Raw genomic sequence first — 72,089 nt, 5'->3', positions numbered from 1 at the left:
ACAGCTAAATAAACAGCTTTAAGAAAGAAAAATGTACTGGCAAATACTTCATCCCTCAAGACCCAGTGAAATTACAACTTTTCTTTGAAGTCTTTCCTGATCTTCCAGAAAATTACGTGTTTTTCCAATTCTGTCTGACTTTATAGGATTTGCCATGTGTTAGTGTTGTTATTTGTGTTACAAATAGTTGTTATTTGTGTTACAGTGTCTTCCCCTGTAGACTGTAAGACTGAATTCTGGGAGGTTGTTGAACATGCTTTATTCATCACCAGGGCCTGACGCATTGCCTGGGACTCAACACTATTCATCTGGGAACATGGCTACCAGCCAGTGCTGGGATTTTAGCCATGAGAATATGTGGGACCTCAGAAGTTCGTTTTGCCTCTGTTGCCTTCTCATTTGCTCTCCCATTATCAAAGTGGTTGGGATTGATAGTGTTATTTTCACTTTAAAACTGGGGAGACATGGTACAGAGAATTTAAGTCAATTCCCACAAGTTACCAAAAAAAGTCTTAGCTTTCATTTAAATTTTAAATTGTACTTAAATTTATGTAGTATAAATTTTCTGTCATCAGCCTGCTAAAATGATGCAATGCCCTTCTCTGAAGCTACCTCCCATAAGGTATCTATTAGCAAATCAAGTTCATGTTTTTTCCTAGTATAAGGCAAATATTCCTATAGTAGAAGGAAACATGACAAATTTTACCAAAAACCCTAAAAGTGAGACTGCTGTTGTTTTAAACTTTTCCTTGACCCTAGTATCAAAGCTAACTGAGAGAGCCATTTGTTTCTTTTTGTTTCCATTCCTTTCACCCTGAAGGTGGAGGGCTTCCTCCGCTACTACTCCTTTATGAATATATTCCAGCAGAGGGAGCTCCAACTGCTTTACAACTATTAATGGAGCCTTCTACCTCCCTCTCCACCTATCCCAGAGACAAATTTTGGCCTAATTCTGGTGCCGAGTAGTTGAATGGGTCTCTGACTTTTCCCTAGGGATACATTAGAAGCTGATAGGTGTGAACAATTTGAAGAGAAAGACTGTATTACATCATTCATCTCCATATTCAATTAAGGTCATATTTAAATATTCATTATGAAGTACAGAACATAATTTTTTTTAAGATTTTATTTATTTATTTGACACAGAGAGAGAGGTTACAACCAGGCAGAGAGGCAGGCAGAGAGAAGGGGGGAAGCAGGCTCCCTGATGAACAGAGAGCCCAATGGGGGGCTCGATCCCAGCACCCTGAGACCATGACCTGAGCTGAAGGCAGAGGCTTAACCCACTGAGCCACCTAGGCGCCCTAGCACATAATTTTTAATGCGTGGGTTTGCTAAAGTTAGAGATCATGATAGATGATGATTAAATGATAAAAACCATGCCTCCTCCACTTCCCCTACCTCCCCCGCAAAGATTCAGCTTGTCCAATTCATATCAAAGGATGACACATACACAGATTTTTTTTCCTGGTAAAACAGTAATTTTTAATGACAACATGCTCTATGCTTCACAATCTCTTCACTAGGACTATAAGATAAGGATTAGGGGCACCAGGGTGGCTCCCTGGGTTAAAGCCTCTGCCTTTGGCTCAGGTCATGATCTCAGGGTCCTGGGATTGAGCCCCACGTTGGGCTCTTTGTTCAGCAGGGAGCCTGCTTCCCTCTCTCTCTCTTCCTGCCTCTCTGCCTACTTGTGATCTCTGTCTGTCAAATAAATAAATAAAATTTTTATTAAAAAAATAAGGTAGGGATTATACTCCATGCTCTTATGTCTACCTTTCTATTTATTTATTTATTTATTACTTTTTTAAAAATTCCAGTATATACACACTATTATATTACTTTTAGGTATACAATATAGTGACTCAATTCCATACATTACTCAGTGTTCACAATAAATGTATTCTTAATTCCATTTACCTATTTCACCCATCCCCCACCCACCACTCCTCTGATAGCCAGCAGTTTGTTCTCTGTATTTAAAAGTCTGGGTTTTTTGGTTTGTCCCCCTTTTTTTCCCTTTGTTTGTTTTGTTTTTTAAATCCCACATATGAATGAAATTATATGGTATTTGTCTTTCTTGTACTGACTTATTTCACTTAGCATTATACCCTCCAGATTCATCCATGTTGTTGCAAATGACAAGATTTCATTCTTTTTTATGGCTGAGTAATAGTCCTGTTTTTTTATGATGAGTAATATTCCTGTGTGTGTGTATAAAACATTTTCTTAATCCATTCATCTATCGATGGACACTTGGGTTGCTTCCATAATTTGGCTGTTGTAAATAGACAAGAATATTTTTACATTTTTTTCATTTAGTAAGTCAAATCCTTAAAAATAGCTTTATATCTACAACATGGACCCCAGACTCATCCCACTCTAAATGTACTGATCCAGGGACACCTGGGTGGCTCAGTTGGTTGGACAACTGCCTTCGGCTCAGGTCATGATCCTGGAGTCCTGGGATCGAGTCCCGCACCGGGCTCCCAGCTCCATGGGGAGTCTGCTTCTCTCTCTGCCCTTCCCCTCACTCATGCTCTCTCTCACTGACTCTCTCTCAAATAAATAAATAAAATCTTTAAAAATAAATAAATAAATGTACAGATCCATTCAAGAGTTGAATGCTGAATGCAGTAAACTGTTGGCTAGCTTGTGATTTTGAAATATATGTATTTAATAAATCAGAGCAGCTGGGTGGCTCAGTTGGTTAAGCATCTGACACTTGATCTCAGCTCAGGTCTTGATCTCAGGGTCCTGAGTTGGAGCCCCACATTGGGCTCCACACTGGGTGTAGAAACTACTTAAAAAACAAATGAAATAATAAACAATGGAAAAATACTGAGTATCTTCTACAGGCTGGCTATGATGATAAAAAAAAAAACTGCATTTATAAAAATCACTGAGGCTGGGTGGCTCAGTCTGTTAAGTGTCTGCCTTCAGCTCAGGTCATGATCCCAGGGTCCTGGGATCCAGTCCCCATCTAGCTCCTTGCTCAGCAGGGAGCCTAATTCTCCCTCTCCCTCTGCTTGCAGCTAGCCTTATGCATATACAGGCACATTCTCTCTCTTTCTGTCTCTCTGACAAAGAAATAAATAAAATCTTTTTTAAAAATTGTATATTTAAAGGTTTGTTAACTCTGAATTCAGATAAGTCATTCTGACAGAATGTGATAGGTTTAAATTAGAATAATGGTTGTAGAGATAATGTGTTAGGAGAAAATGAGATCTTGTGAACAAAGAAACTGCATAATCATGTTTGATTGGATTTGAGTACAAAAAAGAAAAAAGATTAAATAGCAGATTCCTTATTTCAAATTTTGGAGGCCAAGAGAATTTGGTTGTCACTGAGAAAGTTGGGAATAGTAACTGATTGGAAGTCAGGGCTCAACATGCAAATATTCAATATTTTGATAGGAGATCCAATGGAGAGATTCAGTAGGTTATAGAAAGATTCATGTGAGGGGCATCTGGCTGGTCCAGTCAGTAGGTCATGAGACTTACGATCTTGAGGGTGTGGGTTTGAGCTCCACATTAGGCATAGAGCTTACTTAAGGGGAAAAAAAAGACTCATGTGAGTGGTCATTGGTACAGAGCATAAGGTTAAACTTCAACATGCATTAGATACCTGAGGGAAGGAGATGTCAGAGGCCTCTATTAGACAGACAGGTCTGCTCTTAGGGAAGAATAGCTGAGCAACAGAGCATTAGAGCACGACCTTTGGTTGGTACTACAACAATGTCTTCCTATAACTATCCTTATGTCTAGAAAGAAGGCAGGTCATTAAAAAAGGAAAAGGCTGACCAACAGGAACATTAAAAGTTAGTCATTATATTTTTGAAGATTATTTATTTATTTATTTGGGAGACCACATGAACGAGAGTATAAGCAGGGGCAGGGGGTGGGCAGAGGGAGAAGAAGACTCCCCACTGACCAGGGAGCCCAACTCAGGGCTTAATCCCAGGACCCCTGGATCATGACCTAAGCTGAAGGCAGATGCTTAACCGACTGGGCCACCCAGGTGCCTGGTTCATCCTTATTATTAATCAAAGAAATAAAATTAAATATTTGCAAGGACTATACCAAGAAAATAGGATTGATAAAGTTTTTGGGAAATAAACAGTCTCATCATCGTTGGTAAACCTTCCTAGGGCCCACTTAGATTAAGATATCACAAATCTTTTGACTTTGTATGCCCTCTGATTTCCTACATTTAGGGAAATATTTTGATGATTTAGCTGTAAGTTATACAACCTAATCGTCTTTTTTGAAAACCAAAAAACTCAGAACAATCAAAAATGAAAGTTTGGTTAAAGGGATAGTAATAGGGGCACCTGGTGGCTCACTGGTTAAGGGTCAGACTCTTGATTTCCATGCAGGTCATGTTCTCAGGGTTGTGCGACAGAGTCATGCATTTGGGCTCTGCACTCAGTGGGGAATCTGCTTCTCCTTCTGGCCCAACTCTCCCCCCACCCACACCAGCTTGTGTGCTCATTTGCATTCTCTCTCTCTCAAATAAGTAAATAAAAATTTAAAAAAAAATAAAAGGATAGTAATAGTAAATCCATATAGTGAAACAGTCTATAATAATTTTTCAATGTTGTTAAAAATAAATACTTTTTTAAAAAAGATATTTACTTGACAGAGAGAGAGAGAGCACACAAGCAGGGGGAGTGGCAGGCAAAGGGAGAAGGAGAAGCAGGCTCCCCGCTGAGCAGGAGCTTGATCCCAGAACCCCAGGGTCATGGCCTGAGCCGAAGGCAGACGGTTAACCGACTGAGCCACACAGGCACCCCTCTAAGTCCTTTCTGACAAGTTATTCAGTATATATTCTCAAGTGAGAAAAAAAATTTAAAAAACTAATATTAATTCATATAAAGAAAATGATTCAAAGGATACACAGCAAGACATTAACAGTTACTATTTTAGAATAGTAGTATTATTTTCAAATTTTCAACAATAAGCATATGTTGCTCTTATAAGATAACACTAACATTTATTTTTAGTTTTTAAAAATGTGTTTGTAATTTTCTTCTAGTAGTTCGGAAACATGTTTAGATACCATGAAAGCAAAGGAAAAGGAAAATGTCAGGGTAGAGAATTGATATCAATGCACATCCTTTGTATATTCCTGCTGTGAGTGAGTTGACTATCTTTGGTATATCTTATCATTCTACCTTAGAAATGAACCTGAAGATCAGAATTTAAGTCAGACCTTTTTTATCTGGGAGAAGACTCCACGAAGCATGGGCAGCAGAAAGGCGGAATGAGAAAGAAAAGAGAAGGAAGCTATTAAATGTGCCTTATCATGCAGAATACCGCTATGGGCAACTGGGTTCAATCCCCAGAGGAATTCTGGGAAACTGTGTAGAATATACCTCAGAATGGCCCCTCATCAAGTAGGTGAGTTTGCTGTGATTTTAGTCACCAACTCCCTGTCACTGTTTGAGAGCTACTTGTGAGAGAAAGGGAAAACAGCTAACTCTCCAGCATGGCTAGCCTCTCCTGCCTACGGGTAAACCAGGCAGACCAAAAAACCCTCAAGTGAAGAGTCACAGATGTCCACACCTAGAAGCCTAGGTTCTAGCTGCATGTTCACTGCCCAACTTCAGGAAACACCCCTACTGACACACTTGCGTAAAAATCCGAACATCTAGAGGTCTTCTCCTTTCTTTTTTTTTTTTTTTTTTAAATATTTTATTTATTTATTTGACAGAGAGAAATCACAAGTAGATGGAGAGGCAGGCAGAGAGAGAGAGAGGGAAGCAGGCTCCCTGCTGAGCAGAGAGCCCGATGCGGGACTCGATCCCAGGACCCTGAGATCATGACCTGAGCCGAAGGCAGCAGCTTAACCCACTGAGCCACCCAGGTGCCCGGTCTTGTCCTTTCTAATATTGACTGAGTGACCACCCCCAACCCCAACCACTGAATGTCCACATAGTAATACGAAGATATAACATGAAGGAGTAAGTAGGGTGTGATGATAAAAAGAGGGAGAGGATTAAGAAAATTGCAGTTTTTGTCAGCTGCTCTTTGCTAAACACTGTGTTAGATGCTGTGGAAACAGAAAAGAAGTATAATTTATAAATTCTGGTCCACAGAGCTTACAATAAAATGGAATATGTATATACATGTGAAACTTTAAAGTGATAATAAAGGATGTATATAGTTCAGTGTCTGTGCCAGTGATACAGATAACATGCTGAGGAGAGAGGCATTTCCATATTTAAAAGTAGGTCATACACTGACATAGCCCAGACCAGAGGATTATATTACAATTGAGAGTGACAGCACTCTAGGTGATAAGTCCAGCATGAACAAAAATGTAATAGCAGGTGTGCTGAATATCTTCCAGTTATCTCTATCCTGCTTTATGCCAGAAAAGCTGACGTTTATGAACAAAATTAACAGATTTCCTTGTCCTCTGGCTTCAGCAGCTGCCTTTGGCAGGGGCTTTCACTTGAGGTCAGAGAGAAGGAGAGAAAGGTTGGAGAAAAGTTCTATCCCAACTTCCTTCTCTTGGGGTCACTGCGAGTTAGCTATTTTCCTTTAGGAAGTCTTTATTATAATCAGGAGGCTCTCTACACATAGCTTTCTCTCCTCTCCACCTTCTAGTAACTACTCTCTCTCTCTCTTTTTTTTAAATAAGTTTGTGTGTGGGTTTTTTTTTTTTTAAGATTTTATTTATTTATTTGACAGAGATTACAAGTAGGCAGAGAGGCAGGCAGAGAGAGGAGGAAGCAGGCTCCCCACAAAGCAGAGAGCCCGATGCAGGGTTCAATCCCAAGACCCCGGGATCACGACCCGAGCGGAAGGCAGAGTCTTTAACCCACCGAGGTACCCAGGTGCCCCTACTAACTACTCTCTTACTAGCTCAGGAATATTGCACTGTTCCTAGGAGGTTTTCCTAGAACCTATCTAGACCTTTATTAAATTTTCAAATTGCTCCTCAAATGTACTGCGGGTTTTCTGTCATCTGTCTAATTAAAAGGATGGAAAGGGGCTCCCTTGAGACAAGAGTGAAATATTTGGCAGAGTTTGAGGAAAGAGTTCCTGTCGTGAGGTAGAGGCAGGTAAAACAGACATTTTCTTTTTAATTTGTTTTCCAAAGAAAAATGACACTACAGATTTGAGGACAATATTCTGAGTGAAGTGTAAACATTCTTGACTGACGTGTAAATGGCTGCTTGCCAATGAGCAGGAGTCACATGTTCTCTATTCTGAGCCCTCTTTGGCCTCATCTGTTTTTTGCTCAACAGTTGTGAGCATAAAGGAACTCTTTCTGTGGGTACCTCGGCCAGGTAGGTACACATCCAATTACCCTCTGCTCTTCTATGATCCAAGCTTCAGCTGATGATAAAAGTAGCAGCTGAAACCTTCCAAATAGGCTAAACAACAGGCTATTCTATTCTAGTAATCCAGATTGCCTCTGAGGAAATTGGCTGAAACTTTCAGTTCTGATTCTGCTTCCTTAAAAAAAAAATGAACTTATAACAATTTTTCTTGTTCAGCGTTGACTTATAAACCCCCAAAAAGAATCAACTACAAAGAGGATCTGTCAACATGGGGGTGCTGGAGGGGTAGGAGAAGAATAAATGAAACAAGATGGGATTGGGAGGGAGACAAACCATAAAAGACACTTAATCTCACAAAACAAACTGAGGGTTGCTGGGGGTAGGGGGGTAGGGAGAGGGTGGTGGGGTTATGGACATTGGGGAGGGTATGTGCTATGGTGAGTGCTGTGAAGTGTAAACCTGTTGATTCATAGACCTGTACCCCTGGGGCTAATAATACATTATATGTTAATAAAAAGTTTTTTTTAAAAAAAGAGCATCTGAAATTTGAGCTACCTTCTGGATCATCTGTGTAAGGATAATGGGTGCATGAGTTCTAGATGATGGCTACACCACAGCCAGCAAGTCCTTCGGAGAAAGAGTTACAACATCTTCAAAAGGTTGCAATGAGATAATCTCAGAGTGTGGACTTAGAGTTTCTATGAAAAATGGTCAAGGCCTAGTGAAGTAAATTCACATACTCTGTTTGATTCCTCAACCTTGGTTTAGCATTTTTAATCAGTGGTTTTCATCTGCTGATCTCTTCTTGCTCCTGACTATTGTACCTTCTTTCTCTGCTGACCCAGTGAAAAAGCAGTTCTAAGTTGCTAATTAATAAGGAAAGAAAGCCTGCAGGCCTGGGCAGGCCACTATGCCAGTTCCAAAATTTGGAAGCAGCCACGTTTTGTTTATCAGAGAGAGAGATTATTCCTTTTACAACTGGAAATTCTCATCCCTCAAGCCCTGTAGTGAGATTGTTTTGGTGGTTTGATGGTCATCAGGGACTCAGGCTCCTTCTGTTCTTTTTTCTTTCTTTCTTTCTTTCTTTTTTTTTTTTTTTTAAAGATTTTATTTATTTATTTGAGAGGTAGAGATCACAAGTGGCCAGAGAGGCAGGCAGAGAGAGAGAGAGAGGTGGAAGCAGGCTCCCTGCCAAGCAGAGAACCCGATGCGGGGCTCAATCCCAGGACCCCGGGATCGCAACCTGAGCCGAAGGCAGAGGCCTTAACCCACTGAGCCACCCAGGCGCCCCTCTGTTCTTTTTTTACCATCTTATACATGACCGAATTAACCTCTTGGTCCAAGATGGCTGCTAAAACTCAAGCCGTTACTTCCAGGAAGAGAGAAGGATGAGAGGATCCTCCCGGCAGAATCAACTCTCCCTTTAAGCAGCCATCCCTCAAATTCGATGCAACACTCTAATGAATAGAACTTACTTTGTCAGAGAGGCTGAAAGATAATTTGTTAGCTAGGTACATAGCCATCCCTCAAAAAACCTGGGGTTCTCTTATTCACAAAGAAGGCAAGAAGATACAGGTTAAGCACCTAACAGTATATGCCATGCTGCATTTGTTTTACTTTAAATAAACTAATATTTCAAAAAATAAACTTTTAAGAGATAGACTCCATTATGACACTGAAGATGTTATCAGAAACCTAATGTAATGTAGATCTATATCTTTAATGAAACAAGTACTTCTCTTTTTTTTTTAAATTTATCTTTTAAAAAAATGTTGTTTATTTATTTGACACAGAGAGAGAGAGAGAACACAAGCAGGGGAGCAGCAGGGAGGGAGAAACAAGCTCCCTACTGAGCAAAGAACCTAACGCGGAGCTCAATCCCAGGACCTCAGGATCCTGACCTAATCAGGATCATGGCCTGAGCCAAAGGCAGATGCTTAACCAATTAAGCCACTGGGTGCCCCTAAATTTATTTTTTTATTTATGTTTTTAGTAATCTCTACACCCAACATGGGGCTTGAACTCATGACCCCAAGATCAAGAGTTGCACATTCTTCTGTTTGAGCCAGGCAGGTGCCCCAAAACAAGTGCTTTTCATATTTGTTTCACTGTGTCAGTTTCTACCATATATATGGATACAATTTTGCTCAGAAGTGTATTGCAAATATTTCAAACATAGATGTTGGAAGACAGAGTTTCTCTAAATGTATTTTCTGATGTCTAAAGTCACAATACTTACAGAGTCAGGTAGGGATGGAGGCAAATTGCTCTCATTCTGTCCTTTCCCTTTTTGCTCTGGAGAGAATTCCACAGCTCCCCACATATGCAGTTTGAGAGTTCAACTGTGTGTAGGCAAGTTCACAGGAAATGGAAAGTGATTTGATCTGGGCAGGACTGAGTAGCAAAAATGAAAGGTTAGAAATGGGGAAAACCCAGGTTAAATTATAAATTGTAAAAACTCGCAAACATAAGTAATTTGACCTTAATGCACAAATTGAACTAGCAGTGGTCATACCAAGGATGCTTTCTGTTTTAGCTCCGTCCACTGACCTGCCCCCAAACCACCCCAAATACTATCACTCTACACAAGAACTGTATATCAACTGTGTAAATATATCCTCAAGTAATGTTCTGTAGCTCAGAGCTGCACCCACACTCCTTCTACTCATTTTTTTTCTTATGTCAAATTTGTCTTTTAGAGATATTCTGAAGCCACCAGTGGGAATTAGCTACTGTCCTTCAGGAAGCAGAATTGTATAGTTGTGATAAGATCTTAGAGCCTACAAGCTATAATATTTACTACTTAGCCTTTTACAGAAAATATTTGTTTATTGCACAAAGTTTATATATATTCATTTATTGCCTGAGTGCTTATTAAACAGTTACTATATATTAAGTACTAGGCTCCTACTTTCTATTTAAGAGTCTTTCAGATAAATGAAAGAGGTAGATAACTAATTAAAATGCTCACTGATAAGTGTTACATTTGGGGCAAAAATAGGTTAGAGTGTGAGCATAACTGTAAGGAACTAACCCAGAATTGAGGAGAGGGCACCATAACCAGGGAAGACTTCTCATGAAAATAGTATCTAAGTTAATGTTGAATGATGATCGGGTGGTAGAGAGGCAAAGAGGGAGCAAGCACAGCAAATATAAAGGCCCAGAGAAAATTAGGGAAATGCAAGTATTTCAGAGCTCACAATGGGAAAAGGTTAGCAAAGGTTTAGAGATAGTGACATCAGATTATTGGCAAGAGTAATGGATGTTAGAATGGTCTTAAATTAACTAAAATAGTTATAAGCTGGGCCACTGGACAAAGGCCAGAAAATGCAGGCATCTGGTATGTTGTGAGGAAAAAGGCAGGAAGTGATGGGGAAAGGGAAGCTGAAGCACTGCAGTAAATTTGGGTCATGGAAGAGGGTGATAAGATATGGGTCGGGGAGTTGCAGGAAAGTACCAGCCAAGGACTCTCTCTGACTTGGACAAGGAGAAGTGGTCTTGCTAATAGTGCTCAGGGTCTTTAAGGATGTTCTCATGTTCTGGCTGTCTCTAGGAACATGCCTTTTGATTGCAAAGCTGTGCCTCCATTGCAAATGAAGATAAAAATTGTCCTCTTCATTAATCTTCCCAAATCCCTCTGTAGGCCCCCCTGAAATTCTATTGGAGATTATAAAGCCTTTTATTTCAGGATTAGAGATAAAGATGCCTTCTATATTTTAGCTTAAAATGCAAATGTCCATTAAAGTTAAAACACTATGGTTGATTCAGACCAAAGTACATCAGACAATGAGTCAACAGATATCAGACCTTTTCCAGTTTTAATTTATGAGACTTTGTGGGATTTAGGGAAGGGAACTCTTCACTTATTAAGGCAAGTGCTGTTTATTCTCAAAAGGAGCTAGAGAGGAATCAGTAAAAGCTAAGAAAATATTTGTTGTCAGATGTAGGAAATATGTGTCCTTTTCTTTCAGTTGAGGTTAGGGAGGAAAAAATTTTCTTTGCCCCTCCTAGGATCCCTGGCTGGGTGTGAAGATGAAACTGACCTGAAGAAGTGACCAGAGCAGGAAGCTTTGTACCTTTTAGACAAAGAAGTAATACATTTCTGACAAATTGACAAGACAAAGGGATTTGGGCTGGGGGTACTAAATAGTGAAGTAACTAGGAAGATAAGGCTAAGTTTAACAAGGTTTGTTTATATAGGCTTCTTGGCCTTAAATTCCATTCCTGGTGATGAAAATGTCTTCCTTTGGGGCATCTGGGTGGCTCAGTGGGTTAAAACCTCTGCCTTTGGCTCAGGCTCAGGTCGTGATCCCAGGGTCCTGGGATAGAGCCCCACATCTGGCTGTCTGCTCAGTGGGGTGCCTGCTTCCCCCCCCCACCCCGCTTCTCTGCCTAGTTGTGATCTCTGTCTGTCAAATAAATAAATAAAATCTTTTTTTTTAAAAAAAAAGGAAGAAAGAAAGAAAGGAAGAAAGAAAAATGTCTTCTTTCTCCTGGTGCAGGGAGGGCTCTATTTACATGGCAGTTTCTTTTTTGTTTTGTTTTGTTTTGTTTTTTTAGATTTTATTTGTCAGAGATAGAGCACACAAGCAGGGGAAGAAATGGGAATTTCTATGATAGAAATAGAAATAGGCAGAGGGAGAAGGCGTCTCTATATGGCGGTCTTGTGAATGTTTCAGGTAAGAAAGGTGAGAGGGTGAGCTGCAGAGAGACCTTCTCCTTCTGTCATTTTTTTCAAATTCCTTCAGCTTTATTCAATACGCCAACATGGTATATATGGGGGTAGCATGTCCTGAACTCCATAAAAGGCATATCTTGTTTTGTGAGATACATTTTTTTTTAAATAATTGAGAGCATTTTGGGGGATATATTACTTTCTGGAGAAGGACTCTTTTCCCTTACCCCAAGTTTATTGACATTTGTTCTGAAAATTTCATTTAATTTTCAGATTTATTTATTTATTTATTTATTTATTTAATTTTTTTGGTGTGATTCTTCTTTCCCAACAAAAAGTTCTAGATTGGTGTACCTTGTATGCTCCCCACTTCCCTTATCACTATATGCATACCTTTTTTATGCATATAGTGCATATTGTTAGTTTTCTGCCCCCTCACTAGAGTGCTGGGACTGTTAGTTTTGTTCACTGTGTTATTTCCCATTTCGCAATGTCTAGCTCATAGTTCAATGTTCAGTAAATACTCTTGAATAAATAAATGGTAAGAGTATTGAAATTTTGTTTATATTTCTTTGATGTAGTTGGTAATTACAAGTAACCAATTGCTTTGTATATGTCAGTAATAAGATAAAAAGCCACTCTGCCCTATAAGCATTTTTTATTTCATTTTAATTTTTTTAAAGTAAACTCTAGGCCCAACATGCCGCTTGCTCTCATGACCCTGGGATCAAGACTCACATGCTCTACCAACTGAGCCACCCAGGCACCCCTACACAGCATTTTTTAGGAGACACAGTACACCTGATTAAAAAGAAAAGTTCATATTATATAAGAAATTCTATTAGATGAAATCTTGCTGTTTGTGACGATGTAGATGGAACTATGCTTAGCGAAATAAGTCAATTGGAGAGAGACAACTGTCATATGATCTCCCAGATATGAGGAAGGGGAGATGCAACATGGGGGGTTTGGGGGTAGGAAAAGAATAAATGAAACAAGATGGGATTGGGAGGGAGACAAACCATAAGAGACTCTCAATCTCACAAAACAAACTGAGAGCTGTGGGGGAGGGGGTAGGGAGAGGGTGGTGGGGTTATGGGCATTGGGGAGGGTATGTGTTATGGTGAGTGCAGTGAAGTGTGTAAACCTCGTGATTCACAGACCTGTACCCCTGTGGCTAATAATACATTATATGTTAATAAAAAATTCTATTAGAACATTGTTTTATTAAATATATATTGTATTGCGTCATGCTTCCAGACAAATTTTATGAGTGTGTGTGTGTGTGTGTGTGTACTTTAAAACCGGTCTTGCTCTATTTTTCTAAGGGCATTGACATTAAATTTGCAAAATACAATGCTCTGAAGAGAAGTATTTCCAAATATTAAGGATTATTTCAATTTGTTATGTAAAAAAGTTGATTTTTTTTAAGAAATGAAATTTCTAATTAAGTAGTCATTTTGGGGGTTTTACATAAGATGTTATTATTTTTATTTTATTATTTTTAAAAGATCTTATTTACTTGTCAGAGAGAGAGCATGTTAAAGCATAAGAAAGGAGAGTGGCAGACAGAGGGGAAAAGCAGGCTCCCTGCTGAGCAAGGAGCAGGAGGAGGGACTGGATCCCAAGGCCTGGGATCATGACCTGAACTGAAGGCAGAGGCTTAACACTGAGTCACCCAGGCATTCGAAGATGCTACCATTTTTATTTTTATTTTTTTAAAGATTTCATTTATTTGACAGAGATCACAAGTAGGCAGAGAGGCAGGCAGAGAGAGAGGGAAGCAGGCTCCCCGCTGAGCAGAGAGCCCATTGCAACCCTGAGATCATGACCTGAGAGGAAGGCAGAGGCTTAACCCACGGAGCCACCCAGGCGCCCCAGATGCTACCATTTTTTAAAGACGACTTTTTCTAGTAAAATCAATACAAACCTATGTTTAACATTCATAAATGTACCTAGGGTTGGATGTATTCTGAAGGAGATTGCTGGGGTTGTAAATGCTTGAGATTGTTCTAACAAAAGACACATTAGGAGAACATTTAAAAATTTTTTTCTTTGCGCTCTCTTAATCTCCTACCTCCACATTCCACTGACTTTATTGAAAAATTGTTTTATTTCAACATTTTTATTAGCAATGGTTTTTGGCAGTGTCAGCTTAGGTCAATTAACTGCTTCCTTAGGTTTGTCAACTTTGCGCCTGTCTTTATAAACACGAGCTGCTGTGTATATCCTCTGCAGAGCAGAGGGCAAAGTGACAGGAATAGAAACGGAAGTCTTCCCCCTCCCCCCCATTTTAAAAAAGATATAATCCCAAGGAACAGTCAGCGCGCGGGAGGGGGAGTTGATGGATATAAAATGAAACTAAATTCTGTATGGCCACGGAAGTGCAGAAACGGAGAACTTCAGAGATACTGATGCGGTGTCCCACCCAGAACTGTTTTTGAAGACGTCCCCCAGGCCCTGGTCTACCTTCCCCCCTGCAGCACCGCACCGCGAGTCGCCCGAGCACTCGCGACGCCCACGAGCGAACGGGGGCGGCGAGGACGTGGGGGCGGGCCCCCGGAGGAGGTAACCAGAAACCACACCTCCCAGAGTGCAGTGCGCAGGCTCCGGCGCGCGCTCCGCTCGCAGCCCCAGAGGCTGCGGCTCTCGAGGCTGAGCCGTGAGGACGCCGGGCGCCGGCCAGGGCTCTACGGGGCCGCGCAGCAGAGCGCGCGTCCGTCTGGTGCTCGCGCGGGGCTTAGTGCGGCGCCGCTGGGTGCTGCGGGAAGGCGCTGGGCTGCGGGAGCCTGGCAGGGCAGCCGCAGCCTTGGCGAGGCCGGCAGAAACCGAGCGGAGGGACGAGCCGGGGACCGAGGTAACTGCGCTCATTCCCCGTCGCTCCTCGCTTCCCTTTGTGCGATGCTGTCCGTTCACGCCGAGCCCTCCCTTACCCCAGCCCGAAACCCTAACGCCGCCCGGGCTTGCGCCTCCGGCTCGCGGAAACTCCAGCCCTACAAGCAGTAACTACAACTCCACAGCTGAGAGGGTTTGGGGCCCATTAAACCGCTGCACGTTTTCCGTCGCTCCGCTTGGCGAGGGGTGGGGAGGGGGACGGGGTCGCATTTCCCGGAGGAAATCCCCCGCCTCTGGCTCTGTCAGCCGCGTCGGTGGCCCCCTTGGCTCTCTGCTCTCGGTCCTTCGAAGAGGAGAAGGACAGGCAGGTGTTTGGTGGGGTGCAAGGAATCAGCAGGAGCGGGGCGGCCGGCCGGCTTCGGGGCCGGGGGAGGGCGGCCGGCCTGTGGGCGCGCGGCAGGTGGGCTGTCTCCTGGCCCTGCGGCACGGGGACTCGCCGCCCGCCGGGGGCGGGCCTGCCCTGGGGGCTTGTCGCGGGTCCGGGACTGGCCGGCCGGAGGGGCTCGCCGCCTGTCGGGGACTTGCCTCGCCGTGGGGCTCGCTGCTGGTCGGAATTGCTGCTGTCGGGGGTTTGCTGCCCGCGCCAGGTGCCCCTTCCGCGGTGGTGGAGACCTGGTCCTAGAGTGCCTCCTGGTGTGACACCTGCAACTGCAGCCCCTTTCCGAAGGCGCAGCCGCTCCACGGAGTTTGTTCTACTGCCCCAGAGCCCGCTGTTTCTTCTTCCTTCCACTCAGTTATGGGCTGAGTTAATTTGCTGGTTTTTTCAGGCAGGGCTGTTAGTCTACAGACTTGGCAGTTTTCTAGCCCCGGGCTTGTCCTTTACTGGATTTGCACCATCGTAGCGTCTGCACACCTGGGTATAAAAAGCGTTGTAAAACGTAATGTATACTCCCGCTGGGCAGGGTTGAATCAGATGACTTTGATGAAATTGAACCATTCTCAGTATTCCTTTTAATCTGCTGTAATAGCATAACTATTTTTGGCCCTTTATGCTAATGTTGCCACTGTGGGTGGTTACCACGTTTAGAAGACACTTTGGGGAAAGCTTCTTGAAAAACCTGGGTTGACACAAGTATGCTATCTACTAGTTGCACTTTTTCGTTTCTATTTGCATTGTTTTTCTTTCTTACAAGTCGATAATTGTTTCATTCTTGCTGTTCTTCATGCTCACTCTATGAGGATACCCTTTCTACATCTCCCTCGAATCCTGACCCCGGCAGAAGGTCGACTTGGGGGAACAGTCACTGCTTGGCGGTGACTTTTTTCATTGGCTCCTGCTTTTCCTCCTCCTTCCTACAGGCACTCCCTTTAGTTTGTCAGTCAACCCATGACCCGCTTAGACTTTTAGTCCCTTGCTATATTGCCATTGCCTTTTAAAATATCAAATAACATGAACATAAATACAAAAAGGAGTCTTAAGATAACTATACTCACATGTGCACTTAGTTTCATATTAACGTTTAAAACTAATTCTTTTAGCATTTGATAAGATTACTGTTAATGGTTTTTAAATGATTATATATGCTGTAATAATTGCACGTTCTGTATTCTGGCAGGAAACTTAATTCACAGGGTAATTTTTAGAAAACAATTATTTCCTCATTTGTTAAGAAAATGAGGTGAATTTTGACACATCCGCCCCAGCCCTTTTGCAAAATAGAGTTTATATTTAGGGCAGTTTTAGGTTCACAGCAAAATTGAGTGGAAGGTACAGATTTACTGTATAGGCTCTGCCTCCATATGACCCCTGCCTGTCTCCACATAGGCACAGCCTCCCCCACCATCAAAATGCCCACAAAAAAAGGGCACATTTGTTAAAATCAATGAGTCTACATTGACAGATCATTATCACCTAAAGTTTATAGTTTACAGTAGGGTACTGTATATCCTATGCATTTAGACAAATGACAGTTTTTTTTAAAAATCAAGAAATTTTAGGAGTTGTAGAGAATGGAAATGAGTATTGTTATTTAAAAAAGTCTTACAAGAAATATTTTGAACATCCTAAAAATTAATTTCTAGTAGTTTTTGTTTCTTAAAAAATGGATGTTTAAACTTTTTTTTTTTAAGTTTTTATTTATTTATTTGACAGAGAGAAATCACAAGTAGTGGGAGAGGCAGGCAGAGAGAGAGAGAGGGAAGCAGGCTCCCGGCTGAGCAGAGAGCCGATGCGGGACTCGATCCCAGGACACTGAGATCATGACCTGAGCTGAAGGCAGCGGCTCAACCCACTGAGCCCCCCAGGCGCCACTGGATGTTTAAACTTTAAGTTTCTTATTTTTACATTTTCAGGAGTTATTTATTTTGTATATTAAGAATTGAGACGAATAAGAAGGAATGCCTCCTAAAATAACAAAATGTCCTATTTTTCAGTCCTAAAACTCATTAGCTTGACCATTTATTTTTCTGAAAACCATGTTTTATATTCACCAATGAAGCGAAAGGAAATCAAACATTTTAAATACACTAATTTTTCTTTATTGATGCCAAGATATATCTACACTAGAATGTGACCCGTTAGGCTGGCTGGCTTTCTTTCTTTCTTTCTTTTTAATCTGTTTTCTCTCTCTTGAGGGTTTTTTGTGGAAACATCAGGATATAGTAATGTACTAAGTAATCTCAGTTCTGGAACTAGACAACTCAATTAGAATCCCAAGTCTCCATTTGTTGGCTGTATGACCAGGGCAAGTTATTTTCTGAACTTCCATTTTGTTAGCTGTAAAAGGGAAATAAAAGTATTAATTGTTATAATAATGTGAAATCATTCTATAAACTGTAATACACTGCAATGTTTATTCATATCACTAGTTTCATGTTGTGTTTTAAAATGCCGCCAGTATATTTTCAGGTAATACTGCTTAAGTAAATACTATCAAACTTTTTTTTTTTAAGGGCTGTTTTTACAGGAGACTTTGTTATCTAGTTATGAATGATTTAGTTGGTTCTTATGAGTCAGAGGTGAAATTATGAAAGAGAGTCAAAGGTGCTTTGAGAAAATTTCTGCTTCATCTGTCTGGTTCTTAACCTAGATCTTAACACGCCAATGGGTGTGTCCATAGTCTTAAAAGAGTCTGAACTCTGTATAACTGTACATTGTGGGGAGAAGACCCATAGCTTTCAGCAGCTGTTTAGAAGAGGTTCGTCGACAACCCCAGCAAAGGTTCTAAGAACTACTAACATAAGTTATCTAGGCAGGCTTCTTTACTAAACATTTTGCAGATTATTATCTTTAATAAAGGTTCCACACCCAGCGTGAAGTTCAACTTAAAAAAAAACCCTCAAACTTACAATCCTGAGAGCAAGACCTGAACTGAGGTCAAAAGTTGGATATTTAGCAGACTGAGCCATCCAGGCATTCTTTTCGTATTATTTTTAATATTAGGGATTTTTTTTGAGCCACCGTGAATGCCTGTTTTCTTCCAGAACTAGAGGCTGATATTAATGTTATACTATGTTCATATGAACAGTAGTGCTGCTGCTTATATATGGAGATGACGCCACTGATTATTGATACCATTATTTTTAGGCAGATAGTGTCCATTCCTCCCCACCCATCTTGATGGGCAATAGAATACTTGACAAGGAGTGATACCCTAATACAATCTAGCATGTTAGAATATTATTTTGAAATGCTAAAAGATAATTTGGTTTCCTTAACCTAAAATTTGAACATTTTTTCTTATCTCAACAGAACACCAAATGCTAAAGAAAATTAAGTATTTTATCTTACAAACTAGATAATGATATTTATGTAATGTATTTGTTGTTATATGATATTTCTTCCTATATAGCACAGAGTGTAATGTTTTATTAATTCTTAATTAATGGTTATTTTGACTTTCAGAATTTCTGGTTCAGAAATAAAATTGACTATCTGCTTATGAAGATTAGATTATAATTGTAATTTTAGGACATTGAAGATTAATCTTACTTGCATTTGGCGAATTTTAGAGTTAGGTTAGAGTTCTAAGTTTGGGCTCATTCTTAGAAGAGTTTGGACGTGAGCTACATCAAACTACCCTAAGTTTCTTATTAGTATTAGGTTGAGCTTTGGAGCTTTACAGTACGAAGCCAGCTTCTCTTCTGGATCAGTTACCAGTAGCATTCATAGGGCTGGAAGAGAATAAGGTGAATGAGGTAATGCAGCACAAACTTAAGAATAAACCATGATTTTATGTGTGTTTTCCTACCCTTGAACTTTAAAAAATTAAAAAATGTTTCCTGTATAGGGAGATTATTATTAATACCCCTATTTTAGTTCTTAAAAGTCATTTGTATATGCCATACAGAGATATAGTTAATGTCATCTTTAGCCTTGTGGCAAGAATTTTGGCTTTGTAGTCAGGCAAGCCTATGTTAAGTCCTGGGCATTGCCACTTAATCACTGGTGACCTTGGGTAGGTTTCTTAGCTTCTCTGAACCTCATTATCTATAGCTGTAATATAGGAACAGTACCTGTTCAGGTTGTCTGAGTACTGAAAGAAACAAATGTTAAGTATCTAACTCAAGTAATAGCAGTTACTTTTATGGTTTATGTGCCAACTTATTGACTCATTTAATTCTTACAACAATCCTATACAGTTGGTACTATTGTTTTCACATTCTTACAGGTGAAGAAAAATGAAAGGTTATATAATTTTACCAAGGTCATAGAGCTAGTAAGTAGATAGTATGCACTCAAAGCTGACTATAGTCATTTAAAAAAAAAAAGTCAAAACAAGAAGAAGATGGGGTACTATAGCCAGTCATCATCTTTTGTTTTAGTGAAAAATGCACCTGAATGTAGATAATTATAAAGCATTTTATTTGTTTGCTGGAAAAAATGGAGTACTGTGTTCCTGACCAAGGTCTCAGGATCATATAATTTTAAAAAGTGAATTTGTAATAATGTAATATTATGTAATGTGTTATATGTAATATAATGTCATATATTAATGTAAAGTTATTACAAAATAATGTTCTTGATTGAATGTTTATTGTATACTAGATACAGGATTAGATACTTTATACATTATTACTTCATTTAAGCTCTAAAAAAAAGTTTTGCTAATTTAAGTGGTCTCTACCCCTGACATGGGACTCAAACTCACAACCCCAAGATCAAGAGTTGCATTTTTCTTTCAACTGAGGTAGCCAGGCACCCCCTTAATATTAGTTCATTTAAACTTCAGAACAACCTTATAAGAAAGCTAAGGCTCAAAGTGATTTTAAGTGACTTGTCCAAGGCTAATAGCTAATAGAGAATCCCAAAGCTTTCTGATCCTAAAGTCTTCTGTTAATCACTGGTTTATGTGCCCTGTTAGATATGGCTAAAAGATTTCTCTAAAAATCCAGGCAAACAGGGTGCCTGGGTGGCTCAGTCAGATAAGTGTTAAATTCTTGATTTCACCTCAGGTCATGATCTCAGGGTTGTGGGATGGAACCTGCTTGGGGTGTTGTGCTCAGTGGGGAATCTGCTTGAGATTCTCTCTCTCTCTCTGCCTTTTGCCCTTCCCCACTGCATGCATGCGTGCTCTGTCTCTCTCTCTCAAATAAATTAATCTTTAGAGGGGTCTAGGTGGCTCAGTTGGTTAAGCGTCTGCCTTCGGCTCAGGTCATGATCCCAGAGTCCTGGGATCAAGCCCCACACTTGCTTCTCCCTCTCCCTTTGCCCCTCCCCCTCCTCATTCTCGATCTCTGTCTCAAATAAATAAATAAAATCTTAATAAATCTTAAATATATATAATAAGATAACAGCTTAGAAATTTTATTTTTTTAAAGATTATTTATTTATTTGACAAGAGAGAGATAGCAGGAGAGGGAATACAAGCAGGGGGAGCTGGAGAGGGAGAAGCAGGCGCCCCCTGAGGAGGAGCCCAATGCAGGTCTTAATCTCAGGACCCTGGGATCATGACCTGAGCTGAAGGCAGACGCTTAGTGACTGAGCCACCTAGGTGCCCCAGGAATTTTAAACAGAAAAAAAAAAATACTCTTATATTTTAGAAGTAAACAGTGATTACCTAAAGCTAGGGTTTTATAGGCCAAACTCAGCTTGCTCTCACTTCTGTAAATAAAGTTTTATTGGAACACAGTCACACTTATTTCTTTACATATTGTCTCTGGCTGCTTTTGTACTACTATGGCATAGTTGAGTGGTCATGAAAGAGACTATATGACCCACAAAGCCTAGAAAGTTTATTCTTTGGCCCTTCACAGAAAAGAATTACTGATCCATGACTTATCAATCCTGTTCTTTTATAAATGAAGAAACAGATTTGGAGAGATGAGGTAACTTCGCAAAAATGTAGCTAGTTAAGGGCGCCTGGGTGGCTCAGTGGGTTAAGCCACTGCCTTCGGCTCAGGTCATGATCTCAGGGTCCTGGGATCGAGTCCCGCATCGGGCTCTCTGCTTGGCGGGGAGCCTGCTTCCTCCTCTCTCTCTCTCTCTGTCTCTCTCTCTCTGCCTGCCTCTCTGCCTACTTGTGATCTCTGTCTGTCAAATAAAATGAATAAAATCTTTAAAAAAAAAAATGTAGCTAGTTAAAATCCAATTACCCTGATACCTAAGTCACTGTTTTATCTTGTATACCATACTACCTCTTTTTATTTTTTTATTTTTATTTTATTTTTAAGATTTATTCTAGAGAGAGAAAGTGAGAGTGCACAAGTGGGAGGAGCAGAGGGAGAGGGAGAGAGAATCTCAAGCAGACTCTGCTGAGCGTGGAGCCTGTCACTGAGCTGTCTCATAACCCTGAGATCATGACTTCAGCCAAAATCAAGAGTGGGACATTTAACTGACTGTGCCACCCAGGCACACCCCTATTTTTATTTCTTAAAGTTTTAATTTATTCATTGACGTCCTCTACACTGAACATGGGGCTTGAACTCATAACCACAAGATCAAGAGTCACATGCTCTTCCAGACTGAGCCAGCCAGGTGCCCCATACTACCTTTTTTGAAGTTCTATAAAATCAGTAATTGTATCTTATGGTCATTATATAAGGGACATTAAAGCATTACAAAATGTTTATGACCTAAAAGAATATTTAACCTAGCTAAAACAGGCATTGTAGCTATAATAACAGTAAATATTTAGTCATTTCCCTTTCATTCTTAGAATTTGAAGAACTTTTGGGAATATACTGTATATGCCCCATTCCATAAATTTTGGTGACCCACTTTAAACTTAGGTTTTCTTGTTTAAGAAACAAGATTTTTCTATAATAAATAGAGACTTTTGGAATCATTTCATTAATTGATTCCAAAACAGCAGTTGCTGTTGGAACCATCCTGTGGTTGGAAATCTACCACATATGTATCTTTATAAAATAGAGATCATAAGATCTTGTATCCAGTTTTCTTTCTCCTTACTTTTACATTATTCATGGAATTTTTTAACATTATTCATGGATTTTTTTTTTTAAGCATTGAGGTGCTATGATCTGATTTTAATTGGGAATGATAACTGGCAGCAGTAGGAAGGATGCCCTGGTGAGAGAACAGGCTGTTGGGAGGCTATACTCATAGCTGTGAGATGATGGAGCCTGGGACTAAAATGATATTGCTGGAGAAGCAGGGCCAACAATATGAGAGGAACTGAGGAAGTAGAATGTATGAAACTTTGTTATAGGTGGGTAGAGTGGTATGGGAATTTTGAGTACATGGGAGCTTTCACATTCAGTGGGGAGTCTTGATCTTCCAGGCTAGTTTGGGTTCTCCCATAATATCCAGCATTACTCTTTGCTATTGCCTTTACCACATTATTATTATCTGTTTTGTCCCAACTGGATAATTCAGGCTCATTAATGATAGGAATTATGTCATGTCTTAATCATCTTTTTTAGGGGAGACTTATCTTAGATAACCTTTTTTAAAGATTAGATTACTTTTGTGTATACATTTTCTTTTAAAGGAAAATAGTAGAAATAGAGAGGTTAGGGACGCCTGGGTGCCTCAGTTGGTTGGACGACTGCCTTCGGCTCAGGTCATGATCCTGGAGTCCCGGGATCGAGTCCCGCATCGGACTCCCAGCTCCATGGGGAGTCTGCTTCTCTCTCTGACCTTCTCCTCTCTCACCTTCTCACTCTCTCTCTCAAGTAAATAAAAAAATAAAAATCTTTAAAAAAAAAAAAAAAGAAGAAAAGAAAGAGAGGTTAAGGTGTTCCGAAATTTCTTCACATTTAGAATCTGATTTTTTTGAAGCAGTTTTTATCTCAGAGTCATTCGTGTTCTTTTTTTGTTTTGTTTTTTATTTTTTCATACAACATAATCTCCTACTGCCCCTAGTGGACAGATGATGCGGCCTTTAAATGTGTTCTGTCATCATTCTTCCAGTTTTGTCACCAGTCTTCCAATTTTGATGCAGGTATTTACTTACTTGATATTTTGTGATACATATTCTTTTTGCCTGTATCCTCATAGCAAAATATAACACCCTCATCTATTGTGGCTATCTAACTTTCTGAGTCTTCTGAAGTAGTGCTTCTCTTTGTGGTGAAAGACCAGTTTGAGACTGAAATTTTTATAAAAGACAACAAAGACTAATTACTAGAAAAATTAAAAGAAATGGATGCACAAAATATAAACTTCAATTTTTCAAAATATAGACTTCAATTTTTCAGATTCAAAAGGCATCAACTTGTTCTGTCAAATATAAATTTCCTGTAAGAGTTTCTAAACACTCCATTTTTGTACTTACCTCATTCCAGACCTTTAAAAAAAAAAAAAATTGTGGACCAACTCATTTTGAATAATACTGCTATAAAGCACTTGTTCGGGCGCCTGGGTGGCTCAGTGGGTTAAAGCCTCTGCCTTTGGCTCAGGTCACAATCTCAGCGTCCTGGGATCAAGCCCTGCATTGGGCTCTCTGCTCAGCAGGGATCCTGCTTTCATTCCTCTTTCTCTGCCTGCCTCTCTGCCTACTTGTGATCTCTGTCTGTCAAATGAATAAATAAAATCTTTGAAAAAAAAAAAAGCACTTGTTTGTTGCTTTTCATATTCCTCTTTGAATTAACATAACCTGGGGTATATAAGATGTGATGACTGATTAAATGAATGTATTGTAAGACAAGTAGTATTTCCCCTTAACAGTGACAATATTTCTATTTTTTATTGCAATTTCTTGAAATGTGATTATAAAACCATATGATTTACATATACAGTATGTATATGTTTGTGTGTGTTGATTTATGTACTTACCTTCTGAAAATGAAAGGAAGTTTCCACACTCCTAGGGGAAGACTTGTTCTTGTGTAGCCATGCTAACAGCAGTTTTAAAACTGATTTGAGTGACTTACTGAGTAAATGACAGTTCTATAGAATTGGTTTTAAGTCCGTGTAGTCAATCAACAACAACCTGCTTTAATGAACAGGATTTTGCAAGCCACCCAGTAAATGGTAGCCCTTCCGGTAACCATGTTTTGAAGCTGCTGAAAATCCATTTTCCTCCTAAACCCAATATAAAATTAGCAGTCTTCTGTACTAAGAGGGACTGTGCCTGACAAGCCTAGCTTTCTCTAAGTAAGTAATTAGAAAAATAATTACTTATTAGAAAATAATTATTTTCTAGCTTTGTGTTTTTTGTTTCATTTCAGATATTGAATGGGAATTATCTTTTCACACATAGAAACAATTTACTGGTCAATTTATTTTTTGGTAGGTATATAATTTTGATTCAAATAATTACCATTTTTTATCTTTAGGTACACTCCTGTGACTTCTGTGACATTCTTAAACAAAACTAATAAGTAATAGAGTCCCTACCTAAGAGAGAGTTCATACATGTTGTTCACATACTTAGGTGAAATTCAAGTCTTCTTAAAATTTTTTTTTATTTCTTAGGGGTGCCTAGGTGGTACAGTTGTTTAAGTGTCCCAACTCTTGGTTTTTGCTTGGTTTTGGCTTAGGTTGTGACCTCAGGGTTGTGGGACCAAGGCCTACACGGGGCTCCATAATTTGTGTGGAGCCTGCTAAAGATTCTTTCTTCCTCTGCCCCTCCACTCTGCTAAAAGTAACAAATCTTTAAAAATAAAATAAATTTTTTTTACTACTTAATACTAGACTTCCCAATGATCATGACTATAAATTATGTAATCCAGTTCAAACAAATGATTATGGTAGTGAAATGTTAATAGTTGGCCTTATTAATAAAGCAGATTCCAAAATAGAAATAACTTACAAAGTATTCAATGCAGTGAAAATGTTTATAGTCTCTGGAAATGACACTAGTATTTAACAAACAGACTTTGTTAACAGTTGTATCTAATACATGGTAATGCTAAGAAAAACGGGTTTTAAATCACAGCACTAAATTGTTAGAAGTCATATATACCTTGACTAAGTAGGAACTATTGTAACTGTAATCCAGTTTGTCAAACAGCAGCTTCTCGTTTGGTTATTGCCACAGTGTATTTTCTTTTGGACTGCTTGATTCAAAATTTAAAATCTCTATTCTTTGCTTTTGTAAATAGAAATGAAATAATGAGTATAGCCTGTCAGATACTGTATAGAATGTAATATATTTTTTTAAGATTTTATTTATTTTTTTGACAGAGAGAGATCACAAGTAGGCAGAGAGGCAGGCAGAGAGAGAGAGAAAGGAGGAAGCAGGCTTCCTGCTGAGCAGAGAGCCCAATGCAGGACTCGATCCCAGGACCCTGAGATCATGACCTGAGCGGAAGGCAGCGGCTTAACCCACTGAGACACCCAGGCACCCCTAGAATGTAATATTTTGTATCATCTTAAAATCTTCACCTAACTGAATCCTAGAAAGTACAGACTACAGTTATTTTAAAGAAGAATGAATCTAGACTTTCTAGAACAGGAGGTTGGGAAGATGACAGAGTAGGAGAATTCTGAACACCCCTCCCATGGACACGTCAGGGTGCAACTACATAAAGTGCAGTTCCCTTTGAAAATGACCTGAGGACTAACAGAACAGCTCTTCCACAGCTTAAGACATAAAGAAAAGATCACATTGAGAAGGGTAGGAAGGGCAGGGATGTGGCTGGGAGCCAAACCTCTGCACAGTGGAAGGGATATCACAAGGAGGTCCTCCTTGAGGAATGAAGAGATCAAGCCCCACACTGGGTACCCCACACCCTGGAGATCTGTACTGAGAAACTGAGCCTCCATAATATCTGGCTTTGAAAATCAGCCTGGTGGTGGGTATTAAGGAGGGCACATATTGCATGGAGCACTTGGTGTGTTGCATAAACAATGACTCTTGGAACACTGAAAAAATAAAATTTAAAAAAAAAGAAAGAAAGTCAGCAGGGCTTATCTGTAGATGAGCTGGAGGTCTATAGGGAACAGAGACTCTCCTTTTAAAGGGCCAGCACCTATATTACTCTCTCTCAGACCCAGCACAGAGAAAGCAGTTTGAAAAATGCCTAGCATATATATGAAGAAGATTTATTGACTAATTTTAGTGAATATGCTGGAGAGGTTGAGATGTGTAAGATGTGTAAGAACTTTCTCTGAGAGTGAAAGTGCTGGCAGATATTCCCCCCTTCTCTCTTCCCCCAAAGCACTTACTGCCCCCTCATACCCAGCAGGCAGCTCTTCCCAAGTGATTCCTGCCCACCAGCACTCCCACAACAGTTGCAGCTAAGCCTCTAGTCATCTGTACCAGGGGCTAACCCCACCCACCAGCTTGCCCATAGTAGCTGCAGCCAGGCCATTCAGCCAGCTGTGCTAGGGGCCAGCCCTGCTCATCAGTGTGTCCGTGGTAGTTGAGGCTGGTCAATGTACTCATCCGGGTGGGGGCCAGCCCACCCACCAGTGTACTTGCAGCAGTCATGGCCCAGTAACAATAGGAGGGCACATGCAGCCCACACTGGTGACACCCCTGGAGTGCCTGGTTCTGGTGACCAGGGGTGGGATTGTTCTACTAGGCCACATAAGAAGCCCTCCACACAAGTCCACTACTTTCAAGACAAGAAGACATATCTGATGCACTTGACACAGACAGACATTATGAGGGGTGAGAGGAATATGTTAAAAAAAAAAAAAAAGAGAGAGAGAGAGAGAAACCTCAGAAAAAGAACTAAGTGAAACAGGTGAGCAATCTACTTGATACAGAATTCAAACTAATGGTCATAAACATGCTTGACAGATTTGAGAGAAGAGTAAATGAACTGACCGAGGATTTCAACAGAGAATGTAAGAAAGAACCAATCAAAGCTGAAGGGTATAATAACTGAAATAAAGAAGACGCTAGAGGAAATCAATAGCAGATTAGAAGATGCAGAAGAATGGGTCAGTGATGTGGAAGGTAGGGGAGTGGAAATCATCCAAGTTGAACAGCAAATGAATGAATGAATGAATGAACGAATGTTAAGAGACCTCTGGACAATATAATGCATACTGACGTTTGCTTTATAGGGGCTCTGGAAAGCAGAGAGAGAGAAAGTGGCAGAGAACTTATTTGTAGGAATGATTGCTGAAAACTTCTCCAACCTGAGGAAGGAAACAGACATCCAGGTCCGGGAAGTACAAAGAACCCTAAATTTGATGAACCCAAAGAGGTCCACACCAAGACATATACTAATTAAAACATCAAAATTTAAAAATAAAGAGAGTCTTAAAAGCAGGAGAAAAGCAACTAGGGAAACCTAAGGCCATCAGTTGATTTTTTTAGCAGAAACTTTTCAGGCCGTAAGAGAGTAGCATGGTATATTCGAAGTGCCAAAAGAAAAAACCTATAACCAATAATATGCTACCCAGCAAGATCATTCAGAACTGAAAGAGAATTAAAGAGTTTTCCAAACAAAACTTGGAGCTCGTTACCACTAAATTGGCCTTACAGGAAATTTTAAAGGGAATTTTTAAGTGGAAAAAGAGCCAAAACTAGAAATAAGAAAAGCATGAAAAGAAAAAAATTCTACTAGTAAAGTCAAGCATATAGTAAATATAGTAGTTCAGTCACTTATAAGTATAAAACATGGAAGGGGGAGAATAAAAGTATAGTTTTTATGTTTTTTTATGGATTTAGAGTGACTGTCAACTTAAAATAGACCACTATATGCACAGGATGTTAAATATGAACTTCAAGGTAACCACGAATCAAAATCCTATAATGGATACACTAAAGATAAAGGAATCCAGTCATACAATTGAAGAATGTCATCAAATCACAAGGGAAGAAAGCAAGTGAAGAATTATAAAAACAACCAGAAAACAAAAAAGAGTACATAATAAGTACAACAATAAGTACATATCTATCAGTAGTCATTTTTTTTTCTTAAGATTTTATTTACTTATGAGAGTGCTCACGTGCAGATTGGGGAAGGAGCAGAGGGAGGGAGAGGGACAGGCAGACTCCATGCTGAGCACAGAGCCTAACATAGGGCTTGATCTTATGACCCCGAGATCATGACCTGAACTGAAACCAAGAGTTGGCTGCTCAACCTGCTAAGCCACCCATGCGCCCCTATCCATAGTTATTTTAAATGCAAATGAACTAAATGCTCCATAAAGACATTGGGCGACTGAATAATGAGTCAAGACTGATCTATTTGCTACAAGAGACTCACTTCAGACGTGAAGATGCATACAGACTGAAAGTGAAGGGATGCAAAAAGATACTCCACATAGGGGCACCTCTCAATCTCTCTCTCAAATCTTTTTTTTTCCCTTAAGATTTATTTATTTATTTTAAATAGAGAGTGTGTAAGCGGGGGGGTGGGGGGAAGAAGGCAAAAAGTAGACTCCCCACGAGGGCAAAGCCCTATCTGGGGCTCACAAGATTTGAATGCCTAACTGGCTGGGCCACCAAGGCACTCCTCAAATAAATTAATCTTAAAATATATATACACATATATATGTGTGTGTGTATGTATACACATATATATTCTGTGAAAATGGACATAGGAAAGCTGGAGTAGCAATTTTTTTTTTTTAAAGATTTTATTTATTTATTTGACAGAGAGAGATTACAAGTAGGCAGAGAGGCAGGCAGAGAGAGAGAGGAGGAAGCAGGCTCCCTGCTGAGCAGAGAGCCCGATGCGGGACTCGATCCCAGGACCCTGAGATCATGACCTGAGCCGAAGGCAGCGGCTTAACCTGAGCCACCCAGGCGCCCCGCAATTTTTTTTTTTTTAGGAGTAGCAATTCTTATATCAAACAAAATAGACTTTAAAACAAAGACTGTAATGAGACAGAGAAGGATATTACATAATGATAAAATCAATCCAACAGGAAGATATAATAATTACGAATATCTATGCATCCAACATAGGATCACTTAAATATGTAAGGCAAATATTAACATACATAAAAGGAGAAGTTGACAGTATACAATAAGAGTAGGGAATTTTAAAACCTTACTTACATCAGGGAACAGATCATTTACATAAGGAAACAGTGGTTTTGAACAACACAATAGACCAGATGGTCTTAATATATATACATACAACATTCCATCCAAAAAGGGCAGAGCACATTCTTTAAAAGTGCACATGGAACATTTTCCAGGATAGATCATGTTAGGTTACAAAACAATTATCAATATACTTAAGAAGGTTGCAATCATCAAGCATCTTTTCTCACCATAACGGTATGAAACTAGAAATTAATTACAAAAAAAAAAAAACACTTGCAAAAACATAAACATGGATGCTGAACAACCTGCTACTAAACAACTAATGGGTCAATGAAGAAATAAAAAAGGGAATTAAAATATACCTGGAGACAAATGAAAATGGGCACAATGCAAATTCTCTGGTATGCGGTGAAGGCCTATTTCAAGAAACAAGAAAAGTCTCAAACAATGTGACCTTATACCTAAAGGAACTAGAAGAAGAACAAAGCCCAAAATTAGTAGAAAAAAAAAATAACAAAGATCAGAGCAGAAATAAATGAAATAGAGACTTTTTTTGTTGTTATTGTTTAGAGATTTTATTTGACAGAGACAGCGAGAGAGGGAACAAAGGGGAAGTGGGAGAGGAAGCAGCAGATTTCCTGCTGAGCAGGGAGCCTCATGTGGGGGTCAATCCCAGGACTCTGGGATCCTAACCTGAGCTGAAGGCAGACACTTAATGACTGAGCCACCCAGGGGTCCCTGAAATAGAGACCTTAGAAAATGGTAGAAATGATCAATGAAACTAAGAACTGGTTCTTTGAAAACATAAAGAAAAAGAGGGCTCGAGTATTTAAAATCAGAAATGAAGAAGAGGTTACAACCAACACCACAGAAGTACAAAGGACTATAATAGACTACTATGAAAACAAATGGGACAACTTGAAGAAATGGTAATTTCTAGAAGCACAATCTTCCAAGACTGGATTAGGAAGAAATAGAAATCTGAACAGACTGGTTACTAGTAACAAAATTGAATTGGTTATCAAACTCCCAATGAACAAAAGTCCAGGACCAGGTGGTTTCCCAAACACCTGAATTCTACCAAATGTTTGAAGAAGAATTAGTACCTATTCTTATCAGATTATTCCAAAAAATAGAAGAGGAAGGAGTACTCCCAAATTTATTTTACCAAGACAGAGACTCCACAAAAAAAAAGAAATCATAGGCCAGTAACTCTGATGAACATAGATGCAAAAGTCCTCAATAAAATATTAGCAAACCAAATTCAACATTACATTAAAGGGATTGTTCACCACAATTAAGTGAGATTTTTTTTCCAGGGATATAAGATTGGTTCAATATTCACTACTTAATCAATGTAATGTATCACATTAACAAGAAGAAAGATAAAAATCATATCAATAGATGCAGAAAGAGCACTTAACAAAATGCAATATTTGTTCATGATAAAAACTCCACAAGGTGGGTTTAGAGGGAACATATCTTAATATAATAAAGACCACATATGAAAAACAAGGAGAGGACCTGGATAGATGTTTGTCCAAAGAAGAAAGATGGCCAACGAGCACATAAAAAGATGCTCAATATTATTAGCTATCAGAAAAATGCAAATTAAAACTGGAATGCAGTATCACCTCATACCTGTCAGAATGGCTATTATCAAAAAGACAAGAGATAAGGGGCTCCTGGATGGTGCAGTTGGTTGAGTGTGTGACTCTTAGTTTTGGCTATGATTGTGATCTTAGCATTATGAGATTGAGCCCCACTTCGGGATCCATACTGAGCACAGAGTCTGTTTGGGACTCTCTGTCCTTCTCTCTCTGCCCCCCTAACCCCATGTACACACATGTGCTCTCTCTCTAAAATAAATCTTAAAAAAAAAAAAAAGGTTTTGCAAGGTTATGAATAAAAATGCACTGTTGGTAATATAAAGTGGTACAGCTACTATGAAAAACAGTATGGAGGTTCTTTAAAAAATGAAAAATGTAAATACCTATGGAGCACTATGTTTATTGCAGCATTATTTACAATAACCATGATATGGAAGCAGTCTCAACAGCAAGTGAATAAAGATGTGGTATAAGTACAGTAGAATATTACTCAACCATAATAAAGAATAAAATCTTGTTACCTAGAGGATATTATGTTAAGTAAATGGTAAGTAAAATCAATTAGGAAAAGACATATACCATATGATTTCATTTATTTTGGGAATCGAAAAAACAAATGAACAAACAAAAAACTAAAGAGACTCTTAAATACAGAGGACAAGATAGTGGTTGCCAGAGGTAAGGTTGGGAGCAGGGAATTGGTGAAATAGGTGAGGGAAATCAAGAGTTACAAATTTCCAGTTATAAAATAAATCACAAGAATGAGAAGTATAGTATAGGGAATATAGTCAATAATGTAATAACTTTGCGTGACATATGGTAACTACACTTACTGTGGTGAGCATTGCCTAATGTGTAGAACTATTGAGTCACTATATTGTGCACCTATAATATGTATGCCAACTATACTTCGGTTAAAAAAAAACAAAACAAAAGAAGAATGAGTCTAAGAGTACCATTGCGCCCTGTAGTAGGTACTGCAGCAGTGTCATTTGGAGTTCCTCTTTCTACTTAGTACCGTTCTGATTAATGTGCAGTGTAAAAGTCACTCTGCTGACAAAGACTTAAGCTATGAGAACAATGAGTATGAGTTAAAGCAATGTTGTATGTAATGGTATTATATATTGATAGTACATGCTAATATGTGATACGGATTATAAGTACAAAGAAATTAGAAAAAGGAGAATAGAGTGTCTTAACGTAGTTTCGTTATGCTTTTGTGGGAAGCTCTGTTTTCTGAAATTCATTGTAAGTCATGTTTAAATGTAAAAACACATTAGTTTCATTATGTATTCTCTGCACTGAACCAGTAAAACCTATCTGCTTCTGGTTGAAGTATTTTTCTTTTTCAGGATTTATTTTGTTGATTGAGAATGACTTTGCTAGCACTTAAGAGGAACACCAAAAAAAATGGTCTCACTTCCTGTCTGCTTCAGTGTCAAAATACACTATGGTATTTTGTGGTATTTTATGGTATTCAGTGTCAAAACACACCATACATACTTGAATGTATCATCTTTTTTTCTTTTTTAAAATTTCTTAATATATTGGGGGAGGGGAAGTAGTCTATTTTTTCCTCCTAAGGGTCAGAACCTCAGATACATTTTTAAAAATATTTTGGGTTAGATTGAGTTTTACTTTCCCTTAATACAGTCTTTATGAGTCCCCAAATCTGTGAAGTTCGGTAGAGGAGTGAAATGTCTGGGTAAATATTCTTTTCCTGATCTTGTCTTCCTATTTCATTTATATATAATAAATTTGTTTAAAAAGTTGAGGACAGACGTTGCATTCTTTGAACAGACAATTTTAAGAGAATTCGGTATAGAAATTTTTGAGCTGTTGTGTCTTGCCCATATCTGATATCAATGTAAAAATATCTTGATAAAGATGAATAATAATGCCCTTTTTATAGAACAATCCTCTGACGAAGGAAATAGTTTTGAGACAACAGTAATAAGTAAAGCCTTTCACTAAACAAATTATGTTGGTTTGATATAAGGGAAAATGTGCATGATAGTTTTGAATTGTATATATGTAAACAGTGAAATTTAGAAGTAACATATTAGTAATGCTTGCCATCCTAATACTTAGACTCTTAAGGCACAAAATATGGTATGATGAAAGTTCTGGATGAAAGAAGACTCAATAGCTTAACCAATAAGAAAGAAATTGACTCAGTTCTTTTATATTGGGGGAAAAATATACAGCCCACAAAATCATATTGACTTAATTACTTATGACCCAGGCTCATGTGGGCAAGATACATAGATATTATTAAGATACATTTCTCTGAGAGTTAACACTGTATTAAGTAGACAAGTCTAGAATACAAAAGGAATGAAATTAGAGAAATACATTGTACTATGTGGGTTCATAGAAAGGTGATCACACCCCACTGGGAGAATTTAGAGAAGGCTTCATGCAATTCAGAAATGTTTAAGTTGGGCCTATACATTATTCCCTCGGAAGAAATAGCTTGAATAAAAAATTTTTTTAAAAAGAAAAGAAATAGCTTGAGTACTTGCACATGTATTTGAGAAAAATGGAATAGTGATGTCTGACTTAATAGAAAAAGAATGGGCTTAATCAGAGCTGAATTGAAATCCTAGCTCCCATGTTCCACTATGTTGCTTTGGGCAAGTCCGGGATGTTTAGGCCATCTGTAATGTATTCATGATGCTTAAATGAGAAAGTTTATATAAGATTTCTGACAAAATATGTGACAGATGGTTTAGTAAGTAGCCTTCCCCCTTCTTTCCCCTACTTTATGTCAAAATTAATGGAGGGAAAGACTAGAAGATAAGTTGGAACCAGAACAATGAATGCCAGGATGAGCAGTTTGAACTACATACATCAGTTTGAAATTGACACTGAAAGCTAGATAAGTCTGGCACATTGCCCATAATAGATGTTTAGGGATGATAGGGGCATGGTGACTGGTTAATGGGGTCTATTAAAACCCAGGCAAGGTTTGTACATTTCAGAGTACGGTAGTCCCCCCACCCCTCCTTTATCCATGGCTTCATTTCCTGCCATTTCAGTTTTGTGAGGTCACCTGCTGTTCAGAAGCAGATGATCCTGCTGACATATCATCAGGTTAGTTGTAGCCTAACAGTATATTGTAATGCCTGTGTCGTGTATCTCACTTCATCTTGTGTAGGAATTCTATCATCTCACATCAAAGAACTGTGGGTATAGTACAATAACATACTTTGAGAGACACATTCACATAACTTTTATTACCATATATTGTTATAATTATTTTATATTTTTTGTTGTTACTCTTTTACTGTGTCTAACATACATTAAACTTCATCATAGGTGTATATGTATGTTCATCAAAGATATTGGCCTGTAGTTTTGTTTTTCTTGTAGTATCTCTTTTTTTGGGGTCAGGACAATGCTGGCCATTTAGAATAAATTGGAAAGCTTTCCTTCCTCTTCTATTTTTTGGAATAGTTTGAGAAGAATAGGAACTAATTCTTCTTTAAATATTTGGTAGAAAACAGCTCTGAAACCATCTGGTCCCGGACTTTGTATTTTGGGGAGCTTTTTGATTACTGATTTAATTTGATTGCCAGTAGTCAGTCTATGCAAATTTTTTAATACTCCCTGATTCAACTTTGAAAGGTTATGTTTCTAGGAATTTATCCATTTCTTATAGGTTGTTTCTTGTAGGTTGTTCTTGTTTATTGGCATATAATTTTTCCCAATACTTTCTTACAATCCTTTGAATGTCTGTGGTATTAATTATTTTTTCCTTCATTTCTGATTTTACTTGCTTCTTCTTTTTTCTTTTTTGGTAAGTCTGGCTAAGGGTTTATAAATTTTACTGATCTTTTCAAAGAACCAACTGCTGGTTTTATTGATTTTGGGGGGTGGGCTTCTATTTCATTTCTGCTCTAATCATTATTATTTCCTTCCTTCTATGGTTTTGGGCTTTGTTCTTTTTCTAGTTCCTTTAGGTGAAAGGTTAGGTTTTTTATCTGTGATTTTTCTTGCTTCTTGAGGTTAACCTATACAGGTATAATCTTCCTTCTTAGAACAGTTTTTGTTGCATCCCAAAGATTTTGGACCATTGTGTTTTTATTTTCATTTGCCTTTGTTTTGTTTTGCTTTGCTTATTTAATAGCCAATAATAAAATTGTACAGAGAATGCCTATACAAAACAACACAGGTAGAGGCTCAGAGACTGGTGTTCTCTCATACAAGGCTGAAGATTTGTCTCTGGTATGTGGAATTTAGGCTGCAGTTTTTGTTTTTGGATGGACCACTGGGTGTGTGATGTGGTCCATACTTTTAACGAGATATGATAGAAGAATGGCCACTTGGCCTAGGTAGTAGAAGATGAAGTGTTTGGTTTCATGTGCTGCATAACTACTGAAATTTCTCCCCCCAATGCTGTGCAAAGTGGGATTTACTTCTTGTTAAACTCCTTAATGTGGGTTGTAGTGTCCTTCCCTATATTCAGTGTCTGAGCAGCACACTCCTGAGTCCTGTGGCATTTCCTCTGACATCCTGGCAGTTTTGATTACACACTTTCAGTAAGCACATACTTATGGGGGAGCAGGGATAGTGGACTGCTAGTGGCCTCCTGGGGGAGAGGCTGGTGACACTCAAAATTGGTGGGAGCTACCATGCTATTGAAGCCATGGCATCTAAGGAGCTCTATGCCAGCTGCTGCTGTCTAGTCTGTCTCTATGTATTTTGTGATTTCCTCTTTGATTTCTAGATTAGCCCATTCATTATTCCACTGTTTTGGTGTGGAATGTTCTGAATACATCCGAATGTTTGGGGATGGAACGTTCTGAATACATCTGTCTGATCCAGTGTGTCATTCAGAGCCGCTGTTGTCTTGTTGATTTTCTGTCTGGATGATCTATCCATTAATATAAGTAAGGGTGTTTGAGTCCCCTACTATTGATATGTTACTTAAATTCTTTATGTCTGTTAATAGTTTATGTATTTAAATGATTTCATGTTGGATGCATAAATATAATTATTACATCCTCTTGTTGTGTTGTAGCTGTTTATCATTATGTAGTTTCCTTTGTCTCTTGTCACAGTCTTTGTTTTAAAGTTTATTTTGTTTAATATAAATATTGCTACCCACCTTTGTTTTCATTTTTAAAAATCTTAAAATTAAATTCAATTTAATTAACATAGCATATTATTAGTTTCAGAGGTAGAATTTAGAGATTCATCAGTTGCATATAACAAACACCCAGTGCTCATTCTATCAAGTGCCTTCCTTAATACCCATCACCCAGTTACCCTAGCCCCTAACCCACCTCCCCTCCAGCAACCCTTAGTTTGTTTCTTAAGATTAAGAGTCTCATATGGTTTGTCTCCCTCTCTGGTTTTGTCTTATTTCATTTTTCCTTCTCTTCCCTTATGATTCTCTGCCTTATTTCTTAAATTCCACGTATCAGTGAGATCATCTGATAATTGTCTTTCTCTGATTAACTTATTTTGCTTCGCATAATACCCTCTAGTTCCATCCACATCATTGCAAATGGCAAGATTTCATTCTTTTTGATGACTGTGTAATATTCCGTGTGTGTGTGTGTGTGTGTGTGTGTGTGTACACATCACATCTTTATCCATTCATCTGTTGATGGACATCTGGGCTCTTCCCATCTGTTGGCTATTGTGGACATTCCCAGCTCTGTAAAAACAGAAAGTAAAAACTTCCGTTTGTATGATAAATGTTTTTTCATCCCTTCACTTTGTCTTAGTATGTCTTTAGATCTGAAGTGAGTGTTTTGTAGGCAGTGTATTGATGGATCTTGCTTTTCTATCCATTCAGTCACCCTGTGTCTTTTGATCACAGCATTTAGTTCATTTATATGCAAAGTAATTATTGATAAATACGGACTTATTGCCATTTTGTTACTTTATATGGTTGTTTTTGTAGTTCTTTTCTGTTCCTTCCCTTGCTTCCTTTCCTTGTGGCTTGAAGGCTTTCTTTAGCGATATGCTTGAGGGTTCCTTTTTTGTTTATTTTTTGCATATCAGTGACAGGTTTTTGATTTGTGGTTACCATTAAGTTCACATGTAACATTTTATGCATATACCAGTCTATATGAAATTGATGGTTGCTTAGTTTGAACCCATTCTAAAAGTACTAAATCTTTATTCTCCACATTTAATTGGATGATGTAATCCTTTACATCCTTTTGTAAATTCCTTGACTGACTTTTATAGAAATAATTGATTTTACTACTTTTGTGCTTTAATCTCTGTACTGGTTTTATAACTGATTGATCTAGTACTTTCATTATGTTTGAATTTACCTGTGAAATTTTTTCCTTCCCTGGTTTTCTTGTTCTTGATTAGAGTGTTTCCTTTTCACTCAAAGAATTCACTTTAACTTTTGTTGGTGTGGGAAACTCTTTATCTCTCTTCTGTTCTGAATGATAGCCTTGCTGGGTAGAGTATTCTTGGTTGCAGGGTTTTTTTTCTTTTCAGCACTTTCAGTGGCATGACCTATCATGCCACTTCCTTTTGGCCTGCAGTGTTCTGCTGAAAACTCAGCTGACAGCTCTATGGGGTTTCGCTTGTATACAAGTAATTGTTTTCTCTTGCTGATTTTTTTTTTAAGATTTTATTTATTTATTTATTTATTTGACAGAGAGAGAGATCACAAGTAGGCAGAGAGGCAGGCAGAGAGAGAAGGGGAAGCAGGCTCCCTGCTGAGCAGAGAGCCTGATGCGGGGCTCGATCCGAGGACCCTGAGATCATGACCTGAGCTGAAGGCAAAGGCTTAACTCACTGAGCCACCCAGGCGCCCCTCTTGCTGTTTTTAAAATTCTTTTTCACTACTTTTTGTCACTTTGTTATGTGTTGTGGTATAGGCCTTGCTGGGGGTGATTTTTGGGGGAGTTTTCTTTACCTCCCAGATGTGGATGTCTCTTTCTTTCCCCAGATTTGGGAAGTTTTCAGCTATTCTTTATTCAAATAAGTTTTCTTTTCCCTTTTCTCTCTCTTCTTCTGGGATCATTATAATTTAGGTGTTGTTATACTTGACAATGTCAGTCAGTTCTCATAGCCTATTTAATTTTTATTACTCTCTTTTTTTCTGTTCAGCTTGGTTGCTTTCCATTACTCTTTCAGTTTGCTTATCCATCTTCTGCCTTTTCTAGTCTGGTATCGATTCCCTCTAGTATGTACAATTTTAATTTCAGATATTGAGTTCATCTCTGATTGGTTCTTTTTATCTTTTCTATCTCTTTGGTGACAGTCTCACTGAGATCCTTTACTGTTTTCTCAAGTTTTATAAGTATCTTTATGACCATTACTTTGAATCATTTATAGGTGTGTTGTTCATCTTCATAATTTCATTTAGCTCTTTTGCTGTGATTTGTCCAGTTCTTTCATTTGGGACATATTCCTCTGTCTCCTCATTTTATCTAACTCTGTGTGTTTGTTTCCCTGTATTGGGAAAGTCAGTTACATCTCCTGTTCTTGAAAGTATAGCTTTATGAAGAAGAGGTCTGTTGGTGTCCTGTAGTACAGCATCCCCTGTTCACCAGAACCAGGCACTTCAGGGGTATCTCCTATGTATGTTGCATGCACCATACTATGGATATTGTGGCTGAGCTGTGTTTGTCTTAAGTTCAGTTTGTTGGAATGGCCCAGTTTATCTGCTGTTTGCAGGGTTTTGGTCCCTCTGCTGTTACGTGGCTAGTCTGGGGCCACTGTGGACTTGTAGTTGGGTGATGTTAGTAGGTCAGACCAGATACCTGCCCTCAGCTTGTGTGCTGAAGCTGTGGTAACATTGAACTTCCGGACACTTTCCCTTCATTGTTCCCTGAGAGGCTTTTGTTGGTTGGCAGGCCTGCAATCAGACCAGATGCCTGCCCCCAGTAAGTCTTCTGAGGCTGCAATTGCACTGGTGTGTGTTGTTATCTGCCCCTCTCCCCAGCGCAGGGGTCACTTTGGAGTGGTGCTGTTCCCCACTTGGGCTGTTTATAGGATGTTTTGCAGCAGGAGCTCCTTTGGAGGGATGTTTGCCGAGTGGGACAGTGTTGGATGGGGGAGATCTGCAGGAGAATGCAGGGTCAGGGCATGTTGTGTTAGCAAGCTAGATGGAGTATATTCCCAGAAGTGTCCAGCAGTCTAAGCCTGGGGGTGGGAGGAGAAATGGTACCTACCAACTCTTTCATTCTTGAAGAAGTCTTCTTAAGATCCCTGCCTCTCTAGTGTATGTTCTGAGATTAAAGGACTTTTCTTCCTGCATACCCCAGGTGCTTTTGAAATTGTTGCTTTTATGCTGGGTGTTTCAGGGTAAGGACTCAGTTTTCTATCACCTTCTGGCTCTCCCAGTGCCAGGCCTTGCTGATTTTAAGTATTTGGAGTTAAGCCCCCATGACTGTAAAAACTCACGAAGTTAATCCTTACTGGTTTTCAAAGCCAAATGTTGTGGGGATTTGTTTCTCCAGTGCCAGTCTTGATGTGGGGTCTGCCCTTCTCCCTTCTCTGTGCTTGTGGAAACCCTCTCATCTGTGGTTAGTCTTGCCAGTTTCCTCTTTAACATGCTTTCACAGTGGCTACTATCAGTTTTGGTATCTTGTGTTTTTGTTTTCATTTGCTAGGTATTTTCTTTTTTTTTCTACTATTATTATTAACATGTATTATTTGTTTCAGGGGTACAGGTCTGTGATTCATCAGTCTTATGCAATTCACAGCACTCACCCATAGCACATACCCTCCCCAGTGTCCATCACCCAGCCACCCCAACCCTTCTACCCGCCTCCACTCCAGCAACCCTCAGTTTGAGGGTTAACCCTTAACTGATTAACCCTCAGTTAATCTTTCCTAAGATTAAGAGTCTTGTATGATTTGTCTCCCTCTCTGGTTTCATCTTGTTTCATTTTTTCCTCTCATCCCCTATGATCCTCTGCCTTGTTTTCTCAAATTCCACATATCAGTGAGATCATCTGATAATTGTCTTTCTCTGATTGACTTGGTTTTTTTTTTAATATTTTTAATTTTTAAAATTTCTCTTCAGTGTACCAGAATTCACCCAGTGCTCCATCCAACACGTGCCCTCCACAATACCCACCACCAGGCTCACCCAACATCCTACCCTCCGCCCCTTCAAAACCCTCAGATTGTTTTTCAGAGTTCATAGTCTCTCATGGTTTGTCTCCACCTCCAATTTCCCCCAACTCCCTTCTCTCCATCTCCCCATGTCCTCCATGTTATTTCTTATGCTCCACAAATAAGTGAAACCATATGATAAATGATTCTTTCTGCTTGACTTATTTCACTCAGCATACTCTCTTCCAGTCCCATCCATGTTGCTACAAAAGTTGGGTATTCATCCTTTCCGATGGAGGCATAATACTCCATAGTGTGTATGGACCACATCTACCTTATCCATTCGTCCATTGAAGGGCATCTTGGTTCTTTCCACAGTTTGGTGACTGTGGCCATTGCTGTTATGAACATTGGAGTACAGATGGCCCTTCTTTTCATTACTCTGATTGACTTGTTTTGCTTAGCATAATACCTTCTGTTTCCATCCACATCATTGCAAATGGCAAGAGTCCATTTTTGATGGCTGCATAATATTCCATTGTGCATGCATGTGTGCGTGTGTGTGTGTATACACACCACATCTTTATCCATTCATCTGTTGATGAGTAGCTAGGCTCTTTCCATAGTTTGGCTATTATAGACATTACTGCTATAAACATTGGGGTGCACATGCCTCTTCAGATCACTACATTTGTATCTTTGGAGTAAATACCCAGTAGTGCAATTGCTGGGTCATAGGGTAGCTCAATTTTCAACTTTTTGAGAAACCTTCATACTTTTTCCAGAGTGTCTGCATGAGCTTGCATTCCCACCAACAGTGTAGGAGGGTTCCCCTTTCTCTGAATCCTTGCCAACATCTCTCACTTCCTGACTTGTTACCATTAGCCATTCTGACTGGTGTGAGGTGGTATCTCATTGTGGTTTTGATTTGTATTTCCCTGACTCCAAGTGATGTTGAGCATTTTTTCATGCGTCTGTTGGCCATCTGGATATCTTCTTTGCAGAAATGTCTGTTCATGTCTTCTGCCCATTTCTTGATTGGATTATTTGTTCTTTGGGTGTTGAGTTTGATAAGTTCTTTATAGATTTTGTATTCTAGCCTTTTATTTGATATGTCATTTGCACATATCTTCTCCCATTCTGTCAGTTGTCTTTTGGTTTTGTTGACTGTTTCCTTTGCTGTGCAAAAGCTTTTTATCTTGATGCAGCCCCAATAATTCATTTTTGCCCTTGCTTCCTTTGCCTTTGGTGCTGTGTTTAGGAAAAATTTGCTGCATCCAAGGTTGTAGAGGTTGTTGCCTGTTTTCTCCTCAAGGATTTTGATGGATTCCTGTCTCACATTGAGGTCCTTCATCTGTTTTGAGTCTATTTTTGTGTATGGTGTAAGGAAATGGTCCAGTTTCATACTTTGGCATGTGGCTGTCCAATTTTTGCTAAGTATTTTCCTCTTTTCCCTTGGGATTTCTTCTTTGAGTCATTGGTTGTTTAAAATGTAATAATTTTTCCAGTCCCGCCAATTTTCCATTTCTCTTTTGTCATTGATCTCTAAATCCATTCTGTTGTATTAGAGAAGATACTTGGTTTGCTGTTTATCTTTTTAAATCTGTGAGACTTAATTTGTGGCCTAACAGTGGTCTGTTCTGAAAATGTCCCATATGCACTGGAGAAGGATGTGTTTTGTGTTGTTGGGTAAAGTGTTTTTATGTCTTAGACCTAGTGGGTTTATTGTGTTGTATTGTTCTCTATTTCTTCTGTCTGGCTGTTCTTTCCTTTATTGTGACTGGAGTACTGGAGTCTCCAGTTATTATTCTGGAACTATTTATTTGTCACTTCATTTCTATTAGTTTCTGCTTCATGTATTTTCATGGTTTGTCATTATATGCATAAATCTTTGTAATTACTATATCTTCTTGCTATATTGATCTTTTGTTAATATATATTTGTTTCTTGTAATATTTTTTGACTTGAAGTTTATTTTATCTGTATTAGCATAGCTTTATTTGCTCTATTTTGGTTACTATTTGCATGGAATATTTTTCTCAGTCCTTTCCTTTTTAACTTGCTTGTGTCTTTGGACACAACTAATAATTATTAAATTTCTACTTGAAATTTTTTATTTTTTATTTATTTTAAAGTGTTCTTTTCCCGTAAGTTGTATAGGAAACAAGATTTGGTGTTGCAAATGAAAGTTACACTAATACCAGCTTTTACATTAATAAATGCTTTTTCTTCTTTACATGTATTAGTCTCTTAAATCTGTAGAAAACAAAATGTGGTTACAAATCATTACTACAGTAATATTAGCTTTTGTAATTATCCATGTGTTTACTTTTTCTGAACTCTTTATTTTTCCATATGGCTTTGAGTTACTGTTTAGCATTCTTTCATTTAACCTTGCAGGACTCTCTTGACTATTTCTTTTTTTTTTAATTTAAAGATTTTATTTATTTATTTGATAGACAGAGATCACAAGTAGGCAGAGAGAGAAAGGAGGAAACTGGCTCCCTGCTGACCAGAGAGCCTGATGCGGGGCTCGATCCCAGGACCCTGGGATCGTGACCCAAGCTGAAGGCAGAGGCTTTAACCCACTGAGCCACTCAGGTGCCCCTCTCTTGAATATTTCTTACAGGCTAGGTCTAATGGGTCACAAACTCTCCCAGCTTTTGTTTATCTTGGAATGTCTTAATTCCTCCCTCACTTTAGGAGACCATTACTGCCAGATATAATATTTTGACAGTTTTTGTCTTTTACTACCTTGAACATATCTGCCCACCCTCTCAGGCTTCTGAAGTTTCTGATAAAAAATCTGCTTCTTCTCTTATAGAGGAATCCTGTATCTGATTCACTTTTCTCCTGTTGTGTTCTTTTAATCTTCGGCTTTTAGAAGTTTGATTTTAATGTCTTTGTGTGTCTTCTTCGAGTTCCTCTTATGTAGAAGTTCTTGAATGTTTATATTCATGTTTTGCATCAAATTTGGGACGTTTTCAGTCATTATTTTTTAAAAATATTCCCTCTTCCCCTTTATCTCTTTCTTACTCTTCTAGGATTCCCACAATGTGTATGTTGGTCTGTGTGATATTCCACAAATCTTTTAGATTCTGCTCATCTTGCTTCATTTTTTTCTGGAGGGCTGATAATTTCCATTGTGTTGTCTTCAAGGTTGGTAATTCTTTCTTCTGCTCTTCAAATCTGTCCTGAGTCCCTCTAGTGAATTTGTCATTTCAGTTAATTTACTTTTCAGTTTTGGAAACTCTTTTTTGTCTCTATTTAGTTTTATGTTTCTTTGTTTGATGGTATTGGTTGTTTTCCTAACTCCATATCTTCCTTTAGTACTTTGAGCATCTTTGAAAGAGTTGTTTTAAAATTTTCATTTAGTATAAATCCCGTTAGTTCCTTTTTAGGACAGTTTGTTGTTTGTCTGCCTGCCACCCCCCCCCCCAGTGTGTTCCATCATATGTTTTGGGGGTTTTTTTGTTGAACACTGGACATTTGAATCTAATAATGTAATTCTGGAAATCAGTGTCCAGATTTAACCCAATTCTTTAAGGTCTGCTATTTTTTTGTTACTTTCCCCTCCTCTTTTTGATTATTGTAGGCCATCTGTGTGCTGAAGACCAACCTGAGATATAATTTAAGGTCTTCTCAGGTCTTTTCTGAGCATTTCCCTTGGCATGCTTTCTAATTTTCCTTGTATATACTCTTGTTTTTTTATGTCTTGCTTCTGAAAAGGGAAAACCAAAACTGAAACAAAAAATTGAGTGGAAAGGAAGGACACAAACCTTTTAAATTCTCTGGAAGTCTCCTCAGCCAAGAGGGAGGGACTTGTAACAATAGGTGAAAGTGTATTAACAATGGCTATCTACCACTTTATCTATACCTCTATGATCAGAAGCAGTAGTCAGCAATCAGCAGAGATCCTTGATATTTGGAGAACTGAGTCCTTTTTGTTCACTCTGACTCTTAAAAATTGTGCAAGCTGGGCGCCTGGGTGGCTCAGTGGGTTGAGCCGCTGCCTTCGGCTCGGGTCGTGATCTCAGGGTCCTGGGATCGAGCCCCGCATTGGGCTCTCTGCTCAGTGGGGAGCCTGCTTCCCTTCCTCTCTCTCTGCCTGCCTCTCTGCCTGCTTGTGACCTCTCTCTGTCAAATAAATAAATAAAAATCTTTAAAAAAATTTTTTTTTTTTTTAATTGTGCAAGCTCTCAGGAATGTGCACATAGCTTATTACTTGCAACCTGACTGGGGATGTGGAGATGGGCTGCTTCTACTGCTTAAATTGACCAACATTAAACATGTCAGTTTTTCTGTGGAAATTGCAAGTCTTCAACAAACTCCACAGAGTTCCAAAATAGTTATAATAGGCAGATTCAGCCAGTGCAATTGTTGCCTAAGTGGGGAAGACAGATTCCTGATGCTTCTATTCCACCATCTTCCCAGAATTTTCAAATTAGATTTTAAAGGAGTTCCTTCAAAAAAAATAAAAATAAAGGAGTTCCTTCACTGGAATAACTGAGGTAACTTATATGACATTTACCATAAAGCTATGAAGTTAATTGTTCTTTTTAAAGTAACAATTTATGTAGTCATTTTATATATGTAGTTTGATAAATGATAATTACTAATGATTTTTTCTTCTGATGTGTTTTATGTGTTTTATTTGCTTTTTAATCTCAGGAAACTGGACAACGTCAATTTGAGTGGAATTTGAAAAATGTCTAAAGGTTAACGGGCAGCATCTACATTCTGCCTTCTCCCACTCTTTACAAAAGAATAAATGAGATGTTTGAGAAGAGAGCTATATTAAAAGAACAATGTTGCAAATGGCTTCAGAATCTGTGAATGCAAAACAAGCTAGGAATCACTGCACAAAGGTGAAAAGGCAGCAGCATCAGCAAATAAAGAATAGGTCTTCAATTAGTGATGGTGATGGAGAAGACTCCTTTATCTTTGAAGCAAATGAAGCTTGGAAAGATTTTCATGGTTCCCTTCTCCGATTTTATGAAAATGGAGAACTCTGTGATGTCACACTAAAGGTGAGACTCTTTTCTTTTCAGTCTCTTTATTGCATTATGAAAACTGGGGGTTTCTAGAACCACACAAGGCAAATTTTTGGTGCCATACTTATTACAGTCAAGATGATTTTAGTCTTAGTCCTTTTTTATTGAAGGAGAAAGGACATAAGGAAGGGTACATATAGAGAGGTTAGCATAAGATAAAATTATTGTGCTAATATATGTTAATATTATTTCTTAGTTAATTTAACTTCTGAGAGTTCTGGAACCTTAAAACGTTAAAGTTACTGTTACTGAAATTAATAAATTGCTGTAGACTAGTAAGCTTTTAAGTCATGAATTTAGAAATTACTTAGAAAGGTAGGAAGTCTTGGTGTTTATTCTGTTGCACTAGTGTTTTAGTATATGTTCCTATCTGGTAATTTACCCTCTACTTTAAAACAATTGTCCCTTAAGTGAGATTATCTATACCTGATAGTGAAGTAGAATCTATTCAGACTTGGATAAAAAAAGTGTAGTAAATTCTAAGTCTGTGGTCTATAGAATCATGCTATTCTGTTGCAAAAGACAATTTTAGTAAAATTTGGAAAAGTGATAAAGCAGTGTGGAAGAACCCATGTTCTAATTGTTCCTCACTTGTTTAAGGTGATTTTTTACTATTCTTATATGTCACTGTAATATTAAATATTTTTTGGTGATTCATACGCATTCATGAAGCATTTTCCACCTTTATTTTGCCACTTTGGAGTCTCTTAGATTTTGCTTTCCACTCCTGATCAGACAAGTTTTTAGAGCTCAGTCATAGGGCTTGAAGGCATACTTGAAGAATCAGATCAGAGGACACTCAACAAAAGTCTATAAGCTGAAAGCATAGGCTTTGAGTTTCAGGTCCATAATGTCTGGGAGTGTACTATTACATTACAAATAAATGAGCTATATTTTCTTTCCTTAAACTGTTACTGTCCTTATGTATTTCTGGGCCCTGAGATATTCAGAAGAAAACCATTATATAATTCTAGTTCTGTGTGAAACTTAACCATGTATATGTTTTAATGTAGGAACACTTAAGTTTTTTGTTCTGTATGGTATGTTTAATATTATATATATCATTGTTCTAATTTTCGTCTTTGTTGTGAAATTCAGGGACCCACACTGGCTTTGGCAAAAACAAGAAATATAAAGTTGACTATTTGAATTCAGTCAATTACCATTCAGCATATCAGTGTATGAATGGAATATAAGTACAGTATTACTGATTTTATAAATTTTATGATTGAATTTTAGAATGATTTTTTACAACATAGTACATACAAACTTTCTTAAGTAAAAAATAGGGATATAGCCATTTTGGGATGAGTGAGAACTAAACTCATAACTTTGTTGTGTAACTTAGGCAATAGATTGAAATAAAACTCCCATACAAACAGTGGTTAAAAACTAAAATACTGTTTTAAACAATGACAGAGATCTTTTGGGAATGAGAAATGCTTCATTAATTTAAAGGGACTATCAGTTTTTCAACTGTACAATAAGAGTGATGGTTTTTGTGAGGGATAAGTGAATTGATACAGGTGAAGTCCTTATGGCACTGCTTGGTATAGAATAGATAACAAATATCAGCTATTTGGATCATTATGTGTACTATCATTGTTTTTTTTTCCAAGGGTATCAGATAATTCTGCTATGGTATATTTTGTTCCTATTCATTAGAAAGTATTACAACTTGAGATGCCTGGGTGTCTCAGTTAAGTGTCTGTCTTTGGCTTAGGTCATGATCCCAGGGCCTTGGGATCAAATCCCTCATTCTGGCTCCCTGCTCATCAGGGAGCCTGCTTCTTCCTCTGTCCATCTCTCCCCCTGCTTTTGCTCTCTTTCTCTGTGACAAATAAATAAGATCTTAAAAAAAAAAAAACAAAACTTAATCTTTTAACAAGTCTGTTATTGGATTTCTTTTTTTTCTTTTTCTTTTTTTTTAAAGATTTATTTATTTGACAGAGATCACAAGTAGGCAGAGAAGGAGTGGGGAAGCAGGCTCCCCACTGAGCAGAGAACCCGATGCGGGGTTTGATCCCAGGACCATAGGATCATGACCTGAGCAGAAGGCAGAGGCCCCAGCCCACTGAGCCACCCAGGTGCCCCTGGATTTTTTTCTTAATTCTAAGTCAACATTTCTTTAACTGTCAGAATATAACTGTCATAGAACAACTAAGTCAAATGGGATTATGGACAATTTATAATGCTCAGTTCAACATAAACTTCACTTTTTGTATTCATACAACTTTGAGGATTATTATTTAATATGAAGTCATATTTACATTCTTTTATTAGTATGTTTCCTCCAACCATTATTGCTTTTACGGCACACATTTTAGAAAGACCATTGAGCTGGCTAAGTCATTGGAGTGTGTGACTCTTGATCTTGGGGTTGTAATTTAAGCCCTACTTTGGGTATAGAGATTACTTAAAAATAAAATCTTTAGGGGCGCCTGGGTGGCTCAGTTGATTAAGCATCTGCCTTCAGCTCAGGACATGATCCTGGATTGTTGGGATCAAGCCCTGCATTAGACTCCCTGCTCAGTGGGGAGTCTGCTTCTCCCTCTGCCCCTAACTCCACTCGTGCTCTCTCAAATAAATAAAATATTTTAAAAAAAAATAAAATCTTTTTAAAAAGGCTGTTGGCCAGATTTATTTTACTATTTGTATATAATGTCATTAGCTGATTTTTAAATTCCAAAATGAGCACCATTTTATAAATAAATAAGTTTATGTTGGGGAAGGTATGTGCTATGGGGAGTGCTGTCAGTTGTGTAAGACTGATGAATCACAGACCTGTACCCCTGAAACAAATAATATATGTTAATTTTAAAAAGAGTAAAAAGCAGTGTTAATGTTTAACTGGAAATTGTAGAATTCTATTTATGTAATGGCAGGTTGTTGACGCAGATTTACGTCACGTGAGATTTACAAATATTTGTATAAAAACTAAATCCCAGCCATGGCATATGCAGAAATTCTTTAAAAAAAAGAAAAAAAGATATATTTAGCCTGTTTTTAAAATGTTTAATATCAGGTTTCAGATCCCACTTTAGGGATGAAGTAAATTTGAGAACATGCCAAGCTTTCTGCTTTAGTCTAGGTTACACCTTGAATCTCGATAGAATCTAAATCTTGCCTTATAAATTCTTTTTAAAAAATTAAATACAGTATAACTAACAGAAATGATGACCTTGTATTTGTTGAAGGGATATTCATTTTTCCTCCACATTAGTGAAAAAAGGTCAGGGAGGAAGATTTATAAACAAAAACCTTTATATATTGTATTACTCCTCAGGCCTTTTTCTTTAGAAGTTCTCATTTTAAAATTCATTCCTAAATAATGAGACACAATATAAGTGTATTTATATAGTCAAAATGCTACATGCAAACAGGAAAATTGGTAAAACACTATCCTATTACTTGTACTTAATGATTATTTAACATAAAGTGCTGGGAAAACTGGATACTCAGTACCAAAACCTTCCCCAGATGGAAATAAAGATGTAAGTATAAAACAGTAAGATCATAAAAATACTGGAATACCTGAAGTTAATATTAATGGAATATTAGAAAGATTCCAATTTTAAGCATAGTACCTAAGGCAGAAATCATAAAGACAAAGATTGACTGGATTGTGTAAAAATCTATAGGGGGTGAATAAAAAAGTACATCATAAAAGAGAAAAGCTTGAAATATATATGATAGATGATTCACACTCTAAACATATGAGGAGTTCTTAAAAATACATATGAAAAAAGTCATAGAAAAAAGTTCATAGAATAGATACAGATAGCCCAAAATTAATGAATGATTCAGTATTAGTAAAAGACAAACTGAAGCAGTGGGATAATATTTTCATTCATCAAATTGATGAATATTTTTAGATAAGTTACAGCAAAAATATGGCACAAATATTGTAGGTAGATTAGAAATAGACAATTTATCAGTATGTATCCAAACTGCACCTAAACTTTGAAATACGATTTCTACTTTTAGAAATTTATCTATAGGAGATAATGGAGTAAGAACAGATTCAGTGACAGCAAAGTTTATTGTGTCATTTACAACAGCAAACTATTAACAGTCGTGTAATTTTTTATCAAAAAGGTGCTAAGATTTCAGTGCTTTTTATTATATTATTTCAAAATAATTTAAGAAATGAAAAACTTTAGTTAAGCTCATAGTAAATACTGCTAAATAATGGTTTATTATTTCTGTGCTATCACAATTTCTGATAAATTGTGAATCTTAATAGTACCTACTTATAGGGGCATTGGGACCATTAAGTGAGTTAATACATGAAAAGCACTTAGAATAGTACCTGATATGGTGACTATAATTAATAATACTGTGTTGTATATTTAGAAGTTGCTAAGAGAGGAGATCTTTTTTTTATAATGAAATTGTTTGTTTATGTGAGAACAGAGTGCATGCTCCAACACAGGTAGAGGGTGGGGCAGAGGGAGAGAATCCCAAACAGACTGAGTGTGGAGCCCAACTCAGGGCTTGTTCTCATGACCCGTTGGAGATTAGGAACTAAGCCAAAACCAAGAGATGGGTGCCCAACTCACTGAGCCACCCAGGTGCCCCTAAGAGAAGAGATCTTAAAAAGCTCTTATCACAGGGAAAGAAAAAATTGTAATTATGTAATTATGTAAGAAAAAAATTGTAAAAATTGTAATTATGTGAGGTTATTAGTTACTAAATGTTGTAGTATTCATTTCATGATCTATATATGTATGAAATGACTATGTTGAACAACTTAAAAAATGTCATGGTCAGTTATAGCAATAAAACTGGAAAAAAGTTTTTTTAAAAAAGGGACACACAAACCAAAAACAAGAATAGTGCCCAAGTAGTGCTAGATGATGTGTCTTCTCATTCATTCACAGAATGCTCCTGAAATTTGAGATAATATAGAAAATCATTGTTTATGATTTTAGTATATATACATAAATAGATAATATATAGATGATAAGTGGCTTACTTGGAAGAAAAAAATTGCAGCTGGCCTACATTAAAATAAGTGACCAAAGGATTGCATTGTTAAAACAAATATACTAAATCTGTGTGGGTTTTGTCCCTGCTACCACATGCTCAATGCTGATCTAAAACTGATTTTTATATTAAACTGAGTCTCCTTTTGTTTTTTTGTTTTGAACAGGTTGGCTCAAAGCTCATCTCTTGTCACAAACTAGTATTGGCTTGTGTTATCCCCTACTTCAGAGCCATGTTTCTCTCCGAAATGGCTGAAGCCAAGCAAACACTGATTGAGATCAGAGATTTTGATGGTGATGCAATAGAAGACTTGGTTAAATTTGTCTATTCTTCACGGCTCACTTTGACTGTTGACAATGTCCAGCCTCTCTTATACGCAGCCTGTATTCTACAGGTTGAACTGGTGGCTAGAGCTTGTTGTGAATACATGAAGTTACATTTTCATCCCTCCAACTGCCTGGCAGTGAGAGCCTTTGCTGAAAGTCACAACCGAATAGACTTAATGGACATGGCAGATCAGTATGCCTGTGAGCATTTTACTGAAGTAGTGGAGTGTGAAGACTTTGTAAGTGTGTCACCCCAACATCTCCATAAGCTTTTGTCCTCCAGTGATTTAAATATTGAGAATGAAAAGCAGGTCTATAGTGCAGCCATCAAGTGGCTTCTTGCAAATCCTCAGCATCATTCCAAATGGTTGGATGAAACACTTGCCCAGGTAGGGACTGAAATAAGATTGTGTGTAGAAATGAAATGAGATGGAAGCAAATTTGAGTGTTTGATTGATCATGAATACTGTAGATTATCCAAAGGAATGTAGAAATCCTTGTGTAATACAATGTGAAAATGGCTTTCTCCTTACTTCGCTATTTACTCACTGTGCTATTTAAGGATACGTCTGAATTTGTTACATTTAATTGGAAATATCATTCTTTGTTTTTTAACCTGAATGTTAAAGATAGCACTTTGAAACTGTAGTAATAAATATTTTATTTATGCTGATAGAAATAGGTTCTGAGGAAACAGCTCTAAGTAACTATTGTTTTATAATGAAGTTTCTAAATTGTAGTGAATTACTTTCCTATCTGGGAAGAACCACAAGACATAACTTTCCATTTTCTTTCCTCACCACAGTTTCACTTCTGTAACCTCAGAAACGTGGCTTTTTTCTTATTTATTTACTTACTTACTGTCAACGGGGTAACCTGGGTAGGGAGATAATAAATGGGCCTTAGAATTACTTTGAGGGGCACCTGGGTGGGTGCCCCTCAGTGGGTTGAGCCTTTGCCTTCAGCTTGGGTTGTGATCTCAGGGTCCTGGGATCGAGTCCTGTATCAGGCTCTTTGCTTGGCAGGGAGCCTGCTTCCTCCTCTTTCTCTGCCTGCCTCTCTGCCCACTTGTGATCTCTCTCTGTCAGATAGATAAATAAAATCTGTTAAAAAAAAAAAAAAAAGAATTACTTTGAAAATAAGTTTGTCACAGAAAAAAAAGTTTCATTATTTTGCAGCTATCTTATTGGTGTGTATGCATATGTACTTTTAACTCCAAATCACATTACCTGGTTTGATCATCCCCTTAATCCACTAGAAAACCAGTGCATCTTTAAGGGAAGAAAGGTGAGTGCCTCTATTTAAAGTGGGGATGCATCCCTGACTTAATATATAACCTTCCAAGGTGACTGATTTGGAGGAAACAACACTTGATTTCATATTATGAATGTTCAAGTAACAAAGAAATCCCGTTTCCATTTGTTCAGTTTGGCTTTAAAAGGCATATAAAAACCCAGACATGGCAATTTTGTTTTGATTGTGCCTTTTCTCTAGCAGCAGTGGGGCCTTGTGATTATGACACTACCATTTTTGGAAGTGAGAAACTTGAATGAATACAACTGAATTATTTTATCCAGTCTACTTAGATCCGTATGTAAAGGGGGGAGGTTGCATTTAATATGTAATCTGATTTCATTAGACCATACTAGAAATCACTTTAGAACTTGGCTCATTGAACTTCCTTCACATGTTAGAAAGGCTTTGTGTGGTAAATGAGTTTTAAAAAGACAACTCAAAATACTTAAAATACTACAAAGTAGAGTGTGAGCTAACTAATTACAAATTAAATTTTACATTTGTGATTATTCATGATCTTAGGTTCGTTTGCCGTTGTTGCCAGTTGATTTTCTTATGGGTGTTGTGGCAAAAGAACAGATTGTCAAGCAGAATCTAAAATGTAGAGATTTATTGGATGAAGCAAGAAATTACCATCTTCACTTGAGTAGCAGAGCAGTACCTGACTTTGAATACTCCATTCGGACTACCCCAAGGAAGCAAACTGCTGGTAATTAAATTACTCATTTTATCATCTCTACTGGAAAGATTATATTCCCAAACTTAATTGTAAGATGATTAGTATCTGATTACCTTAAAGTGGTAGTAATTGGCAAGTAAGGTCATATGTGAATTTTATTAGACATGATTCAGGTAGTTTTGCCAATAAGCCAATTTTTTAAAAGGACTTAAGTCCTGTGAACTTTGAAGAGCCTGCTGAAATAGCTCTCTCTTTCCCTCCTTTTCTTAAGGTTTTCTTGATACTTTCAGCAGAGTTAATTTCTCTATCATTTGTACTTTTAGAATACTTTGTTTGCACTTGTTTTATTTTACTGTGTTGCACTGAAATTTATTTGACATGTTTTGAGCTCTTCAGAGACAGGTAAATACCTTATTCACATTTATATTTCTAGTGCCAAGGATGGAACGTGACACATATTTTATGTTTAAATATTACTAGTTTTTGTGTTTTATTAAAAGAAAGGCACTAAATGGGGCCCCTGGCTGACTCAGTTGGAAGAGCAATCTGACTCTTGATCTTGGGGTCATGAATTTAGCCCCATTGTTGAGTGTGCAGATTACCAAAAAATTTTTTTAAAAAACTGAAAGGCACTAATTATATTTAAAATTTTTATAATAGATTATGTTAGACTCTTAGAGTCTAAAGGTCTTATATTTAAGTAGGCATGCAGCTTTACCTTTATTTGCCACAATTTTCAAACTATATTTTCCTAATAGTTCACTTATGTTACTTTTTACAAGTATGAAAAATATATTTGAGGGATGATGGAAAGGAAATGAAAATCCAGGAATTTGGGAAGTGGTACTTTGAACAGAGAATTTATCTACATTTGTTTTGCTACCCAATATAGTTATCAAATAAAGAGATCTGTGGAATAGCCTAAAAATAACAACAAAGGGGAGTACTTGATTATGATAGTGGGATTTTATCTATGTAAAAAGAATGTGAATGTCATAAATGTACTTATGAAGAAGTAGTTCTTCTAAATAAAACTGACCATTGAACAATATGGGTTTGAACTACATGCATGGGTCTACTTCTATGTGGATTTTTTCAGTACTATAAATGTATTTTCTCTTTTTTCTTATTATATTTTTTATTTTAAGTAGGCTCGACACCCAGCATGGAGCCCAGTGAGGGGCTTGAACTCACAACCCTGAGATCAAGACCTGAGCTGAGGTCAAAGGTCAGGTTAACTGAGTGACCTAGACACCCCTCTTATGATTTTCTTAGTAACACTTTCTTTTCTCTAGCTTACTTTATTGTAAGAATATGGTATATAATATATACATAAAATATGTGTTAACTGACCATGTTACAGCATGTTAATAGCAGTAGGCTATTAAGTTTTGGGGGAGTCAGAAGTTGTATGCAGATTTTCGACTACACAGGAAGTTGGCATCCATTACTCCTGGGTTGTCCAAGTGTTAGCTGTAGTTTAACATGGAAGGGACTGCTTATCCTCCTTTTTTAATAGGTTGATGTCAAGAATTAAATTTTTTTGAAGTGTAGGGTTTTTTTAAGTTGTGAATCCTGTTTCAGGAAGTCAAGGTATTTAATAAAATTCCTCTTTAAATTCAGTTTTAGGCGCTTGGGTCGCTCAGTGGGTTAAAGTCTCTGCCTTGGGCTCAGATCATGATCCCGGGTTCCTGGGATGGAGCCTCATATTGGGCTCTCTGCTCGGTGCGGAGCCTGCTTCCTCCTCTATCTCTCTGCCTGCTTCTCTGCCTACTTGTGATCTCTGTCTGTCAATAAATAAAATCTTTTTATTTATTTATTTATTTATTTATTTATTTATTTTAAAATTTTTTATTTTTTATAAACATATATTTTTATCCCCAGGGGTAAAGGTCTGTGAATCGCCAGGTTTACACACTTCACAGAATAAATAAAATCTTTAAAAATAAATAAATCATTCAGTTTTAAATTTAAACAACACCTTGGTAGCCTGATTTATATATATAGTAGGCATATAGTAGACCTTTGTGTACACGATCTCTTACATGATTGCAAGAACTTAATGAGTAGGTTTTAGTGTAGGATTCAGTCCTTATTATGAGATAGATGGTTTTATTCCATTTTATGGATGACGAGAACTCAGCATAAAAATATGCCCAAGGCCACACAGAGAAACAGTATAGAAAGGATTTGCATCCTGATCTTTTTGTTTCATTTTTAGCTTTTTTTCTTTCCATTCCATGTTCCTAGGTGAACTGTAAAACTGAAATACTAGTTTCTACTGAAAATCTGTTCAATAATTGAGATTACATTCTGGGATTATAATTGCAGTTGTGCCATTTAATAGTGTAATTTGGGGCAGATTTCATAATCTCTGAAGGCATCAGTTTATTTATAAACAATTTTGATTTGCATAATCTTTAAAGCCTCTTCCAACTTTAAATTTCTTTGATTTGAAGTATTGATTTAGTTGGAAAAGATGACACAAGCAATTTTGTACATTTTTTAATGCTGTTATTCAGCAAATATTTATTTAGTACCTACCACATGTCAGGTTCTGGGTAGGCATTAGAAATGCAGATGCAGAGGGCACCTGGGTGGCTCAGTTGGTTAAGCATCTGCCTTCGGCTCAGGTTGTGATCCCAGGGTCCTGGGATTGAGTTATGCATTGGGCTCCCTGCTCAGCAGGAAGGCTGCTTCTCTCTTCCTCTCCCCTGGCTTGTGTTCCCTCTCTTGCTGTCTCTCTCTGTGTCAGATAAATAAATAAAATCTTTTTTTAAAAAGTTGAGGGAAATTGGAGGGGGAGGTGAACCATGAGAGACTATGGACTCTGAAAAACAATCTGAGAGTTTTTAAGGGGCGGGGGTGGGAGGTTGGGTGAGCCAGGTGCTGGGTATTAAGGAGGGCACGTATTACATGGAGCACTGGTTGTGGTGCAAAAGCAATGAATACTGTTAGGCTGAAAAGAAATTTAAAAAAAAATTAAAAAGGCAGATACACATAGAATATAGCCAGCCCTATTTTGAGAGAACTTGCAGTCCAATATAGGGAAATAGACATGTGAATAAATAAATGCAATGAAGTGGTAAAGGGATGTTGATATATATATAAGGATAGTGGGGAACACAAAGAAAAATGTGGCTATTTTTTTGGAAGGGTCAGAAAAGGTTTTATAAACAAATCAAACCTCAGTCTTAGTTTTGAATAATAAACAGATGTTTTTCTAGGTGCCAGTTAAAAAAAGGGGTATTCAGTTCATTTTTCATCTGTTGAATGCCTAGTACGTGCCAGACACTGGGCTAGCCCTGATTAGTACAAAATGCTTAACACACAGTCTAAACCTATCTTAGGCTCTGGAGACAGATACAGCATAATGGATCATTTCTATACCGTGTTAAGTGAACGACAGTTACCAAAACTTGGCTTTGAAATATCAAGGATGAGCACTGTATGCATGTTGCAGGAACATGAAGTTTAAGAGAAACAGAGGGAGAAGTTTGATTAGACAGTGCAAGGCCTTTATGCTGTGCTGGGCTTTAACCTGTAGGACAGTGGTTCTCAAAATGTAAAGGAAGTGGTGACCCCTAGCCCAGCAGCATAAGCATTCCCTTGGGAACTTGTTAGAAAATAAATTCTTGAATCTACCCCACGCCTATTGATTCAGAAACTCTGGAGGTCGGGACCATCAATCTATGGTTTATGCCTTCCAGGTGATTGTTGAACCACATGGAAGTTTTAATTTTTATTATTTTTTTTAAAGATTGCAGTGAAATATGTATAATCTAAAAATTGTCATTTAAACATTTTTAAATCTATAATTTAGTGGCATTGGCTAAAGTTTTTAAAAACTACTGATTCAGGTAATGGAAAGCTGTTGAAAGAGTCTTTTAATCTATTCTGTTGAAGGTCTGCAAGCAAAAAGACTACTAAGTGATAAAGGACAGGATTTTGCAGTAGTTGTAATAGCAGATGAAGGCCTGAACCACAGCAGTGGCTGGGAGGGAGGGAGACGGAGCGCAGGGCCCCTCAGGGAAGGAGGAGGTTTCAGGTAGGTGAGGAAGAGAGAGCATTTGAGTATGTTGGGTTTGAGGTGCCTGTGGGACGTCAAGTGGAAATGTGGCTTCGATGTGTTGCTTGGAAGGCTCATTATGATACAGATGCAATTTAAAATCAAGGAATGTTCTTTTCCTGTGTGAACATGAAGTATGTGAGAAGCAGGCAAAGGATGAAACATGGGAAACATAGGAAAGAAAAACTATTGCAGACAAAGGAGACTTCGGTGTTATGAAAATCAAGAGAATTTAAGAAGTTTTCCAAAAAGCAGGGTGATCAACATATTGAGTTGCATTAGTATTCAATAAGAAATTAACTTAAGGGGCACCTGGGTGGCTCAGTTGGTTAGGCATCTGCCATCAGCTCCACGTCAGGTTCCCTGCTCAGTGAGGAGCTTGCCTCTCCCTCTGCTGCTCTCCGTGCTCATGCTCTCTCATTCTCTAGCTCACTGTCTCAAATAAATAAATAAAATCTTAAAAAAAAAAAAGAAATTAAGAGTTTATTGGATGTAGTTTTGACCTTACAAGAGCAATTTAACAGAGTGGGTGAAGATCTAAACCATACTACAATGGGATGTTAGCAGAGATAGCTGAGTTATCGTGTTCTTTGAGAAATTCAGGTAAGGTGAAAAAAGAAAATTAGGATTTTAGTGACATAATGACATTGAAGTTATCCAAATAACTTGTTTTTTTTTTAGCAGTTCTTGAAAATTTTGTCTTCCTAAGTATTTTTTCCACACTAATTAAAAAAACATTAAGGAGCTATAATTCTGATCTGTATTTTCTGGCTTTACCTTTAGGTGTGCTGTTTTGTGTAGGTGGTCGAGGTGGATCTGGTGACCCCTTTCGCAGTATTGAATGCTATTCTATCAGCAAAAACAGTTGGTTTTTTGGGCCAGAAATGAATAGTCGAAGGCGACATGTGGGTGTAATCTCTGTGGAAGGTGGGTCCATTATTGTCTTAAGTCATAGCACATGATGATAACACACTTCTAAATATTTAAATATTGAGAATTTCTATAAGAATGTTGCTAAATTATAAAATGTTTCACTATATCACTAAGATATTTGTGTGGTGACTATTTACTTGCCTTATGCCTATAGATGCTCAACGAACAATCTCTTGCATGTAGGTGCTTATTGGGGGAGGAATATTAGGGAAAAGCGTGTTAAAATAAAGAGTTAAACTCTTCTAAGTTATATTTGCAAAATAATCAAACTAAAAAAAGTATTGAACTCAAATAATAAATACATATCAGCTTTTTCGATACCTAATTATTATTGAAATGAGTTTTTTTTTAAACTGGTTACTGAAAATGAAATAATTACAGAACTGTTAGAGGACTTTAAAAAAGTAACTTTTTTTCTGATTATAGAAGTGTAAATTCTTTTTTGGGGGGGGGAATATGAAAACATTCTAATAAAAAGTAAAAATCATCCGTAGTCCAAATACCCAGAAATAATCACAGTTGACATTTTATATGTAACCTTTAACATTATTTATTTTATGTGTATTTTTAATAACTTCATTTAGAAAGTTTGATCATACTGTATTGAATTTTGTATTTTTTCATATAACATTGAGCATTTTTTAATTTTACTAAACATTCTTTGAAACCATGATTAGTGATTTCATCTATGTAATAAAAAGTTGGGAAACCAAAGGTAGGGATAGGTTTGATATTTAAATAACTTCATATAGAACAGCATGTTCCCAGCATTTTATTAAGTAGAAGCTTACAATTATTTTTACTTGAGGGACACCTGGGTGGCTCAGTTGGTTAGGCGGCTGCCTTCGGCTTGGGTCATGATCCCACCGTCCTGGGATCAAGTCCCACATTCGGCTCCTTACTCGGCGGGGAGCCTGCTTCTCCCTCTGCCTCTGCTGTCACTCTGCCTGCCTGTGTTCACTCTCCCTCTCTCTCTCTGGCAAATAAATAAATAAAATCTTTAAAAACAAAATAAAACAAAGAAACAATTATTTTTATTTGACTATTTAAGTGACATTATTCATGATGACGAACAGAAGAATATTTGTTGAAAATTATCATGCTATTCTAATTATATGTTGATCTCATGTATACATTATGTATGTACATAACTATCAATTTACTTACTTAGAATCAAATGAAAATGCTTCTCTGTTTGACAGGTAAAGTGTATGCAGTTGGTGGACATGATGGAAATGAACATTTAGGTAGCATGGAGATGTTTGATCCTTTCACTAATAAATGGATGATGAAGGCATCAATGAACACAAAGAGGTGAATTAGCATGGAAATTTTTTTGATTTATTGGTGGAAAATAAAGCTTCCAATAACTGAAAGGGCTAATTTTCTACTTTTTATGTTTTTAGAAACTTTAAATACCGCCTTAAACACATTTTGTTAAATTTAGCATCCAGTGTGATGCTTTGTTATAACTTTTCATAATTTCTTTCTTGAGAATGTATTTTATATTTTAGAATATAGTAACAAATAATATAGTTTCCACCTAAACCTGAGCCTGAAAACTGATTTTTTTTTTAAATTTTGAAATAATTTTAGACTTAGGGACAAATAACAGAGTTCCTACATACCAGTGATTCTCAACAAAAGATGATTTTGCCTCCTCTGTGGAACATTTGTCAATATCTGGAGGCATTTTTGGTTGTCACAGTTTGGGAGTGGAGACGTTGGGGGAATAACTGCTGGCATCTAGATGGGAGAAGCCATGGATGTTGCTAAAAATCCTGTAATGCACAAGAAAGCCCTCCACAGCAAAGAATTTTCCCCATCCCAAATTTTAGTAGTGCTGAGATAGAGAAATCCTGCTGTATACTCTTAACCCAGCTCCCCTAATGTTGACATCTTACACTCAATTGCTTTGAGTAGGATAGACATTTTAACAATTTGTTTTTACATAGTACAATTATCAGGAAACTAAAATTAATACAGTGGTATTAGTTAATATAGATTTTATTCCACTTTTGCCAGTTTGTCCACATATTCCTATGCTTTGAATTGGGTTTTCTTGTCTAATTATATTGCTTATTAATATAATACAATGTAAGTAGTAGCAGAAATGGTAGGTGTTTTTGCCTTATTTATTTTTTTGAAAGATTTTATTTATTTATTTGACAGAGACAGTGAGAGAGAGAACACAAGCAGGGGGGATGGGAGAGGGAGAAGCCGGCTTTCCGCCAAGCAGGGAGCCTGATGTGGGGCTCCATCCCAGGACTCTGGGATCATGATCTGAGCCGAAGGCAGACAGCTATCAACTGAACCACCCAGGAGCCCCCATTTTGTCTTATTTTTTATCTTAGTGGAAATGTCTCTAATGTTTTCCTATTAAATTAGATACTGGCTTTAGGATTAAGGCATAGGTACTTTAACATACTAAGAAAATACCCCTCAGGGCACCTGGGTGGTTCAGTTAAGGGTCTGCCTTCAGCTCAGGTCCTGATCCCAAGGTAGGGGGATCAAGTCCCCCTTCGGGCTCTGGAGCAGCAGAGTCTGCTTCTGCTCCTCCCCACTACCTGTGCTCTCTCGCTCTCCCTCAGTCTCTCTCAAATAAATAAATAAATTCTTTTAAAAAATAGCCCTAGTTTTTACTCATTCTTTATTATGAGCATTAATATTAATAATTTTCATTTATAGTAAATTGAAATATATGTTGATAAGTGGATTAGTCTAAAGAAGAGGAATATTTTCCATAACATGACTTAGTAAATGTTGACTAGAATTTTTTTAATGACTTGAATATCAAATTTTCAGATATCTTAAGGTGAACGGATAGCTAATATTTGATCAAACTAAGATTCAAAAGCATAGGGCTCCTGGGTGGCTCAGTGGGTTAAAGCCTCTGCCTTAGGCTCAGGTCATGATTTCAGGGTCCTGGGATTGAGCCCCGTATTGGGCTCTCTGCTCAGCGGGGGAGCCTCTTTCCCTCTCACTCACTGCCTGCCTCTCTGCCTACTTGTGATCTCTCTCTCTGTGTTAAATAAATAAATAAAATCTTAAAAAAAAAAGAGAGAGAAAGAAAGAAGGAAGGAAAGAAAGAAAGAAAATTAACCACATTTTCTTTATCCATTTATCTATCGATGGATTTCCGGGATGCTTCCATAGTTTGACTATTGTAAATAATGTTGTAATGAACATTGGGATGCATATATCCCTTTGAATTAGTGTTTTCATATTCTTTGGGTGAATACCCAGTAGTGGATCTTAGGGTAGTTCTATTTTTAATTTTTTGAGGAACTTCCATACTGCGTTCCACAGTAGCTGCACGAGTTTGCATTCCCACCAACAACGCACAAAGGGTTCCTTTTTCTCCACATCTTTGCTGATAGTGTTGTTTCTTGTGTTTTTGATTTTAGCAATTCTGAGAGGTATGAGATAGTATCTCATTGTGGTTTTCATTGGCATTTCCCTGATAATAAGTGACGTTGAGCATCTTTTTATCTGTTAGCCATCTGGATGTCTTCTTTGGAAAAATGTCTGCTCATGTCTTGCTCCCATTGTTTGGGTTTGGGGTGTTGAGTTTGATAAGTTCTTTATAGATTTTGTATACCAGCTCTTTATTGGTAAGTCATTTGTAAACATCTTCTCATTCAATAGGTTGCCTTTGAGTTTTGTTTATTGTCTCCTTTGCTGTGCAGAAGCTTTTTATTTTGGTGTAGTCCCTATAGTTTATTTTTCCTTTGTTTCCCTTGCCTTAGGAGACATATCTAGAAAGATGTTGCTATGATTAGTGTTAGAAAATATTGCCTTTTCTTTCTTCTAGGATTTTTATGGTTTCAGGTCTCACATATAAACTCTTAATCCACTTTGAATTTATTTTTGTGTATGGTGAAAGAGAGCGGGGCCAGTCTCACTATTTTGCATGCTACTGTCAGGTTTTCCCAACACCATTTATAGACAAGACTGTTTTTTTCCATTGCATACTCTTTCCTCCTTTGACAGAGATTAATTGACCATATTGTTGTGAGTTTATTTCTGGGCTCTCTACTCTGTTCCAGTGACCTATATTTCTCTTTTTATGCCAGTACCATACTGTTCTGATTACTACATATTTGTAATATAACTTGTGGTCTGGAATTGTGATACCTCCAGTTTTCTTTTTCAAGATTGCCTTAGCTATTCAGGGTTTTTCATGGTTCCATACAAATTTTAGGATTATTTGTTCTAGTTCTGTGAAAAATGCTGTTGCTATTTTGATACAGAGTGCATTAAATCTGTAAATTGCTTTGAGTAGGATAGACATTTTAACCATCTGTTTTTACCCATGAACATGGAATATCGTTCCATTTTTGTTGTCTTAAATTTCTTTCAACATTGTTTTATAGTTTTCAAAGTATAGGTTTTTCACCTCTGGTTAGGTTTGTTCCTAGGTATTTTATTCTTTTTGGTGCAGTTGTAAACAAGATTGTTCTCTTAATTTCTCTTTCTGGTGCTTCATTATTAGGGTATAGAAATGCAACAGGGGCTCCTGGATGGCTCAGTTAATTAAGTGTCTGATTCTTGATTTCAACTCAGGTCATGATCACATGGGTTTACTTCTGTAAATCTTTTTTTTTTTTTCTTTTTTTAAAGACTTTATTTACTTGAGAGAGCAAGCAAGCATGAGCACAGGAGGGAGAGGGAGAAGCAGACTCCTGCTGAGCAGGGAGCCTGATGTGGGGCTCAATCCTAAGGCCCTGAGATCATGACCTAAGCTGAAGCAGATGCTTAATCGACTAAGCCACCCATGTGCCCCAAGGGCAATAATTCTAAATGTAGGGTGGTAAAGGTTGCTTGAGAATGGGGAAAATCTTAAGGAAGTTCCATTTAAATTAAGATCTGAAGGAATAGAAGTATTTATCCTAGGTAAGTGTTGGTGGGTAGAAGGGTGATGGGTGAAAAGAAATGAAGTCTGAAAATCTGGAGGTCAACATGAACAGAGAATATAAAGGAAGTCCAGTAAGGTGAATGGTGTGAAAAATAAGGCTGAAATATTAGGAAAGGTTGAGGGACACCTGGGTGGCTCAGTTGATTAAGTGGCTGCCTTCAGTTCAGGTCTTGATCCCAGCCAGGGCCATAAGATCAAGTCCCGCATCAGGCTCCTTGCTCCACAGGGAGACTGCTTCTCCCTTTCTCTCTACCTGCCTCTCCTCCTGCTTGTGCTCTCTCTCTCTGTGTCAAATAAATAAATAAAAACTTAAAAAAAAAATACGAAAGGGTGAGGGTCTTTCAGGTTTGCCAAGAGTTTATTTTATCTGGTGAGCTTTCTCTCTCTCTCTCTCTCTCTCTCTCTCTCTCTCACACACACACACACACACACACACATATACTTTTTAATAGCAGGGGATTGAAATGGAGAAAGGATTTGAGGAGGACCAGAGTGAAAACAGTTTGGGAGACCAAGAGGGTTATTGTAATATTTTAGTCAAGAAATAATGGTGGCTTGGACTAAAATAGGAAAAAATGGGATACAAAGGACATATTTGAGGGATAATTTGGAAGTATACAATCAAGATTTTATGATAATTAGATGTGGAAGGTGAAAAGAGCAAGAAGCAAGGATGATCCTTCAGTTTTTGGCTTAAGTAGTTGGATATGGGTAGCGGTACGATTTTCTGTGTTAGGAAAAAAGAGATAACAGGATAAAATTTTTGTTTCCCTTGTGGTGGGTGTATTCATTTTCTATTGCTGTGAAACTATTTACCCCACACTTAGCAGCTTAAAACAGTACCTGTTTATTAAAGCTCACAGTTCCATTGGTAAGAAGTTTGGCAGGTTTGACTGAGTTTTCCATTTAGGGTCTTACAAGGCCAAAATCAAGGTGTAGGGTGGGCTAAGCTGTTATCTGGAGGCTCTGGGGAAGAATCTACTTTCAAGGTCATTTAGGTTATTGATAGAACTCTGTTCCTTGAGATTGTGGGACTAAATTTTTATTTTTACTGGCTGTTGCCAGGTATCACTCTCAATTCCTAGAAGCCACTTTCAGGTCCTTTCCAGGTGCTCCCCTCTGTCTTTAGACAAGCAGTGGGATGCAGAATCCATCTTATTCTTTGAGTTGTCTCTGCTACGAGCTGCAGAAACCTCTCTAATAGGGCTTGTGTAATTAGATTAGGACCGTTCAAGTAATCTCCTTTTTGCCATATAATGTAATAAAATCATGGGAGTAAAACTAGAGGGTGAATATACTGGGGGTGGGGGGCTACATCTTAAAATTTGCTTATCACAGGGAAGTAGGCATGAGTTTCAGCTTAAAGTTAGGTTGAAGAGGGGTGCCTTGCTGACTCAGTTGGTTAAGCATCTGACTCTTGATTTCAGCTCAGGTCGTGATCTCAGGGTCAAGAGGGAGCTTGCTTAATATTCTCTCTCCCTCATCCTCTGTTTCTCTCTCCTGCCCCCCCACCTCTCTTAATTGCAAAAAAGTAACGTTGAAGAGTTAGCATGACAGATTTAAGGTAGAAGTTGGATATATGTCTGGAAATATACATTTGAGTTATCATAAATCCATGGAAAGAATGAGGTTGCCTTGGGAGAGAGCGTAAAATTGCTAAGAGGCCTTAGGCAACTTCATAATTTAATGATGGGGTAGAGAGGAAGGCACTGATAAAGGAAACAGAATAGCACCAGCCAGAGATTTAGGGGGAAATTCAAATGTGTGATTTCATGAAAATCAAGATGGTTTTGAGGAGTAGGAAATAACATTATTAGTTATTTTGGTTTGGTGATGGGGAGGGAGAGGGAGGGACATTTACTAGGTACACATCTGTCATTATAGAACACCTGTATGTTCTAGGGTGCACACACATGTTCACACACCTGCAAATTTTTATAGCCACAGTATTTTATAAGCCATTGCTCTATACTCAAGAGAAAAGAAATTAGGGGGATTGAAAATGAGTAAAACATTACCCTTAAGAATCCTCCCTAGGATTCTCTTTGGTAAACTTAGACTCTCGGTTGACCAGCTGCACTCTCCAGGAATTTAGCTAATACATAGCTCTAAATATGGGCCAGTCACTGTTCTAAGTGCTTTACCTATATTATCTCTGCATCACAAATGGGTTACAGATGAAGAAGCATGGTAGAAGTTTATAAAGTACACTGTCCAAAGTACATACCAAGTTAATGGCAGTTTATAGTTTTAGAATAGTTTAATTTTTATTGCTGTGTTTTTAAAGAAATTGATATAATTTTTTTCTGATCACCATTACAGTGAATTAGCGTTTAAGAGGGCTAAGTCTCCCTCTTTCCAAGAAGAGAAATACATGCCCTTCAGAAGTAAAGCAATGTGGGGCGCCTGGGTGGCTCAGTGGGTTAAGCCGCTGCCTTCGGCTCAGGTCATGATCTCAGAGTCCTGGGATCGAGTGCTGCATCGGGCTCTCTGCTCAGCAGAGAGCCTGCTTCCCTCTCTCCCTCTCTCTGCCTGCCTCTCCATCTACTTGTGATTTCTCTCTGTCAAATAAATAAATAAAATCTTTAAAAAAAAAAAAAAGAAGTAAAGCAATGTGATGTAAAGTTTGTAATATAAAAATTGATGTTCTTTTGTGTGGTACCATGAAACCCTGCATCAAAACACGTGCTCAGCAATGACTTGAATTTAGAAATGAGATTGACTTCTGACCTCTACAGCAAAACATTTCTACCAATTCATTAATCTCTCATTAGGCGATGTTTTACTGTTGAATGTTTTGGACTCCATTTATATTATTTTGTTGGGTTTCATTTTATTTCATTTGAGTTTAAAGTAACCTGGGTAGACTGTGTGTTATAAAACTCCAGAGGGCACTGTTCACATACAGTCACACAATTTGGCAACCTTGTAGCCACCTATTCAGAAGCTCTGATAAATCTAAAAATAATGGGAAAAAACCCTCATTGAAGTTAACAAAGTAAATGACTTCCTTTAGCATATTTTTACTACCTTTTTTCTGGAAACAAAACCAGATGCTAAAGTATGTTTTATTGTCTTTGCAGGCGAGGAATTGCCTTGGCCTCCTTGGGAGGTCCAATTTATGCAATTGGTGGGTTAGATGACAACACTTGCTTCAATGATGTGGAAAGATATGACATAGAATCTGATCAGTGGAGTACAGTGGCACCAATGAATAGCCCTCGTGGAGGAGTTGGCTCTGTGGCTCTTATAGTAAGTTATGTGGCAGTTTGCTCCTGGATTACATTGTATGACAGCCCTAATAAAGGTCTGCTCTAGTCCTATCTCCAGGTTGCAGATAATGATTGTATACCATATTATCTCATGAAACACTGCTTTCTTACACATTCTGGTCTACTGATAGGACCACATATAATTCAATTAAAAGTCTAATGTCACATGTTTTTATTCTTTCCTCATTTAGAACCATGTTTATGCAGTAGGTGGCAATGATGGAGTAGCTTCTTTATCTAGCGTGGAAAGGTATGATCCACATCTGGATAAGTGGATAGAAGTTAAAGAAATGGGTCAACGAAGAGCAGGCAATGGAGTTAGTGAGCTCCATGGTTGCTTGTACGTTGTTGGTGAGTGGATGGTATTTGTTTTAGTTTATTTAGCTTAATTTGTTGCATTATATACAATGATAGTGTCAAAGACAACACACATTATACTGGATTTACGCTCAAATGGAATAGTCCTAAGATTTGCTTTCGAAGTACTAAGGTTCACCTTCAAGTTTTTTGTTTACACCTTCATCTTTCACATTTAAAATTTGTACCTTCATATTTTTACTAGGAGTTGCAAATATATCTAAAGTAGAGGATTATATTTAAATAAGATATGTATTTTTTAATGTAAAGACACAAACGTGCTTTGCTAAAATCTTTAAAGATTTAAGAAATTTGTTTCTCATCTTTATTTCACGGGAATTATGTTGACTCCTTTAAGCAAAGCAATGGATATTTCATATGCATAATGGCTGCTGGTATCTCTACCTTGCTTTTTACTTACTGAATTGCCGAATTGGAAGGAACCATAGGCAGTGCTTTCTCAACCTTTAATATGCATATGAATATTCCGAAGATACTGTTAAACTCAGGGGAGGAGCCCAGATTCTGTATTTCTAAGGCTCCCAAGTGATAATCAGTGCTGCTTCTGGTCCATTCAGCACACTTTCAGTAGCAAGGTTTTAAAGAACTATGAGATGGGAATAATGATGAGAATTATTAATGAGAACTATGAGAATTATCTTTGAGAGAATTATTCTAATAGAAACAATATACATGAAGCATCTCAAACTGCATCTGGCATTTTGTAGTTACTCTGTAAAATGGGTGGCAATATTGTGATTAGTAATTCCCTCCTTTACAGAAAAAGAAATTGTTCAGAGAGGTTGTAACTAGCATATGTCACACTTAGGTTGATGTAAACTGTTTAGTATTACATAACTTACAGTTCTTGATAAGAGAGTGTGGGATGTTATTAGCATTGAAATATCTGCAAGTAATAGAAGTAATGCTGAATATTCCAGTGCTTATGTGTATTAAAAGAAATAACATAATTTACCTTTAGATCTTGTCTGATCCTTACAGCTCTGTGAGGTAGCAAAGATTCAGCCTGAATAAATTACCTTATCATCACATGCCTTCTAAACCAGTGACAAAGCTGGAATTTGAACGTGGGTCTATGAGAAATCACAGTTCTTGCAATACACAGTTGTTATGTCTCACAGCTCCCTATTTAGGAGAACTAAACCCTTTATTATAATGAAAATGTGTTTTGTGGTGAGGATACTACCATACACATTTGTTGATATTTATTGAATTATACACATAAAATTGGTGAATTTTAGTTCAATTAAATTGATTTAATTAAACCCATTAGAGAAGTTAACTGTTGTGTTTTTTTTTTGTTTTTTTTTTTTTACTGACCTTGTTTCTGAATAGACTGATCATAATAGCAACACTTCCTGTCCTCAGGAAAATAGGTTTAGTTGCTAAAGAAAGTTATTACTCACGTAGACTGAGATGGAGTCTAAAAAGAGGCACATTTATTTTTAAGGGAAAGAACACTGTCCAAATTATAGTCTCTGTAACCCTCGGGAATATATTAAGTAGCATTGTTAGAATGATGTATAGAGAGAACTGTCATCATCTAGATTATGTAGCATGAAGATGTAGTTTTGGCAAAAATTGGTAAGAATTCAGTCATAGCCATCTCTAATTATGATGACCATTACAGTATTAGGGGAAGCAGTTGGAAAACTTTTGAGTCAAATGATTTCAGTGGTATTTTAGTCTCTTCTCAGGCCCTCTTACTATTTAAAAAATATATAATACACAACGTATACACAGAGAAGGAATCTCAGTACTGTCTTAGATTCCTCTAGGAAGTGAAGGACAAATTATGAATGTTTGTGGGGTTTTTCTTCTCCAGAATTATCTGCTTAGATATGGGGACTTAAGTTTTTTCTATTTTAAGATTTTTAATCTTAGTATTGAGGTAAAATACTAAGTTATCTTGAATTGTAGAAAAATGTCTAATAGGAGTTGTGGGGTGAATTTTTTTCCCTGATTTTCTCTTTTCTAAAATGTTTTTAAAGGATTGGGTTGTAGAAGCTATTGGATTGAGGTTTAATAGTTAATTTCTGTGACATGTACTATTTTTTAAAATCTCTTTTTTTATATATATAGGTGGTTTTGATGATAATTCTCCTCTGAGTTCAGTTGAGCGGTATGATCCTCGGAACAACAAATGGGATTATGTAGCAGCACTTACCACTCCCAGGGGTGGAGTGGGGATTGCAACAGTGATGGGCAAAATCTTTGCAGTTGGTGGGCATAACGGCAATGCATACTTAAATACAGTGGAAGCATTTGATCCAGTGCTGAATAGGTAATTTTCATGTTTCCTGTATGCTTTAATGGGATCTTCCAGTAACAGATTATTCCAGAGTGCTAAAATACTACTAGATATAGCTATTAATATAAAACATTAGGGATATCTTACCTCCCTGAGGAAACTTGTGGTCTTTCAGTCCCAATAATAGGGAGTTTTTAGCTATGGCTGTTGGTATTTTGAGTAAAGTAAATCGTGCTTTGTTTTATGATTACACACTTTTTGTCTTCTGTCTTTTCAGGTGGGAGCTGGTTGGATCTGTGTCTCACTGCAGAGCTGGAGCAGGCGTAGCTGTGTGTGCCTGTTTAACCAGCCAAATTCGAGATGTAGGTCATGGATCCAATAATGTGGTTGATTGTATGTGATTTGAGTTCCGGCCACCAACAATTTAGCCATAATTGATATGCAAGAAGGACAACCAGGATTTTGTATGACCACCTTTGAACAGTTTTCACTACTGCTGGAGTCTTATTTTAAATGAAAACTGTTGTATTGTGACTAAGTGCAACATTTAGAATGGTAGCTGAAGATCTATTGTAATAAAAGTAAATTTGATACTTTCCACTTTAGCAAATAATGGGGTAGGGAAGAAAAACAATTTAACCTGAAACCATACGTCCTCTGAAAAATTTTTAAAGTAGTACCAGAACCTTGAAATCCCTCTTTAAAGACACTTGGATAAAGCAAAAATGTAAAATGGAATCATTTCCATTTTACCTGAGTCTTACCTTCTCTTTTGCCTAACAGTGTTAACTGTAGGCAGTGGACTTCTCCTAGAGGGGAGATTAGAACCTGGTCTTCAACACAAGTATATCAGGACACATAAAAGACCTGCTCCTTTTGAAGATCATTTCTACTTCGTGCTGATGAATTTATGCCTTGCTTTTTTTCTAGATGTCGATTTTTCAATTTCTTGGATATTTATAGAAGTAGAAAAAATGTTTACTCTTTTTCAGTGTCACTTGGCTGAATTTTCAGAAGCTTTATGGGCTTCTGCTGTAAGAAGCCCTTAATTACAGTTTGAATTATTTAGGGTACCAAATACCTACCTGAACTAATTCCATCTGAATAAATCTATACTTGTATTTTTTCATCTCATGCAAAAAGGACTTGTTTCATATTAGCAAAAATTGAACCAGAAGAAATATTACAGGAGAAGGCTTTAGAGTTGATATTATTCTGGTGCCCCCTTGAGAAACCTTGAGAAGAAATGGTGTCGCTTACATGACTCCCTGAGAGGAATCTGAAAATATGTCTCTTATTTCATTTAATCATTTGGTTTTGAGCCTAGGATTATTACCTTTCCATTTTGCTCTTTTCCACCATCTAGGTTTAAAAAAAAAAACTGGAATTTGGATGTATTTATTATAAAATGAATGCATTTTTACAAAAATTCTTTATAGATTATGGTTTACTGATTAGTTCAAATCCATTATTACCAATAAAAGATATTATTACTAAAAACAGCAAGATTGGAATTTACTGTTTTTTCTGTTTAATCACCTTCAGTATATTTATTGAGCTTCAATTGAAAATATTTCTGTGCATTAATTTGAAGTCAGAATATTGATAAACCTACTGATTTAACAGCTCTTTGTGGTTTTAGCCAATATAATAAAATGGACTATTCATTATATGTAAATATTTGTGTGAATATTTATGAAGAATATTAAAATACTCTGTTTTGTATTTGGAATGCACTTTGGTACCTCTCTTCCAGGCTTCTTTGCATTTTCCTATCATCATGCCTCCCAATTTAGTTTACTTCATTGCTGGTTCACAAGGAAGCTGGGCTATTGAGGAACCCATCCAGCCAGCTCTGAAGTTGATTGCCTATTAACTCTGATGGTCCTCGTTAAAAGGTAGCCTGGGCTTGTCAGCATAGTAGAGTAGAAAGCCACATTACAAAAGCCAATGTCTACTGAGTTTATTAGACCAAAACAAGAAAAAACAAATTATAAGAGGATCTCAGGCTAACAGATAAAGGTCTTCCATGAAGCAGATTTAAAAGTTCCCAAATTACGCCACTTTCTGCTGTCAGCAGCCTATTGGCAAGGTCATAAGTCTTTGCTGGATCTAAATCAGTGTTCTCTTGTACAGCTATAACCATATTTCAGTCATTCCTCAAAACATTTAACTCTCTAGCACTCACTGAACTGGTTACCGTTAGTTGGGTGTGGAGCATAAATGTCAGCACTGGCTTCAGCTGTCTCTTTCTTATGTCTGATGGAACTCTTGTGTTATACTGCTTGTCTGGCTATGGTTATTAGTAGGTTTGTTATATTTATTTTGTGGAAGAGAGGATCATGGTCTTATTTCTAAGGTTATTTAAAATGGTTTTTTTCTTTAACATATTTCTGCCTTTCATGTTTGCAGAATTTGGGAACATATAGGTATTAAACTTCTTTTTTTTTAAGGTGTTAAATTTCTATTTCTGGTTTTTACCATACCGTAGTTATCTAACATACTAACATACCCTAGCTACCTATAAAATAGGAACTACTCATAAGGGAAGTAAAGTGAAGTGAAGAAAACATGTTGGCTGTCTGTTATATCATTAGAAGCAGAGTTTGGAAGGACCTCACAATGGTTATGAAAAGATAAATTTATTAAAAACATTCATATAAAATGAGAATCAGGCTGAAGGAATCAATGCAATTGAAAGATTATTAAATTCATGGGAATAAAGAGATGACATTATTAAAAGAATATGGCTACTTAATTGTGAGGCCTTTCATTTTAACCTCAGGTGTTAGTAAGAAAAGCAAAAAGTGATATAAAATTTTGAAATGACAGATGGGAGAAAAAGAAAAAGTGAAAATTTCCATATTATTATTTCTTCAAAAAGTATTGTAGGTGCTTTTGTGTGATTCTCCCATAAAGTTATTAAAGCCACTGCTTTCCTATATTGATTGTGTTGCCACTTAAAAAAAAATCACCTAATATTGGTTTTGGTTAATTTCACTGTACTCTATGTAACTGATTATTTTAAATTATTTTAAATGTTTGAATAAACTTTGTAGTCCGTCTAAGGAATATATGTATTCTCTTAATTCCCACACACATTTTGAATTTATAATGCTGTTAAATGCCTAGATAAGAGATTGTTGAAATTATATAAACTCCTTTTGCAAATGGTAAACTTAAGAATTTTCTTTGTTACTTTTTTCTCCATTTCTTACATGATAGAGAATGCATTTAGAATCCAATACATACCTTATCAGTTAAGAATGTTTTCTGTGTTTTTTTTATATCAGACTATAAAGAAATTGTTGGGGTGTCATTTGCTCTTTCTCTTCTTCTTTTTTTTTTTTTTAAATTTTACTTATTTATTTGTCAGAGAGAGAGGAGCGAGATTGAGCACAGGCAGACAGAGTGGCAGGCAGAGGCAGAGGGAGAGGGAGAAGCAGGCTCCCCGCCAAGCAAGGAGCCCGATGCGGGACTCGATCCCAGGACACTGGGATCATGACCCGAGCTGAAGGCAGCTGCTCAACCAACTGAGCCACCCAGGCGTCCCAACTCTTTCTCTTCTTTATGTGGAATTAAAAGTTGCAATAAAACTTCTCTAAAATATTTTCTTAAAACTGTATATAAATATAAATTTGTGTAGTAATACTCCCAACAAATCAAAATAATAAATTACCATATATACTGCTAAGGGCTGTGATTACAGTACTTGGATTCACACCAGTACTGTTTATTGATTCACAATGTACTAGGGCGCCTGGTTAAGTTGGTTAAGCATCTGCCTTTGGTTTAGGTCATGATCCCAGAGTCCTGGGATCGAGTCCTTCATCAGTCTCCCTGATAAATAAATAATTTTAAAAAATTTATATATATACTACATGTATCTATTATGAATAGCAACTTCTGTAAGGTCTATGCAGCTTCTCATTTTTGATGCTTTTACAGAATCCTATCAAAACTATGTAATTGCTTATTCTCCATCCCTGAAACTGATTAAGTTGACTGTAATATTTTTTTTCTCATAGAAAGGATTATTTAGGGGCGATGCTCAGTCAGTTAAGCATCGAACTCTTGATCTCAGCGTAAGTTTTCATCTGAG

General features: G+C 37.5%; 1 protein-coding gene across 7 annotated transcripts; it reads left to right on the top strand.

Moving 5' to 3' along the window:
- Positions 1–14,718: 14,718 nt before the first annotated feature.
- Positions 14,719–69,925, top strand: KLHL8 (kelch like family member 8). 7 transcript variants are annotated; one of them, XM_032332822.1, is made up of 13 exons: positions 14,719–14,826; positions 23,131–23,209; positions 24,438–24,498; positions 32,130–32,230; positions 44,494–44,852; positions 50,032–50,580; positions 52,010–52,196; positions 57,019–57,162; positions 58,371–58,482; positions 65,170–65,338; positions 65,550–65,709; positions 67,819–68,020; positions 68,265–69,925. In XM_032332822.1, the coding sequence occupies exons 5-13, from the start codon at positions 44,631–44,633 to the stop codon at positions 68,386–68,388; spliced, it is 1,869 nt and encodes a 622-aa protein (XP_032188713.1). In that variant the 5' UTR covers positions 14,719–14,826; positions 23,131–23,209; positions 24,438–24,498; positions 32,130–32,230; positions 44,494–44,630; the 3' UTR covers positions 68,389–69,925. The 7 variants fall into 7 exon arrangements, with proteins under 7 accessions (XP_032188713.1, XP_032188715.1, XP_032188714.1 ...); XM_032332824.1 differs by lacking the exon at positions 24,438–24,498; XM_032332823.1 differs by lacking the exon at positions 32,130–32,230.
- The last annotated feature ends 2,164 nt before the right edge of the window (positions 69,926–72,089 follow it).

The sequence above is a fragment of the Mustela erminea genome, chromosome 2 (genome assembly GCF_009829155.1).
Source record: "Mustela erminea isolate mMusErm1 chromosome 2, mMusErm1.Pri, whole genome shotgun sequence".
NCBI classification, from domain to species: Eukaryota; Metazoa; Chordata; class Mammalia; order Carnivora; family Mustelidae; genus Mustela; species Mustela erminea.
This window is presented reverse-complemented; position numbering and strand designations above follow the sequence as displayed.

Bases quoted from the DNA above. Each gene is read 5' to 3' on its own strand.
- KLHL8 (XM_032332825.1), top strand. From the start codon at position 44,631: ATGTTGCAAATGGCTTCAGAATCTGTGAATGCAAAACAAGCTAGGAAT. The intron at 44,853-50,031 runs GTGAGACTCTTT...TGTTTTGAACAG, and splicing joins TCTGTGATGTCACACTAAAG to GTTGGCTCAAAGCTCATCTC. The intron at 57,163-58,370 runs GTGGGTCCATTA...TCTGTTTGACAG, and splicing joins GGGTGTAATCTCTGTGGAAG to GTAAAGTGTATGCAGTTGGT.